The sequence below is a fragment of the Triticum urartu genome, chromosome 6A, assembly GCF_056163025.1.
Source record: "Triticum urartu cultivar PI428250 chromosome 6A, HENAU_Tu73, whole genome shotgun sequence".
NCBI lineage: Eukaryota > Viridiplantae > Streptophyta > Magnoliopsida > Poales > Poaceae > Triticum > Triticum urartu.
In genome coordinates, this window is record NC_141878.1 from 181,278,243 (window position 1) to 181,350,331 (window position 72,089).

At 44.0% G+C, this 72,089-nt stretch overlaps 1 protein-coding gene across 4 annotated transcripts; it reads right to left on the minus strand.

The window, feature by feature from the left end:
- Window positions 1-14,090: 14,090 nt before the first annotated feature.
- Window positions 14,091-38,639, minus strand: MBD9 (methyl-CPG-binding domain 9). Of its 4 annotated transcripts, none has more exons than XM_048682871.2 (11): window positions 37,815-38,639; window positions 27,618-27,703; window positions 26,964-27,286; window positions 25,658-26,788; window positions 23,784-24,476; window positions 22,688-22,996; window positions 21,665-22,000; window positions 18,636-18,734; window positions 17,843-18,352; window positions 14,742-16,622; window positions 14,091-14,550 (listed from the first exon to the last, which is right to left on the minus strand). In XM_048682871.2, the coding sequence occupies exons 1-11, from the start codon at window positions 38,477-38,479 to the stop codon at window positions 14,302-14,304; spliced, it is 6,282 nt and encodes a 2,093-aa protein (XP_048538828.2). In that variant the 5' UTR covers window positions 38,480-38,639; the 3' UTR covers window positions 14,091-14,301. The 4 variants fall into 4 exon arrangements, with proteins under 4 accessions (XP_048538828.2, XP_048538827.2, XP_087383474.1 ...); XM_048682870.2 differs by having other exon boundaries at window positions 37,812-38,639; XM_087527348.1 differs by lacking the exon at window positions 37,815-38,639 and adding an exon at window positions 30,655-30,977.
- Between the last annotated feature and the right edge of the window lie 33,450 nt (window positions 38,640-72,089).

Below are 72,089 nucleotides of genomic sequence, written 5' to 3' on the forward strand. Positions count from 1 at the left end.
CCACACATCGACCACAATCCAGCATGCATCTAGTGTATTAAGTTCATGGAGAAATGGAGTAATGCAATAAGAACGATGACATGATGTAGACAAGATCTATCTATGTAGAGATAGACCCCATCGTTTTATCCTTAGTAGCAACGATATATACGTGTTGGTTCCCCTTCTGTCATTGTGATCAAGCACCGTAAGATCGAACCCACTACAAAGCACCTCTTCCCATTGCAAGATAAATAGATCAAGTTGGCCAAACAAAACCCAAATATCGAAGAAGAAATACGAGGCTATAAGAGATCATGCATAAAATAGATGAAAGAAACTCAAATACTTTCATGGATATAAAAAGATATATTTGATCATAAACTCAAAGTTCATCGATCCCAACAAACACATCGCAAAAGAGTTACATCATATGGATCTCCAAGAGACCATTGTATTGAGAATCAAGAGAGAGAGAGAGAGAGAGAGGAAGCCATCTAGCTACTAACTACGGACCCGAAGGTCTACAAAGAACTACTCACGCATCATCGGAGAGGCACCAATGGAGGTGGTGAACCCCATCCAAGATGGTGTCTAGATTGGATCTGGTGGTTCTGGACTCTGCGGCGGCTGGCTGAATATTTCGTCGACTCCCCTAGGGCTTTGGGAATATTGGGGTATTTATAGAGCAAAGAGGCGGTCCGGGGGGGCACCCGAGGTGGGCACAACCCACCAGGGCGCGCCTGGGCCTCCTAGCGCGCCCTGGTGGGTTGTGCTCTCCTCGGAGAACCCCAGGCGCAGCCAGGGTCCATTACGTGTCTTCTAGTCCATAAAAAATCTCCGTAAAGTTTCGTGGCATTTGGACTCTGTTTGGTATTGATTTTCTGCGACGTAAAAAACATGAAAAAAACAGCAGCTGGGACTTGGCACTATGTCAATAGGTTAGTACCAAAAATGATATAAAATGACTATAAAATGATTATAAAAACATCCAAGATTGATAATATAACAGCATGGAACAATCAAAAATTATAGATACGTTGGAGACGTATCAGCATCCCCAAGCTTAACTCCTACTTGTCCTCGAGTAGGTAAGTAATAAAAACAGAATATTTGATGTGGAATGCTACCTATCATGTCATATCATATTTCTTTTCTGTATAGCATGGACATTTGGACTTTTATATTGTTCAAAGCAATAGTCTAGTTTTGACATGATAATTTAAATACTCAAGCATATCAACAAGCAACCATGTCTTTCAACATATCAATGCTAAAATAAGTTATCCCTAGCCCATTATGCTCAACCATTGATCCATTCATGAAACACACTCGCATATTAACTACACCCAATACTCAAGTACGATCATATTGCCTCCTAGTTGGTGCTTTTATAAGAGAAGATGGAGACTCAAATTCAAAAATAAAAATTGCATAAAGTAAAAGAAAGGCCCTTCGCAGAGGGAAGTAGGGATTTGTACAGGTGCCAGAGCTCAAAGCAAAAAACATAGAGATAAAAACATTTTGGGAGGTGTATCCTTCCCACCAACGAAAACGATGAGTTCCCAACACTTTCCATGCTTAGATATATCATAGGCAGTTCCCAAACAGAAAATCAAGTTTATTCCTTTTTCAACCATACTTTCACTTTCCATGGCTAGCCGTATCCACGGTTGCCCTCCATACCAACACTTTCCAAGGAATTTATTATTTGACAACATAAAGTAAATTCATTTTTCATTTCAGGATTGGGCATCCCTAATACCTTTGCCTTACTCTCGTGCAATGATAAGTGAATAAACACTCATCTTGAGAATAACACATCTAGCATGGAAAATATTAGCCACCCGTCACCGCTCCGCGAGCGAAACGAACACACAAAAGAGAAGTTTATTTTGAAAATTAGAGATGGCACATACAAATTTGCTTAGAATGGCAAATGAATACCGCATATAGGTAGATATAGTTGACTCATGTGGCAAAACTGGGTTAAAGGTTTTTGGATGCACAAGTAGAGATCATACTTAGTGCAAAATGAAGGCTAGCAAAAGATTTAGAAGCGACCAACCAAGAAACGGATAATCTCATAAGTGAGCATTAAGCATAATTAACACCGAATAATGCACCACAAGTAGGATATAATTTCATTGCATAATTATTGACTTTCGTGCTTGCATAGGGAATCACAAACCTTAACACCAATATTCTTACTAAAGCATAATTACTCCTCAACATAAATCACATATCACATCATCATATCTCAAAACTATTACTAAGAATCAAGTTTATTTTGTCCAATGATCTTCATGAAAGTTTTTATTATATCCTTATTGGATATCTATCACTTTGGGACTAATTTTTATGTGTTGCTTTTGACAAGCTCAAACAAATATAAGTGAAGATTATGAGCATAATATTTCTTTCTTTCTCTCAAATTAATTTAAGTGAAGCAAGAGAGAATTTCTTGAAAATTTTACTAACTCTCAAATAAATCTAAGTGAAGTAAGCGAGCATTTATTCAAAAATACTAAAGCACACCATGCTCAAAAAGATATAAGTGAAGCACTAGAGCAAGTCCATAGCTCATAAAAATTTAAGTGAAGCATAGAGAGCAATTCTAACAAGTCATGACATAATTTTGGCTCTCTCAAATAGGTGTGTCCAGCAAGGAATCAAGACTTAAAACACAAAATAAACCAAGCAAAGACTCATATCATACAAGACGCTCCAAGCAAAACACATAGTATGTGACGAATAAAAATATAGCTTCGAGTAAAATACCGATGGTCGTTAGAAGAAAGAGGGGATGCCACTCGGGGGCATCCCCAAGATTAGTTGCTTGCTCTCTTTTGGATAATAGCTTGGGATGCCGGGGGCATCCCCAAGATTAGTCTCTTCTTACTCCTTATTCCTTCATCCATCGTAAGATAACCCAAAACTTGAAAACTTCAATCACACAAAACTCAACAAAACCTTCATGAGATCCGTTAGTATAAGAAAATAAATCACTACTATAAGTGTTGTATTAAACCAATTCATATTTTTTCTCGCATTATATCTACTGTATTCCAACTTTTCTATGGAAAAAAATCATCAAAGAAAACCATAGAGCCATCAAAATAAGCACACAACACAAAGACAAAACAGAACAATGTGTAGCAATCTGGAGGTTTCGCATACTTTTGTAACTCCAAAAATTCTAAAAAGTTAGGACGGCCTGAGCAATTTGTATATTGATCTACTGCAAAAGGAATGGGTGTTTTATCGCTCTCTGATAAAAAATGAGAATTATTTTCATGAGCGTAAAAGTTTCTATTTTTTCAGCAAGATCAAACAACTATCACCCAAGAAGATCCTAAAGGCTTTACTTGGCACAAACACTAATTAAACATTAAAAAACACAATCATAACAATAGCATAATTGTGCTAATGCTCAAAAACAGGAAGTAAAAAAGCAAAAATAAATTTTATTCATTGGGTTGGCTCCCAACAAGCGCTATAGTTTTATGCCCTTGGCTAGGCATAAAACAAGGATCTAAGTTTTGTCATCCTTCTTAATTTTCGTGGAGTGCTACCTCTTTTAGCACTGCGTTGGTTTTCCCCGAAGAGGAAGGGATGATGTAGCAAAGTAGCATAAGTATTTCCCTCAGTTTTTGAGAACCAAGGTATCAATCCAGTAGGAGGCTACGCGCGAGTCCCTCGCACCTGCACAAAACAAATAACAACCAACGCAAATAGGGGTTGTCAATCCCTATAGGGCCATTTACGAGAGTGAGATCTGATAGATATGATAAGATAATTTTTTTGGTATTTTTATGATAAAGATGCAAAGTAAAATAAAGGCAAAGTAAATAACTAAGTAGTAGGAGATTGATATGATAAAGAATTAAAGATAGACCCGGGGGCCATAGGTTTCACTAGTGGCTTCTCTCTAGAGCATAAGTATTCTACGGTGGGTGAACAAATTACTGTTGAGCAATTGATAGAATTGAGCATAGTTATGAGAATATCTAGGTATGATCATGTATATAGGCATCACGTCCGAGACAAGTAGACCGACTCCTGCCTGCATCTACTACTATTACTCCACTCATCGACAGCTATCCAGCATGCATCTAGAGTATTAAGTTAAAAACAGAGTAACGCCTTAAGCAAGATGACATGATGTAGAGGGATAGACTCATGCAATATGAAGAAAACCCCATCTTATTATCCTCGATGGCAACAATACAATACGTGCCTTGCTGCCCTTACTGTCACCGGGAAAGGACACCGCAAGATTGAACCCAAAGCTAAGCACTTCTCCCATTGCAAGAAAGATCAATCTAGTAGGCCAAACCAAACTGATAATTCGAAGAGACTTACAAAGATAACCAATCATACATAAAAGAATTCAGAGAAGATTCAAATATTATTCATAGATAGACTTGATCATAAAACCACAATTCATCGGTCTCAACAAACACACCGCAAAAAGAAGATTACATTGAATAGATCTCCACAAGAGAGGGGGAGAACGTTGTATTGAGATCCAAAAAGAGAGAAGAAGCCATATAGCTACTAACTATGGACCCGTAGGTCTGAGGTAAACTACTCACACTTCATTGAAGGGGCTATGGTGTTGATGAAGAAGCCCTCCGTGATCGATGCCTCCTCCGGTGGAGCTCCGGAGCAGGCCCCAAGATGGGATCTCATGGATACAGAAATTTACGGCGGTGGAATTAGGGTTTTTGCTCCGTATCTGATCGTTTGGGGGTACGTGGGTATATATAGGAGGAAGAAGTACGTCGGTGGAGCAAAAGGGGGCCCACGGGGGTGGAGGGCACGCCTGGGGGGTAGGCGCGCCCCCCCTACCTCGTGGCCTCCTGTTACGTGTCTTGACGTAGGGTCCAAGTCTCCTGAGTTGTATTCGATGAGAAAATCACGTTCCCGAAGGTTTCATTCCGTTTGGACTCCGTTTGATATTCCTTTTCTTCGAAACCCTAAAACAAGCAAAAAACAACAATTCTAGGCTGGGCCTCTGGTTAATAGGTTAGTCCCAAAAATAATATAAAAGTGGATAATAAAGCCCAATAATGTCCAAAACAGTAGATAATATAGCATGGAGCAATCAAAAATTATAGATACGTTGGAGACGTATCATGGAGGTATTTTCATCATGGGGTTTTGTAAACACAACATAAAACATATTATCCATAGAAAGCTTAGCATACCTAAGTTGGTGTTCATCATAACCTTTTTTATTTCCCACAACAATCCAAGAGTAATGTTGATTAATATTATTGAAAACCTGTTGGATTATATCTAAAACGGGGACTTCCTTTTTAAGATTCTCGTCAAAGATTTTATTATCCACAAGCAAATATCTTAAAGCATAGTCACTGTTGTAAATAATTTCATCTATCACAGGTTTCTCACGATTCATACCATAAAAATCAAAGATTCCCCCAGCTTCCCGTATGATATAGTCAAACTCATTAATAAGAACGAGAGTGGCCAACTTTTTAGCCTTAGGGTTCTTTATAATGGGGAGCTCAAAAAACAATCTTGGCAAAGTAGGATGAGTGCAGATAAACTTACTTTCAAGTTTCAGAACTAGTGCTGAAATAGCATCCGCATAAGATCTAGTAGTTTTAAGTATAGGAGCATCATCAAGACTTAGATTCCAACACAATTGAAAAATTCTTGGATACGCTCTTTTCCCATAACGTTCCCTTGTCCTAAGATAAAAAGTTTTAGCATCCAAATTGCTCATACGTCCAATATTAGGAGTTAGGCCATCATCTGTTGGTGCCATACCGAAATCACTCATGATTGGAAGCAAATGATAGATCTAAGAAGAAAATGGTGAACGAAAAAAGAGAGGCGGATAAAACGGCAAATTTTTGTAAAGTGGGGAGAGGAAACGAGAGGCAAATGGCAAATAATGTAAATTGTGAGGAGATGAGATTTGTGATTAGGAACCTGGTATATGTTGAAGATCCTCCCCAGCAATGGCGCCAGAAATTCCTTTAGATGCGGCTTCAAGCTACGTCAGTATTTCCCCAAAGAGGAAGGGAGGATGCAGCACAGCAGCGGTAGGTATTTCCCTCAGATGTGAAACCAAGGTTATCGAACCAGTAGGAGAACCAAGCAACACAACGTAAATAGCACCTACACACAGATAACAAATCCTTGCAACCCGACGTGTTAAAGGGGTTGTCAATCCCTTCCGGGTACGGCGCCTCAAGATAGGCAAACGGATGTGAGATAAATTGTAGTAGATTGATAGATCGAACGCCAAATAAAATAAATAAGAATAAATTGTAGCAAGGTATTTTTGTGTTTTTAGTTTAATAGATCTGAAAATAAAAGCAAAGCAAAATAGATCGCAAAGGCAAATAATATGAGAAAGAGATCCGGGGGTCATAGGTTTCACTAGTGGCTTCTCTCGAGAAAAATAGCAAACAGTGGGTGAACAAATTACTGTTGGGTAATTGATAGAACTTCAAATACTCATGACGATATCCAGGCAATGATCATTACATAGGCATCACCTTCCAAGATTAGTAGACCGACTCCTGCCTGCATCTACTACTATTACTCCACACATCGACCGCTATCCAGCATGCATCTAGTGTATTAAGTTCATGGAGAAACGGAGTAATGCAATAAGAATGATGACATGATGTAGACAAGATCTAACTATGTAGAGATAGACCCCATCGTTTTATCCTTAGTAGCAACGATACATATGTGTCGGTTCCCCTTCTGTCATTGTGATCAAGCACCGTAAGATCGAACCCACTACAAAGCACCTCTTCCCATTGCAAGATAAATAGATCAAGTTGGCCAAACAAAACCCAAATATCGGAGAAGAAATACGAGGCTATAATAGATCATGCATAAAAGAGATGAAAGAAACGCAAATACTTTCATGGATATAAAAAGATATATTTGATCATAAACTCAAAGTTCATCGATCCCAACAAACACACCGCAAAAGAGTTACATCATATGGATCTCCAAGAGACCATTGTATTGAGAATCAAGAGAGAGAGAGAGAGAGAGAGAGGAAGCCATCTAGCTACTAACTACGGACCCGAAGGTCTACAAAGAACTACTCACGCATCATCGGAGAGGCACCAATGGAGGTGGTGAACCCCATCCAAGATGGTGTCTAGATTGGATCTGGTGGTTCTGGATTCTGCGGCGGCTGGATGAATATTTCGTTGACTCCCCTAGGGCTTTGGGAATATTGGGGTATTTATAGAGCAAAGAGGCGGTCCGGGGGGCACCCGAGGTGGGCACAACCCACCAGGGCACGCCTGGGCCTCCTAGCGCGCCCTGGTGAGTTGTGCTCTCCTCGGAGCACCCCCTAGGCGCGGTTAGGGCCCATTACGTGTCTTCTGGTTCATAAAAAATCTCCGTAAAGTTTCGTGGCATTTGGACTCCATTTGATATTGATTTTATGCTATGTAAAAAACATGGAAAAAACAGCAACTGGCACTTGGAACTATGTCAATAGGTTAGTACCAAAAAATGATATAAAATGACTATAAAATGATTATAAAATATCCAAGATTGATAATATAACAGCATGGAACAATCAAAAATTATAGATACATTGGAGACGTATCAATGTGTCCGAACGTCGTAACCGTACTTTATTAGATATGGTGTGATCTATGATGTCTCTTACCAATTTAACGCTATCGTTTTGGGGTTATGCTTTAGAGACGGCTGCATTCACGTTAAATAGGGCACCATCTAAATCTATTGAGATGACACCATATGAACTGTGGTTTGGCCAGAAACCTGAGCTGTCGTTTCTTAAAGTTTGGGGTTGCGATGCTTATGTGAAAAAGCTTCAACTTGATAAGCTCGAACCCAAATTGGAGAAATGTGTCTTCATAGGATACCCAAAGAAGACTATTGGGTACACCTTCTATCACAGATCCAAAGGCAAGATATTCGTTGCTAAGAATGGATCCTTTCTAGAGAAGGAGTTTCTCTTAAAAGAAGTGAGTGGGAGGAAAGTAGAACTTGATGAGGTAATTGTACCTTCTCCCGAATTGGAAAGTAGTTCATCACAGAAATCAGTTCCAGTGATTCCTACACCAATTAGTGAGGAAGCTAATGATGAAGATCATGAAACTTTAGATCAAGTTACTACCAAACCTCGTAGGTCAACCAGAGTACGATCCACACTAGAGTGGTACAGTAATCCTGTTCTGGAAATCATGTTACTAGACCATGGCGATCCTACGAACTATGAGGAAGCGATGATGAGCCCAGATTCCGTGAAATGGCTTGAGGCCATGAAATCTGAGATGGGATCCATGTATGAGAACAAAGTGTGGACTTTGGTTGACTTGCCCGATGATCGGCAAGCCATAGAGAGTAAATGGATCTTCAAGAAGAAGACTGACGCTGACGGTAATGTTACTATATACAAAGCTCGACTTGTTGCGAAAGGTTTTCGACAAGTTCAAGGATTTCACTACGATGACACCTTCTCACCCGTGGCGATGCTTAAGTCTGTCCGAATCATGTTAGCAATTGCTGCATTTTATGATTATGAAATTTGGCAAATGGATGTCAAAATTGCATTCCTTAATGGATATCTTGAAGAAGAGTTGTATATGATGCAACCATAAGGTTTTGTCGATCCTAAAGGTGCTAACAAAGTGTGCAAGCTCCAAAGATCCATTTATGGACTGGTGCAAGCCTCTCGGAGTTGGAATATACACTTTTATAGTGTGATCAAAGCATATGGTTTTATACAGACTTTTGGAGAAGCCTGTATTTAACAAGAAAGTGAGTGGGAGCTCTATAGCATTTCTAATATTATATGTGGATGACATATTGTAGATTGGAAATAATACATAATTTCTGGATAGCATAAAAGGATACTTAAATAAGAATTTTTCAATGAAAGACCTCGGTGAAGCTGCTTATATATTGGGCATCAAGATCTATAGAGATAGATCAAGATGATTAATTGGACTTTCACAAAGCACATACCTTGATAAAGTTTTGAAGAAGTTGAAAATGGATCAGTCAAAGAAAGGGTTCTTGCCTGTATTACAAGGTGTGAAGTTGAGTCAGACTCAATGCCCGACCACTGCAGATGATCGAGAGAAAATGAAAGTCATTCCCTATGCCTCAGCCATAGGTTCTATCATGTATGCAATGTTATGTACCAGGCCTGATGTGTGCCTTGCTATAAGTTTAACAGGGAGGTACCAAAGTAATCCAGGAGTGGATCACTAGCCAGCGGTCAAGAACATCCTGAAATACCTGAAAAGGACTAAGGATATGTTTCTTGTTTATGGAGGTGACAAAGATCTTGTCGTAAATGGTTACGTCGATGCAAGCTTTGACACTGATCCGGATGACTCTAAGTCACAAACCGGATACGTATTTATATTGAATGGTGGAGCTGTAAGTTGATGCAGTTCCAAGCAGAGCGTCATGGCGGGATCTACGTGTGAAGCGGAGTACATAGATGCTTCGTAAGCAGCAAATGAAGGAGTCTAGATGAAGGAGTTCATATCCGATCTAGGTGTAATACCTAGTGCATCGGGTCCAATGAAAATCTTTTGTGACAATACTAGAGCAATTGCCTTGGCGAAGGAATCCAGATTTCACAAGAGAACCAAACACATCAAGAGACGCTTCAATTCCATCCGCGATCAAGTCAAGGAGGGAGACATAGAGATTTGCAAAATACATACGGATTTGAATGTTGTAGACCCGTTAACTAAGCCTCTTCCATGATCAAAACATGATCAGCACCAAGACTCCATGGGTGTTAGAATCATTACTATGTAATCTAGATTATTGACTCTAGTGCAAGTGGGAGACTGAAGGAAATATGCCCTAGATACAATAATAAAGTTGTTATTTATATTTCCTTGTGTCATGATAAATGTTTATTATTCATGCTAGAATTGTATTAAACAGAAACTTAGTACATGTGTGAATACATAGACAGAACAGAGTGTCCCTAGTATGCCTCTACTTGACTAGCTTGTTAATCAAAGATGGTTAAGTTTCCTGACCATAGACATGTGTTGTCATTTGATGAACGGGGTCACATCATTAGAGAATGATGTGATGGACAAGACCCATCAATTAGCTTAGAATTATAATCGTTTAGTTTTATTGCTATTGCTTTCTTCATGACTTATACATATTCCTCTGGCTATGAGCATCTTCCTTAAGAGAAATCGATGCTTGCAAGTGTAGGATTGAAAGTAGGTCTAGAGGGGGGGTGATTAGACTACTTGACCAAATAAAAACCTAGCCTTATCCCAATTTCAGTTGTAGGCAAGTTTTAGCAATTCTACCAAGTCAAGCAACACCCTACAAATGCAAGTCTAAGAGTTGTGAAGCGGAAAGTAATGACTTTGCATATGAATTTAAAGGGGGGGATTGGAGATATCAAATGCAATGAAGACACGTTGTTTTCAGCTTGGTTCCGATAGGTGGTGCTATCGTACATCCACGTTGATGGAGACTTCAACCCATAGAGGGTAACGGTTGCATGAGTCCATGGAGGGCTCCACCCACGAAGGATCCACGAAGAAGCAACCTTGTCTATTCCACCATGGTTTACACCCACGAAGGACTAGCCTCGCTCAGGATAGATCTTCATGAAGTAGGCGATCTCCTTGCCCTTACAAATTCCTTGGTTCAACTCCACATGATCTTGGAGGCTCCCAAGTGATACCTAACCAATCTAGGAGACACCACTCTCCAAAAGGTAATAGATGTTGTTATTGATGATGAAATCCTTGCTCTTGTGCTTCAAAAGGTGGCCTCCTCAACACTCAATCAATCTCTCACATATTTGGCTTGGGGTAGGAGAAGGATTGGAGTGGAAAGCAACTTGGGGAGGCTACAAATCAAGGTTCAAATGGTTGGACTGAAATCCCTTGATCTCAACACAAGTGTAGGTGGTTCTCTCTCAAAAAATAAATCTGGGAAGTGTAATTTCGTCATGGTTGCTCTGTCTAAGAGTAGGTGGTGGTGGAGGGGTATATATAGCCATCACTAAAGATCTAGCCGTTGCAAACTTTATGCACAACTCGGTGACACCAAAAGTAAATCTCGGTGAGACCGAACAGTGTAAAAGATTCGAATGTTAGACATTTCGGTGAGACCAGATGAATCCATGCGGTGAGACCGATATGTGATGACCTAAGCAGATTTCTCATCTCGGTAATTCTGATCAGTTTAACTCGGTAATTTCAAAATGAACACGACGAGTTACAGAAACTTGGTCATTGCAGTTCGGTGAGACCGAATATCATCTTGGTATAACCGAGTTTCTAGGGTTTGGCTTATGGCTATGTCTTGTGTATCTCGGTGGGTCCGGATAAGAGTGTTTTGGTAGGATAGAGATTGGACTTAGGGTTTTGGACAGATTAGATATGGAGAAAGTGGTTGATGGTTTTGGAGCAATATCTTCAAGCACTTGAGCAAATGATTCATGATCAAAACCTCATCCCCTTTTAATAGTATTAGCTTTCCTATGGACTCAATGTGATATTTGATCACTTAACCAAAAATGTAGAGTCTTGAAGCTTTTGCCAATGTATCTCCTTGGCATTTTGAGGGGTCCACAATCACATGTCCTTCCCATGACAACATTGAATTTTCCTGAAATTATCTTTGAATAGGCATTAGTTCAATGACATATATGTTGTTATGAATTTCCAAAACCACCCGGTGATTAGTTGCACTTTCAGCAACCTTTGCACTTGGTGCTTCAATCTAGTTGAGAGGAAGCAGCGTGCAGGTTATGATTCTCATTTCGGTGAATTTCATGTGATCGTCTTTAAGAGAAGAAATCTCAAAGTGGTATTTTATGGGCATGTTGAGGACAACCATTACGTTGTTGATTTCTTGAAAGAGAGCACTCATTTTGTAACATGCCTAATGGCCAAGGCCGATTTGGGGTGGCTATGAAATCTTAGGCTAGCCCATGTGGGTATGAAAATTTACAAGGTCTATTAAAGGTGGAGCACATCCTTGGACTAACCGATGTGTCTATTGCCAAAGATCGTCCTTGTAGTGCTTGCATTGCTGGAAAACTACATGAAAAAGCATAAGTTGAAGACTATCATCTCAATGCCGACGCCCCTTTGGATCTCTTTGGACCTCCATCTTATGATAGCTTGGGTGGGAGGAGGTATTGTCTTGTCATTGTTGATGATTATACAAGATATAGATAGGTGTTCTTTCTCAGTACTTAAGATGAAACACAAGACACCTTCATCGAATTAACCAAAACTTGTCAAGTTGACGCCAATACAATAACGAGATCATGGAAATTCGAAATGACAATGACACTGAGTTCGAGAATTACACTACAGATGATTTCTTTAGTGATGAGGGAATCAAGCATTAGTATGTCGTGACCTACACTCGACAAAATGGTGTTACGAGGAGGAAGAACCAGACTCTTATAGAGTTGGCTAGGACCATGTTTGATGAGTATAAATCTCCATACAGGCTTTGGGCCGAAGCCATCAACATTGCGTGTCATTCTTCATACCCATTTTTATCCCCACAAGCTCAAGAATGCGACCCCTTATGAACTCCTAATGGGAAAAGGCCTATCGTCAAATGCTTTCGAGCATTCAGTGGTAAGTGTTTTGTTCTCAACAAGAAAAATCGACTAGATAAATTTGAGCCTAAAACTAGTTTGTTGGATATGCATCAAATTCTCATGATTACCATGTTCTTAATAAATCTACCAGGTGTATTGAGGAAACGATAAATGTGAAGTTTGACGAATATAGTGGCTCTCGTATGGAGCAAATTTTTCCTATTGTTGTAAGTGATGAGGCTCGTTCACAAGTTATAAGTACTATGGGGATATGCACATTCGTCCATAAGAAATACCCCCAAGTTCAAGTAGGAGTAAGAACCCCTCTTGTGGATTCTTTACAAGGGAAGTTATCACCCCCAACAGAAGTGCATAATGCTATGTGAGACCATGTACCTACCCAAGAACAAGATCAAGCCCCTCAGGTTCCCGAGCAAGATCAAGGGAATCTCAACCTAGTGGTAATGGACCAAACATTGAGCTCAAGTGCAAGTTCAAGCTACTCCTCATAACATCCTTTGGAGCATCACAAAAGGAGTAACTACTTGTAAACGTTTGGCAAATTTTTGTGAACATCACTCTTTTGTCTCATGTTTTGAGACTCTTAAGGTATAATATGCTCTAGATGGCCTGGATTTGGTTGATGCTATGCATGAGGGACTAAACCATTTCACCCGCAACAAAGTTTGGTCTCTTGTGAAGAGGCCCAAAGAAAGAGATCATAAAGTCACTAGGACCAAATGGGTTTTCAAGAACAAACAAGATGAACATGGACAAGTTGCTAAAAACAAGGCAAGGTTAGTGGCCCGAGGGTTCAGCCAAATCGAAGGCTTGGATTTTGATAAAACCTTGCCGGCGCTACATGTCTTGAGTCCATACGTATCTTGTTTGCATATGCATATCATCACAATTTCAAATTATATCAAATGGATGTTAAGCATGTATTTCTTAACGGTCCTCTTAGTGAGTTGGTCTATGTAAGACACCTCCCAGTTTTGAAAACTCGATCACCCCACTCACATACCTTGTGACATTTTTAGGCGAGAAGGGGTTTGAGATCAGGTTAATAGATTCCACTCTCAAGAAAGAGGGTAAAAGGAGAATTGTTTGTATGCCAATATCTAAACCGTTATGTATTTGGGGACACTGAGAGTAGTACATCCATGTATGCAGTGGCTTGCGTACGTTCAAAATTGTATCGTTGAACAGAAAGGCTAACAAACATGCATCGTTGAACAGAAAGGCTAACGGCCACTACCCGCCACATGCTGTCAATCATGTGAAGGTGGGTACAAAAGGAGGCACAATATCCTCGGGTTCTCAGACCGGGAGCTAACATGAATGATATGTATCCCTGAAAGCCAAAACAGATTAGCCCAAAAGGAAAAAACTACGCTCGCATGCAGCCGCTCCCGGCAGAAAACTTGAACGACAGCTATTGCGGCTGCCATCCTCAAAACAACGCATTTTCCTTCTTCGCTGGCCCTAACATATCTAAGGCGCACAACTATAGTCTGGTAAATATGACTTATTAAAATGAACGGTCAAGGTTGCACCCTTGCAGGAACACCAGAATCAAAGCTAGCTAGCCTAAAGGCTCAACCACTCAAGGGACCACATAACCAAAGACTCTGTCTATACCATCTCTATCACCACAGCGTCACATTGTTGCACCGTCTGCGGAACTTCTAAGTTTGGGGTATGCAATAGAGCGGCGCAGATTAAGACGCTGATGGTTCTGGCTCTTTCCTCCTCTTCCCCCCCTTGTTTACAACCTTTGTACTGTCAGCCACCATGGTGTTAGGCTCCTTGGTGTACATGATACAGTCATCAAGAGTGTAGATCCTGAGAGCGAGCGAGGATACAGTTGAGGTCTTCATAGCTACTGTGAAGGAGGACCAGTACCACCAATCATTCTTCAGGAACTCGGATTTTATCATACTCTCCAACACACTGGTCGCCAGTACCATCTGGAAGAGGCATAGATACGATTAATCAGTACAATGGATAATATCAGCGCTCTCAAGCATTTATTTTGTATGGAGATGATGTTAGAGAGCTCTTAATGGATACTAGATAATCAGCACAAAAATAATCATAAACACTAGTAAATAGATATATGTTTTCTGTGGCATGAAGGTGAATAAATAGATCAAGTCACCTCGGATATTGATTCTGCATGCTTCACAAAAGCACGCCATGAACGCCTTCTTATTTGTTGAGACTTTGAGGCTCTCAAAGCTTCCTCAGGCAACGCTGCATCTATATCAAGCAAATTTATCTTCTGCTGCTTTAGGATATGAGAGTTTCTTCCTCTAACAGGCCTCAATGATGACTCCGGAACCAAGCCACCATTAACAGCTAGCAATCTTGTTGGCTTGTCTGTTGCAGAAGATGCTTCCTCACAGGAAGTACTATCAGAGGCGGGCTTCTTAGATTTTGACACATTTTCATCACCCGTGCTACCAGGACAATTTTGACCAGAATTGGACCCCTCCTGTCCTAACTTTTGTGCAGACATTGCCTGGCATTCCTCCAAGGAGGAAACCCAATCATTTGGGATATCATCTTTTTTGTTTTTATTCAGAATAACTGGAGGCTCAAGATAAGATGCAGGTGAAGGGACAAAAGATGGAACTCCATTTGATCCAATAAGTCCAATATCCTTCACTATCTCCTTGTTTGAATCATTTGTGGTAAATTTTCTGCAAATCTCTTCAAAGTCATATGGGCATGACTTCAGTTTTCTGGACTCGGCAGTGGAGCTCGGATCAACGGAATCCTTCTCCTTGACATCTCCATTGCACTTTCCAGCATGCTCTTCATACTCCGTTGATGTGGAGTAAGTCTCATGACATGCTACGCAGTGGTGTTGAGCAGGCCATATAGGCTCTAAGCAGTCACAGCGGCATGTTTTCTCCAAAATTGCTCCAGCCTTGGTACTGGGAAGGTCCATAAGCTGCTGCTCGCTGTTCGACCCCTTGGATATTGGAGGATCACTGAGAACAAAATTACCCAGGTGATAAAGATGCCGCTGCCACTGCTGGATAGCATCTTTCAGCTCCTTTTCCCTTGGATCGTACTCCCTTAGCCAGTCAACAAGACTACGGATTTCGTCATCCGATTCATAAATGACAACAGATGCAGAATTCCATCCTTTACAATCAGAAGTAGATGGGGGGTAGCTATTAACCATGTTAATGTCCCTCTCCTTGCATATCAGCATGCTTCCATCAGCGACCAGCAAAGGACGTTTACCAGATCGTCCTAAAACCCAGTACAATCGACCCAAGGAATCCTTTCCCAAACAATCTCTTCTGAGGGATGACATATTAAGTTGTGACTCTACTGTGCCAATTGACTCCTGCACTTTTGAAATCTCATCCGATAAAGTATCCATTTCACCATTATCAGCAGCTTGCTCAAGTGATCTAGTTGTTGACATTTTCAGATTATCTTGGGATGCGCTGGCATTTTCATCAGGCAACTCCCCACCCGGTGTACTGAGAGGTGTAGCTACTGGTTCTCTTTCAGCAATAGGAGTGTCCACCAAATTGAAGTTATCACGCGACCTTTCGTTCATAATGTTCCCTTCAATCCGGTCACTACCTGTCCCTGATGGTTGTTCAGAAAGTTCCAAAGACTTATTTTCTTCAACCATAGACATGCCATTGTCACTTTTGCAAGGTTTGCCAACATTTAGTTGCCCAGGAGGTGTCCCTTCAGCTGGCTGGTTGAGGTTAACTCCAGTATTACCTTGTTCAGACTCTTCAAGATGGTCTGATGCTATGGCCACTTCATTCTGTTGATTTTCCGCAAGTCCAGAACAATTGCTAACGTGCTGTTCAGTCTTGCTCCATCTGCTTTGTCTAGCATATGAAGTCCTCATTTCCTCCTTATACTTCAAATCTTTCAATTCAAAATTCAAAGCACGAAACTTCTGCTGGAGGTCATTCAACTTATCTGGACATTTTTCTATATGTTCTCTTACCAGGACTGTGTTGAGCATTTCATCACATAGAAATTTCAGCATATTTATTCTCTGCATTTTGATGATAAATGTTAGACACTGTAGGTTGTCACTTTGTCCACTATGAAAATCAGCACACAAATAAATTATTAGGTATACTAATAGAGAAAAGATTATCTGGCCAAGTAAAATCATATCAGGCCAAATGAGTAAATACACAATACCAACGTACTCCATCCACAGTTCCGTGCAGACTTTTAAGGAAAATCGTCCAAGACATCGGCTAAGAGCTAACTTTATAAAATCAAGCTCCAACTAAACCATCAATGTGGTTATCTAGAGTACGACAGTACAAAGCGTCAGAGAAAATCATTCCGCTTATCCCTTCTACCTTTTTCTTTGAAGACCTCTTGCGCCAAATACAATTATCTACTTCGGTAAAATACAATTATCTACAGAAATCATAAATACACCAAGCCAAATTGTTCTGTTTACACGGCAAAGCATATGTCTAAATAAGTTCAATCTGAGAATGAAGGGGCCCAAATTTTGTGTTGAAATTTTCTGAAAACATGGTCCCATTTTTCAGGTAATAAGATGGCAGAAGAGCTGTCTTCTTGTCCTAGCATAGACTAGGGGAAGGGAAGTTCACAAGATGATAGAGTGAGGGAAGGGAAGTTGAAAAACGGATCAAATAATTTAAACTACGAGACCATGGGGTGCACCATAGCACCATACACATATGTTGACTTCATCTGTTTGCACAAAGTGCCACATATATAAGATACCCAACAATGCTTGAATAATTAACCTTATTTTGATGGTTGTGACAACACAGGGACAATCCAACAGACCAACACACAGAATATATGTGGCATGTAGAAGTTCACCGGAGCTAACACAAATAAAACATTTCATCTACCACTATGATGGGCGGGAAATTGGGAAGTGTTATAAAACATACGTACAAGTAAAGGAAACCCCAGGTAATAATACCAGCAAATCTAAAACATGTCGATTTTCAGGGTGCCTATGAATCCAACATCCCTACCACCATAGCAGGACATACCAATCAGAAAATGTTGGTCTAAGTAAGGAATGAAGTCTGACCAGCTTAAATTTTGTATGAGAAAAATGACCCATTTTGTTTTACTGGTCTGAACTCTCAAGCTTCCACTTCATTTTTCTTAATACGAAGGAACACAACGAACTGTGCAATACACAAAGAACTAAACTTCCAAACACTAAACAATAGAGATATCTACTTGAAACATAGAAGAAAAAACCCATACCTCTTGTGTGCTAAGCTCCCAGTACTCCTTTTGTTCCATTGCTGCAGTTAACTTAATAAGTATGTCGTGAAAGGCTCCTTTTCGTTGTCGTTTCAGATCCTGAACACCCTGGTCAGGATGTGATTTCTTTTGACCTGACATGCACGACGGTTTGTCGTGAACATGAGACTCTGCTCCTTTTCGTTGTCGTTTTGAATCCTGAGCACCCTGGTCAAGACGTGATTTTTTCTTTGGCTTCAATATGCACGATGGGCAGAACCAGTCTCCTTGTGGTATACGAGCTAGTGGTGGATTCAAGCAGTAAGTATGGTATTCCGAGTCACACTCATCACATAAGAGAACACTTTCATCATCTCTATCAATGCCACATACTTTGCAAACACCCTCCTCCCATGGAGCTTTAGGTAATTTGGTTGCTGCAGTCAGAATTTCATGTAGCTCCTCATGGATTTCTGAATCAGTATTCTCATTAGACAGGTGACAATCAAATTTCTGAACAAGGTCGAGCACCTGCACCAGCCATGTAAAAAGAAGAGAAATCCAAAAGGTTTATTAAAATCCCTGGTAATATAACTTAGTAAACAGAAAAATTAACAGTAAGCTAATATATACTCAAATCAGCATAGGTAATCCCAATAAGATTGTATAAAGCTTACTCAGTGACCCATTTATTTTATTTTCTAGTTGCAATATCATCTTGATCATAAACGCATGTGAAATGAAATTATGGAATCGCATGAGATAGGTTGACTAAATCACGTGAGATAGATTGATAAAGAAAGGGATAACAAACCTCTGTCTTATATAAGGATTCAAGACTCTGAGACAATTCTGCAACCATTTCCACTACATCAGCTCGATCAGCAAATGCAGTGTGCAGATTACGGATTACCTGCAGGTAAACATAATGGCATCATAATTTGACCAGGGAACTAAATATATATACTGCTCAATTATAGAGACATAAACAAATGGGTTCTAGTAGGTTCACCAAATATAATATCAAATTTGCTAATGTAGCTGTGCTCATGAATCATGAATGAACGGGAATCATTCCCAACTTTTCTGAACCAAACAGATGTGTCTCATGTACCAACTTAGAAGCTCGGGATGTTCAATTCAGCACAACACTTTACCTTTTTTGTGCATGTGTAACATCCCTTGAATGGACATAAACCAACGCACATCAAAGTTTATGAATATATACATTGGCAATCAATAAGGAAACAGCCGTCAATAGAAACGAGAATAAGAATCGCTCATGGATAAACAGGCATTACTACATTGCCAACATGAATAGCAATGATATACATAGATATCATAAGCCTTAAAATTAGGCTTCTGTCTATTGTAAATTCGTACTGCAGCAGTCAATGGGCTTAGTTTAGCATGAGAAGCAGTTAGTGCACTCATGCCAGCTTTAGACCTGTAGTAGAATGCACACTCAACAGTAAACTGGTGTAGCATCATATAACCAAAAGCCCACTTAGGGAAACCCAGACGAGACACTTCACAGTAAACTTTGATGTGCCCGGGATTGCCCGGGATCGCGCCCGACCCACGGTGGTCGTTTCAGCAGGGAAATATTACACGTGGATCACAATTTGAATATTTGGTTTGGCCCAGGGCATGGAAAATACCGGCCCAAACCACGGCAATCCACTCTGTTCCATAGGGGCCAAAAGGATCAGCTCATCCTCGTGGAACTGATCCACGACGAGAAGAGAAGGAGCGGTGGCGCGCGAACCTACCGAGGCGAAGGGGCGGCGGCGCAAGAAACAGCACCGAGCAGAGCCACCAGCGATGCCTCTGACGATGGTCGCCTTCTCTCCTGTAAGTATGTACCTCTGCCTCCTTCCCTTCTCTATTCCTTTGATCTCCTTTTCTCCTGTATCTTGCGTAGTAGAATCGTCAATGAGCAGGGCATCGGTGCTGCTGGTAGCGAAGATGACGACGGTGACGATGGCAGCCTTCTCTCCCATAAGTTATCTCATTTTTTTTCTTGCCCTGGCCTGAATCCTTCCCTCCCTCTCCTCCTGCTGCACCGCAGCACCGTCGCCAGCGACGGACAAGGCGGGGCCGTGGGGCTTCCGTTTCATTCCTTCTGTGATGGAATAGTAGTTATTTTGTCAAATCTGTGTGGCTCCAAATTAGGTTCTCATGTGGAGACTTGTTAGGTTCCCATGTAGATCAAACACACGCACATGGCTCCAAATCTGTCATGTCTCTAGTAATTGTCTTTGCATTTCTTGGACGAGGAAGTGATGATAGTTGTGTGTGTAGTAGGAGCTGGCTGTGACTAGTTGCAAGAACAATCATAAGATCAAACACACACACGTCTATTCGTAGTCAGATGGTAACCAAAACTCACAGAAGGTTCATCTTTCTAAGCTGACATGTAGTCCAGTATTAAATATGTGCAGATCTATTTGCTTTTGTCTACTGTTTTGATTGGAGACTTGTTAGGTTCTCATGTCTAAAGATATGTTAGGACTTGGAATTTCTGGACTTTCACCTATGTGCATGTTTGTAGCCTCTAGTACAGTTGCTCTCCACTGTCCTTGTAGTTCATTGTGACTAGTAGTTGGACACACACATTGAGCAAGACTTGCATTATTAATGGCTGCTAGAATAGGTTGACTCAGTTACTTGTCTTTGCAAATTTCCGTAGTTTGTCCCCTGCGTTTTCTTGCAGTTATACTCTTCTTGGTTGCTGTCCAAATTATATGTGGATATATATCCTAATGAATATGTAAGGAATGCATGGATACTATTAGTAGATGGGTAGGTTTCTGACCCGCTAACACTTCTAGTAAGATTAAACATGGGTTACTTGGGCTCTACCAGTCTAGCCGTAGAACAAAACTGAGCACCTCTTCAACTTCAAAGTTATTATGGTTGTTTTGGTATGGTGGGGATTAAGCTTTCCTTTTATTTTGTATGGTTGTTCTAATCAACTTGAAAGTTATTGTGCATCCTCAAAGTTTGCATGGTTTCTTGCGTTGCAAAATTGGTTTGATGTTGTGACGCGTCCTGTAGAAATGATGGGGTCTGTCTAATGATGAGTTCATGACCCTTATTCTGTTTTACTTGAACCAGAAATGCCACCTGAAGAACAAGGATGTCAGCAAGTTCTTGTATGATACCTACATCAAAGAGAAGTGCACAATCGAGGAACACAAGTTCTTGTTTATTTATTTTTTGAGTGGATCACAAAAGTTCTGAGTAATTTGTACTGAATTATCATGGATGATATGCAACTGGAGATGGTGTTCGTATCGTTTCGAGATGTTTGTCTACCAGTTTATTCATGTTACTGCTGCATTCTTGTTGCCATCTTGTTATATGGTGCAGACCATTTTCGTATATGATAGTATTGTGTATGTTGTTCAAATGTTATGTCCAAACATGTTGCTCTGTGTCATTTATAACTCTGAACTGAGTTTGGGAGAACCAAATGAGATCTGAAGAGGGGGGTTTGGTATGGATTGGTATACAGTTGGATTGGGTGACAAGCAGGGATCAGCCCAATCCCTAGGTGGATTGATTCCACTAGTGGATTAAATCCCTCGAAAGCAAACAAGGCCTTAGAGAAACCCAGACAAACTATCTCCAAAAACAGATTGTAGCTAGTCAACATTTCTGAAATTTTCTGTTAAAAGATAGAATGATGCTGAAGCAACACCATGATCTGGTGGTACCACCATGTCACCATCTAGCACAAGCTAATGCAACATGAAGTCAATCCATGGAAAATCTGAGAAAATATCCCATGCGTATCACCATAGCATAATATAAAAAGGGTGTTAAAGAAAAACATACCTCTTGCACATCCTCAAAAAAAGTCTCCCAAGATCCACAGTAAGCGCCCATAGCCAACCTTGTATCAATTGTGCGGAAGTCCAAAGGGCGTGGCACCATACCAGAAAAGCCAAGGATGCCCTCATCCTCATTCTCATTAGAGTTCATTAGAGTAGTTCCAAGCAAATTCCCAAAAAGCTTAGATTCATCTGAAGAAATGGCATGGCGCAGAGCAATACGACACTTTTTCAAGATAACCTCTGAGATGGAAATAGTTTTCCTTTCATTTCTTGGGTTTTCAGGTTTTTGTGGCACTATTACACGGCATGCCTCTGACAACACAGACAAAACAGCTTTCTGTAACAAGAAAAAAAATTAGTGTATTTTCCAAATAGTCCCCTAGTTATAAGGGTTCTCAAATTAAAAGATAGACAAAAGTATCATGGCAAAGAATAAGTCTAATAAGGCACCTAGCAAATACATTTCTTTAAATACAACATAAGTATGGCCGTGCTATGCACTGACTCCTCTTCTGGCAGCTATATATATAGTAAAACTTTGGTAAAGTGCAATACTGACAGCAAGTTCATGTTAACCGAAGTTTCCTGCTCGGCCTATATAAGCAAAGACATGTAAATACAAAATACATCATCTGACTGATTTTCAAGTTTTCAAACAAAATTCGCATTTCTGTCATCCTTTTTAAGGGATACAATACTTCGTAACAAAAGAATTGTCAGGGGAACTAGAAAACGGAATTTATGTATTCGTCTTGCCGGCTAAGAGCAAAATTCATGAGTAGTTCTAATCTAGACTGCAACCCACACAACAAATGGTAATAAAACATAAACTAATACAAACTCATACTTATATTTTGCAACTCGTTACTTCTTACGAGAAAAACACCATAAGCATTGCAGCTCGATGTATTAGTAAAATAGTTTTTTAAGGGACAGAGAGTGGGTCAAGGCTAAAAGAAGGAAAATAAACGCAGTCTAGAACAGCAATAATCATATGACTGCAGCCTGCAGGAGCATTACTAACCTTGGTTGGTCCAGATGCATTACCCTTGTAGACCTCTTTACTTATCGAATGTTCCAAAGTTTTCCTTGCCCATTCTGGTGGTTTTCGATCCAAAGCTTCATAAACACACTTTCTAATTCTTGTTCCCACATTTGTCGGTAATTTTCTCACCGGCTCTAGTGGTTCTGCCCAATCTGGCAATGTTCTATTATCAGCAATAGGCACCTCAGCAGAATCTATCATACCAGTGTATTTGTAATCCATCATAAAAACCTTGTTTCCTTCACTTGATAGAGAACTGCATATCAAATTTTCCGCCTCCAGAAGCAGCTGAAAATACAAGACATTAATTACAGTGCAGCAAAAATACACATAAAAATTTATCATCATCTAAAATAAGAACACAGGAAATTTTATAATATCTCTTAGTGAGCGAACAAAAAACTATAGATAAATTATACAACAAACGTAAAACAGCATCCTTATAAATTATATTCAAAATTCTCAAAATATCACACAGCTGGACAAGGAATTAATGTAGTCAAGATATCTCCAGCCAAATAAGCAAAAACAAGAATCTTGTCTCCATAGATAAGATTTAACAACAAAATTTCTGCAAACAGGTGGAAAAACTCTGAATAAAATCATAGAAAAAAACAAATGGGCAGAGTCTCTCAACTGATTATACCCGACTTGCTAGGCTTGTACATACATCTTTCTATTATACTACAAAGTACATATAAATACAGTGTAATGGCATTCCCTGTTGTTTTACCGTAAAAAACGGAAAGCGGTACCGATGGTGACAGCAACCCAAAAAAACAAGTTTTTTTCCTAAGCAGAATAAAACAGGGATATGTCTTATTTCCCTCATGGAAACAACATAGAAACATACTATTATGAAGAGTTAATGTGGGTAATATAATTGTACGGGGTTGCAATCAAAGCAAATATTATTAAATAGAAATAAGAAGTTAAAAATCCAAAAACAGATAGCAAATAACCATAGCATACAGCAATCTAAAGACTGCAACTCATGTCTGACTGAAGAAGGAAAGGAAGGCATGATCCAAATGAATCACAAGTTTACCTAATTGTATAAGTATAAAATGCTTACCAGGGCATCCTTCTCCATGCCGGCAACACCAGGTACTGCTCCGCACAGTATGCCACCATCACCTTGTAGGCAGCGGAATAACTTCACCCCTTCTCGACTGGAAATGTCAGACACGTCCATGCACCCATTTATGGAAGAAATAGCTAGCATGTACCTTCTAGCCAACTCGGGCCAAGTCAACTTGTTAGCAGTTAGCATATCAAAGTTAAATTCCTTTGTTGAAATGAGGCTCTCAGTGTCCTTCTTTCTTCCACGCCTGGGTTTTGATTCTTTGGGGTCAATGTTTGGATCTACAAATACGGCAACCTTTGACAGTAGCTCACCAAAAAGAACCTTGAAGAGTGCAAGGTGAACTCCAGGCAATACTACACCAGTGCACCTCCCAAGTGTCTGCGCTGCCAATTTATCTTGACCAGCTTCCTTCATAGAAGAAGTTTCCACAGGAATAAACACAGACACAATCTCTTCATTATTGGATAGACCAGATTCACTATTTGAATGTGATATAGAAACATTAGCAGGGGAATTCATCGGTGAAGAGTAATCCCTACATTGTTGAATGCCCTTCAACAATGTTTCTTTCTGATTTCCACAAACTGGCCATGGGTCAACAAGTTCATCTTCCAATTGTTCATATGAAGGCACTTCTTTGAGACCAATGATTTCAGCAAAACGCCCCAAGAACTCCCATATCTACAAGAATATTTCAATGAGAAGATGGATGCAAGAATAAGAAGGAAATGCACAACTGTGTAAAGATGTGTTTCTTCAAATAGTAGAACCAGTGAAAGATATGCAGGAAGCCTGTGCAGGGTGTGCGCCTGCACAGGCCCTCCAAATCAGAGGGGGCCCAGATTTGATTAAGTACTACTAGTAATAATTGTTAATCATGCAATGATAAAAAAATGTTAATCCTGCGTTAACAGTACTAGTGAGAAAGCACTTGCAATGCTATTTGATAGTTGTACACCGAGAACTGAGACAACTACAGTCTACAAACTCCACCTCACGCACATCTCCCCCTTCCTTCCTTCCACTCGCTCCCTCTCTCTCTCTCTCCTATTCAAATTGGAGACTATCTCCATCAGTCCATCTTTCTTGACTAATTTCTTTGCAATTCCCCAGAATGAATCTATTATCAGCAATGAATAGCTAGTACGCTTCCTGTCAATCTCCCACCTAGCCCATCAATAATTGTTCGGTGAAGAGAAATTTAACTTCTTTTTAACAATTGATAATATTTGAAAAAAAATGTTTATAAAGACCTAATTGAAGATTATGTACACCTTACATTCGAAATAGATGACAATTTTGGAACAAGCAACCTTGACTGCTAATCTCTGTATAAATATGGAGCAGGTAACTATAATAAAAAAATCCATGTCAAATGTATTGGCACTTTTTTTAACAAACTCAAAAACCTTTTGTTATTAGCGGCAAAGATATAGATTTTTGACTCTATATTTGTAGGATATTTCGGAACGTAGGTGAGTAGTATCAAACAATGCTAAAATGATGCCACCATATGCGAAAAATCAAGTCATTTGGGGCAAGATTTGTTTTTTGATAAGATACAATTCTTTGAGCAATTATATTAGTGATATGAACCATATCTTTCTTTTTTGGAATTCCATTTCATTTTTTTATTAGCGATATGAAATATAAAACTTGTTCTCACAGTTAATTATGTACTCCCTCCGCCCCATATTAATTGACGATCAAATGGATGTATCTAGCACTAAAATACGGCTAGATACATCCGTTTGAGCGTCAATTAGTATGGGACGGAGGTAGTAATACTTAGGGCCAAAATTTAATTTTGCACAGGGCCTCTAATTTCTCAGGTACGACCCTGCAGATATGTAAAGAGCTACCTGGAAAACATCTCCCGCCGATTCTGGTGGAAGCTTATGGCTAATAGGACGTCCCGGAGGTAGCTCACGGATGCTAGAACTGCTGGGCTGAACATGATCATGTAGCCCAGTCACCGCACCATGTCTATCATATGACATATCTCCATTACTTTGGCCATCTTTATGCACAGATATAAGTAAACCACTTGCAACTGTCATAGAAGAGTGAAATTCAGCCCTATTGCACAAGAACTGGTAGTTTATGCAAGACCTGGATCTAGGAAGAGACTCCACAATTTCTTGAACAAATTCCAAATCAAGCCCAATTCTATCATGGTATAACCACTTCTTCAGTAATGTATAAGTAGATTCCACATCATTCTTCTTTTCTATAATTCGTGGTATACTGGGGCCATTGGATGAGCAAAATCTAGTTAAGGGAGCGTAAGGACCATCAAAGTTCTGACATCCACTCCCCTTGTTTAACAAATGATTTCCACTACTGTGTGTGCATGAGAAGACCAAATGCCCATGTTCCTTGTACATTTTTTCACAAGCTTCCACCATAGCACAAGAAATCATCCTCCATACTGAAGAGGATGATGTTCCCTCAAATGTAAACTCACCAATTTGGTCATTAATATTGGCTTCCTTACTTGGTGGAACATTCTCTGAATTTGAAGGTAGTATTTGTGACACCATATTTGAACTCTGTACATCATTGCAACCCAAAGAAGTCATTTTATCCTCTGTATCATTGGTAAGACATGATAAGAAATCTTGATTGGTCTCAGAGGGAACATCCCGGATCATATAAAGATCATCATCCATATCATTAGCAGCATCTCCAATAAAACTGCTACTTTCCTTTGTTTCAATTGTATCAGCCTTTCTTGCACCATTCTGAGAGAGAATGGTCGAGGCTTCTGGAAGGGGGAACGCTGAGCATGGTAACCTTCTGACCTTAAACAAAGGCCCAAAACTCCCTCCATCACACACCTCACACTCAAACAGTGAACCAGTAACTCTATCATGCCAGTAAGACGTAAAACCCACTGGCCATATCTGGTGGCAATTGTGGTAGCTTGCCTGTTTATCAATTTCTCCCAAGCTAGTTATAAAGAAATCTTGATATTGAACAGGTAGGCCAACCTAGAGAAACAACACAACAAAGTAATATTTATCAAAATCAGTGCCAAAGTGAACGTAAGATACAAGAACTGCAGTATAAAATGAATAAATAAAGGCTGTACCAGTGGGAAACAATAACATCTAAAATGGACACTGGATGAAGAAACAAATCGGAAACAGTTAATGAGATACTCACACTGCGATGATGTGGTTGACGGTTGCAATTTTCCGCAAGAAATTTTGGAGGCTTTAGTGGATTTCTTTCTTCTGTAGGACTCGGGGCTGTTGCTTTCATAAAAAATGATGGCTCCATCAAAATGCTGGAACTTACAAACTCGTGCTTCTCAGAAAACTTGGGCAATGCTGATGTTTGTGGAAAATCTCTTCTCCTGCGGCGTGTATGATTGGACCTCTGTTCTATGTTTCCATCAGCAATGAAATTTTGATCCACAGGAGGAAATTGTTGTCTTATGCTAAAACAATGAGGAAGACCAAATGCTGGCATAAAGTGATTCCCATCTGCAACATGATAGCCAGAAGAGGGATTATTATAAGATGCACCACCAATGATGGCCAATAGTTACTTTTAGAGACGAGACAGGTATAGCTTCAAAATGTTAGCATGACCCATAATTTTTTGGAACTGGAACCAAATTTCCCTTTATAAACACATAATATGCCTAAGTGGCCACACATGCACTGAACATGGGGGCAAGCAGAAGTTGATCTTGATGGTTAGCACAGCAAATTGCTGTCTAAAAAGTTACAGTGCATAAAAGGTGTGGAAAATCCCCAACAGAAAGCAAATACATCTCTCTTGCAGTACATATGATTGCTCTAATATCCTTACCAAAAGGAGTTGTATTATTCAATTGCAGCCCCTCGAAACGTGGAGTAGCCAATTCGGTCAAGTGAGCTCCATCAGCAACACTTACTCTGTGAGGATCAAAAAAATAATATTAACTCTCTTCTGATGATAATGTCTGTACAACAAGGGTTATTAGAAAACTTCCTATAACATTTCTGATATTATGCACCCAAAAACAGTACATCTTATAAAGTTTATCGCTAAATAGCTGCCACAAGTTACTTGTAGTTTCACTTTTCTTTGCAAAAAGTAGAATTTTCAAGAAATCAGAAGTTTTTCCTTCAAACAGATCTTTCAAGAATAATCAAGACAATAACCACTTGACAATAAAACAGCGAGCATCATGTAAGATAATGAAAGCACTGCTCTGTAACACAATGAACCGGCTAGAGTAAATGCAAGCATGCTTTCAGCGCTTATTCTCTTCAGCATAGCACATAAAAGTAGTCTAAAACAATGAGAGGACAATAACGATTTGATTGTTTTATTTACAATTTAGTTTGCAGTACTACTGAGAATTATTGCGGCGCAACCTATTCAACTGTTAAGGGTATAAGCTTCTTAACACACTGTTATGCAAAGACAACTCGATTAAGCAAATTCAACTCCATAATAATCACTAAAGGTACAGAAGAACAATCATCAAGATAACTAAACATTGTACAGAATGATGGTGGGCTGAAAACAGAAATAGTTAGCTTCAAATCATGTTTGATTTTGAAGTTATACTGCAGTTATGTACTCGGCTGCAGCAATTTCGCAACCATCTGTGGATGGGCTACTGATGGGATCTAGTACATCATGTGGATTTAAGAAGATCAAAAGATCTGCTGAAGGAGAGAATGAACATTGGGGCAACTTTGTCCATGAAATCAAGAGAAAGATTCACCAAATAATATGTGACTAAAATTTTAGCATCAAAATAGACCAAACAAGGTGGGGAAATTGTACATCATCTATGCATGTACCAGAACTAATAGGCCGCAAGAATAAATAAAGCAAACTTTGATGTTTGTTACCAACTTCAGTACGCATGATCTGATGCAGGTATAACACTTCACAAAATTGCAAAAGTTGGAAATTCTAGAACTGCCCTCTGCACCCGCCCCCCACCTCACCCCCACCTCGTGCAAGGAGAAAGAAACCTAGATCTGCACCTCCAGATGCATAGATTTGCAGATCATCCGATCTGCCATCAGCTGAAGCAATATTCCAGGGCTGATTTGCAGAACAATAGCGAGGGCAGAATCAGGAGTAATCCCCAAAACAACAAACAGAAGGAAGAAAAGGCACGCAGCGCAGCCTTTAACCCCACCTGAGAGAGAGAGAGAAAAACTAGGTCTACCTCAAGATGCACAGGTTCACAGATCACATCAACTCCTGTCAACTGAACTGAGATCTCAGAGCTGATTGGCGGAAGAAGGGTGAGGGCAAAGTTAAGGGTTCTCGCTCTTTTCTTTTCCCTTCCTGTTCTCTTTTTTATCAAGGAGATTGATTCTCGGGACGATATTCTCTTTTTTATCAAGGAGATTGATTCTCGGGACGATTGGTGTTATAAAGGGAAAGACCCATGGAGTATGTACTCAGTTTATCACCTCCATAAAGGAACATGAGAAAAATGTGCCATCACTACAATAAAAATATATACTTTTAACAAATTCCACGTCACCGTTCCAGCATGTATATCTTATAAGACTTGGCTGTATATAGACAATAAAGTAGAACAATTTGGTGCAGGGTCATCTGGTTGAACGATTTCTGTAAGTACATAAGCCTTTGTCTTATGTGGATCTAAATGTGATATTAAAACAAGTACACGAGAAACTGCAAAAAAGGGGCATGCGTGAGGGTTGATGCGCGAAAGCATAGAATGCCACTTTCTGACCGGCATTCTTTTTCTTCAAATTTAGTCTGAAATATATCTTTTTGAAATACAAAAACCAAGCAATCTGACACGTGACCATGGCCCAGTCTCCAAAGGAGAGCATCCTTGCAATAATTATGGAATAACATAACCAAAATAGGGAAGGAGTAACCTACAGTACAAGTCAGGTCAGAATCCATCACTAAGCAGTACATGTTTCACAAATGCTCATATAATCTTATATGCTGTATATGATATTGAAATGCTTTAATAAAGGAAAGGCGTCGCCTGCTAACAATTGGGTAAATGCGTATGAACTGATCAGAAAAATTTGCAGCCATGCGAGAGTTGTCATGTTAAAAGAAGAACAGAATAGATGATTAGTAGGTTGTCATGTTAATGGATGCCCCTTCTACCTTAACAGCAACATGTTTCATATAATTTATGTCTGCCTATTTTTGCTACGTTTATTCTTCTTTATTCCTCATTAATGCTGTGCACCTTGTTGTAGTATTCCAAGATTATAAAATACATAGGGGCAGGCCCCAGGATTAACAAGCCTGGCAGGAAACCCAATAGTTTTCAGTGAGAAAGGAAATCATGGTAATATCAAACCCAGAAGAAATTTCCTTAATAGTATTTGAAATTTGAATTCATAATGCAAAACAAGTTTTGTTATCAAAGTGGAATGTTCTTTAGAAATTCTGAAATAGTGAACCCCTTCTCGCATAAAAAAATAAAATAAAAAACTGCATTATACTCTTCCCCACAAGAATTAAAGAGCAGAAAAGCAAGCCGTCCGTGTAGAGAGCCAAATTACTGGATGCCCAACTCCATCCCCACAGCACTCTCCGGACACAGGACTGGAAACAGGACGGATACTATCTGGGCGATCCAAAGTCATATCCCGTAGTAAGCCATTCAAGAAGGCCATTCAATATCCAGCAGAATCCAGTGTAGGATTTGGATATTTCATCCCAGAACAAATTCGGATTCAGAAAAGGCAGTATCTATAGTGAGAGTTCATAAAGTTGACCCTCTATTGAACTGTCAGCCAAAAAATGACCATAGTCTAAAACTTCAACTAAATCTAACCCTTTTGCTCATCGTCAGCCATCGAGGAACCGGGAGAGGAAGGGAGGAACCAGAGCTCACCTATGAAGATGAGGCTGGACGCGAGATCTGAGGGGGGAGCTCCAAGTCGTGCACTTGGGGGACGCGAGGAAGAGGAGATCCCGCTAGCACCGGCGGCGCGAGGTACAGATCCAGTCGCCGGGAACCTGGGGAGAGAGCCGGCGGTGCGGGGTTAGAGCCGGCAGCGTGAGGAGATCCCGCTAGCACCGGCAGCGTGAGGTACAGATCCAGACGCTGGCAACTTGGGGAGAGAGTCGGCGGTGCGGGGTGAGAGCTGACGTTAGAACCTAAATAAGCAAGCCTAAGCCTAAATTTTATAGAATAAGCCGGGGAGGGGGCAGCTTATTTCCACGGCCAGCAATAAGCCCCAAAAGAACTGGCCCTTACAATTGATGGGAGTGTGTGGGCAGGCCAAAAGGGCACGGGTGGGGTAGAGGCCCGGCGGCACATGAGAGTGGCTTTCCAGTGGGCCCGATCGAGAGGAGCGGCTGACAAGTGGACCTTATTAGAGCGAGACGGGCAACAATTGTGAATCTAGGCGATGCGAATGCAGCTAGGAACATGGGGATGCAGCGGCGACAGTGGGATGAAGACAATGGTGAGAGGAGGTCAGGAGAAACTCGAATTGAGAAGACCAGGAGAGAGATGAGTTGCGGCTTCAGGATTAAAAATCAAATCCCTAAACCTAACTTCTGGTACCATGCGAGGAAATATGCAACTTGTATTTCCACGAGGCCATAGGCTGTGGCCCCATAATGCAACGGAATTAAGAGATGATACTGTGGTCACCCACATGTAAGGGGATGTGATTTGGATAATTATTGAACCGGACCATTTGAGGATCCAATGTATAGATAGGACATGGTAATAGTTTTTTTTTACATCTAGACACTATCTGCTCCGATTCCAAACCCAGCACACAAGATATATTATTCCTAATATCTGATGGTGTTAGGATTATGGAGTTTTTTAGTGAGATTATCCAACCCTCTTAAATAGGATAATCCGACTTCCATAGAACTTTAGTAACAAACTTGTCATACGGGTGTTACTTGTTTATGACATGGTATGCTGGCGTCCCTAGTGTTTTACTTGTGGAAGTTTACCGCCTTCTAGAGTTTATTATGTGCTTCTAATTGTTATATATCACCTTGTAGTTCTATATGCCCTTTACTCTTGTGATTTTGCTCGACGTTTAAATACTCTTCGCATGTGTGTATTACCCCGTTAACTTGTGTCTACTATCGGATGAGGCATTACGCTACCTGCCAAGTCTAGCTATGCGGCTGTATTTGTATCTACATCCTAGCGCTATCCGATTCGCTTCTGAATCCAACAAAATAATGTCGTATAGGGGATGGTCTGAGCAGTATCTGATCAAATCCACTGCACTTGCACCTGTAGGCTACATGGCACCGATCATGCTCCATGCAGCCAGATAATGAGTAACACCCTAAGGTGTGAAGAAGTTAATCATGAATCATATCATACTTATTCTTTGGCAGAGACACCAATGGTAAACAAATAGGCAACTCAATTAACCCTACCGTCTCGCTATACACAGACGACGTGATCCTCTTCTGCCACCCATCACCGGGTGATATTATGGCAGAGAAGAACATCTTGCAGCTCTTCAGGCAAGCCTCGGGCCTTCGGGTCAATTTCTTGAAGAGCTCCGCCACCCTGATTCGATGTGACACTGATGAGGCTGTGCCCACCGCCGTCGACCTCCTGGGCTGCCCCATTGTGGATTTCCCCATCACCTACCTGGGCATTCCACTGACGATCTTGCGACCCACTGCTGCCCAGTTGTAGCCCGTCGTCGACAAGACTGCCGATATGCTCCCAGGATGGAAGGCGCGCCTCATGAACAAGGCCAGCCGCCTCGCGTTCATCAAGGCACTACTGAGCGCGATCCCCGTCCATCAGTTGCTAGTGTTGGCACCCCCCCAAGAAGACCATCAAGGTACTTGAGAAAATCCAGAGGATTCCTCTGGGCCGGACGCACAAAAGCTAATGGTGGGAACTGCCACGTCAACTGGCGGCGCATCTCCAAGCCAATCTCGCTAGGTGGAATTGGCGTCCACGACCTCGAGCGCACCGGCCTCGCGCTGCACACGCGCTGGCTTTGGTTCAGCAGCACGGACAATACTAGGGCCTAGAACGGCCTTGACCTGCAGTTCAGCGCCGAGGAGTGCACCTCCTTCGCCTCCACCACCATGCTGCTAAGGAATGGCCTAGGGGCCCTGTTCTGGGAGGATCGGTGGATCGATGGCACTCAGTCTGCGAGATCACGCCCCTCCTGTATGCGTGCATCCCCAAGAGCCGCCGCAAGCTCCGAACGGTCGCCAACGGGTTCCACACTGATCAGTGGGCACGAGACATCCATGGCACCGTTGGCGTCCAGGAAATCGGCAAATACCTCCAACTCTGGTACAAGATCAAGCCCACAACTCTCTCCACCGAGCCGGGCTATCTAACCTAGAAATGGAGCGCAAGCAGCATCTACTCCGCAAAGTTTGCCTACCTAGCCACGTTCCACAGCTCCACCGACTGCGACACTTGGAAGCTCACCTGGAACTGTTGGGCACTAACGCAACTCCGATTCTTCCACTGGCTCGCTAACCTTGATCGGTGCTGGACCATGGACCTACTCGCTCGCCACGGCCTACAGCACCCATGCGTTGCCCCCTCTGCGACCAAGTTCCTGAGACCATGCATCACCTCCCCCCCCCCACCCCCACCGGCCCCTTCTCTCGGCAGGTCCAGTATGAGACGCTGAGCTGGCTAAGGATGCCCTACCTCCCACCCGACAACGAGCCTTCGCTCAATGCTTGGTGGCAATCCACAAGGCAGCTCGCCCCCAAGCCTATGCTCAAAGGCCTCACCTATGCGACCTTGCTAGTCCCCTGGATGCTCTGGAAACACCGAAATGATTGTGCCGTCAAAGGAGGTCACCCCTCGACGAATGACTTATGTACAAAGATCAAAGATGAGGCAGCCCTCTGGGCACGTGCCGGAGCATTAGGACTTAGAGCTATCACCCCCCAACTTGGGATGTCCACTGATTCCAAATCACAGATTGTAACTGCCTCCTATGAGGATTGTAACTCAAACCCCTTCTTTTCAATGCAATGAAACGCAAGATCTATTGTGTTTTCTCGAGGGGGGTGACATAATGTGTGCAAGGGTGGCAGGGGGGTCGCCAACACCGAGGGTGTTGGTGACGGGGTGGCATCACGACATAATAGTCATCCATTGCTCCTTTATCATGGCCAACGTTTCCACCACACCCTCATATACGGTCAAGACATCTTGTAGGCGGTTTGATGTTCTCGAAGGTGTCCATGGGTGAGTATAGCCACCATATTGTTGTTGTTGGCCTTCAACTGGCCCCAAGGAGACTTGATGGCAAAATGTCATACGAAGGAAGATGTGTGGTAGTGCCTTGAATAGGAGGAGGCACAAGTTAAGAGAAGAGAATGTAGCCTTGGGAGATAATTTCCCTTCATCGTTTATTGTTTTCCTCTCAAGCATAGGCTCTTCTGCATAAGTAGGAAACGCCTCTTAGCAAGTCCAACATGAAGATATCAGTAAATAGGAAAATCTTCAATCCAGGAAATATGGCAAAATGTGATCATGAGCAAACCAAGTATACCCTCAATCCTGATGATTCCCCTAGATCTTGCAATGTGGAAGTCCTCTCGGATGTAGGTTGTCGACTCACTATATGAGGTTACTCAATGACATGGCTCGCGTCATGTCTCTTCCTTGGTTCATCTCCCCTACATGGCCTAAGGTTAGTAACTCCCTTTGTGTGGCAGAATCGTCACATGGGGGTTCACATAGATGCCATTTGCTACATAAGGGGATACCATGGCATACCTCTCCGAGAATCACCATCAATGCGTTTGTTGAAATGCAATGTCTCACGAGCTTAACTAACCGGTTGTGTAGAAGGTCCCACTCAGACTTCTATGAAGATGTACTAAATTGTGTCATGACTTGTTCTACTCATAAAATACATGTGACACTGACGATCAAACATTACCAGTGTTAAACCTTGATAGTTTGTTCCTCTAAGCCTTCAGAAAGTACCTGATAGCTCTTTAATGTTCAGACACAACGACAATTCCAATTTCACATCAAAACTATGTTTATAGTTCATTGAACGGCAGAAAGAAAGATGGGTTAACATCTCAAATCAAACCGTTATAAGGAGTTAGACCAAATGACCATCTACAAGTAAGGTCTCAGAAAGAGTTGCCACGTTAATGGAAAATAATGAAAATTGTTAAAGCTGACAATAGTGGCCACAAGTAGGAACATAGTGACGATAATTTTTTAGTCGCGACAATGATCGCGGACTGCATAGAAGGTTATACATAAATACCAAAAGGGCAATTTTACATCGGGGAGAACACGTCAGAGGCGAGAGAAGAGATTGGAGTTGGGCCATGCTCGATCTAATTAGGATGGGCCAGCGGGAAGAAAAAATGGAAAGGATTCAATGCAGATGGTCACATAAGGAAGGGTTGTGACAAACTAAGGAAATTAAATTACTAGCTAAAGGAGACAAAAATTGAGAAGATTTGTGTAGCTTTGGATAAAGTTGACGAGAAACAAAAGAACTCCGTGGAGTAACAAGTAACCATGGACATGCCAACTAAAAAGATCCTTTAGAGATCTAGCTAAAGAATGTGTAGCGAGGTCAAGGAGTCAAGGCCAACAATACTGAATCTGAAGAAAAAAACCTAACAATAAGAGTCATGTCCACTGATATTGAGCAATGATGCGACGATAACTACACAAGAGGCACCAAAATAGATTGCCACGGCGATACAGGTTAGGCACGGATGCTAACAGGAAGACCCAGTACATGTTTGTTTGATGTCCCATACATTGTAGTGTAAGAGAGATTAGGGATACTATCACAATGTTGTGATTCACAACAAATTCTAATCATAACAAGAATGTAGACGCAATTCAATCTTGTAAAGGATTTCTGGATTATGCGGAAAAAAAAGAACTACTCCCTCCGTTCCTAAATATATGACGTTTTTGCAGTTCAAATTGAGCTGCAAAAGCGTATTATATTTAGGGACAGAGATAGTAATTCTATGCGTAGGTGGCACCAGAGCTACACGAGTATTTATCCATCGACCATGTCAGCACTCTGCCCACCCTCCTTTTGTCTCTCTTACCATACCAACTTCTTCCTACTATCGCTCGACCCACACGCCTGACAAACATGTTAAATTTGTTCTTCCTCACAGGCGCCACCACTGGTAGAGAGCCGTGGTGGAGCCCTATCGTGGTGTTGGTGTTGGTACAGTCGTTGACCATGGTTTTCCTTACCAAGCGAAATCTTTACACGGTGATGAATACACACGCTCTAATGGTGGAGGATGGTTTGTCAAGAAGAGTGGTGGTACAAGCGTTCGGCCACAAGTCACTATACTTGATCTCTCTCCATGATGGCCCTTTCATAAAAGTTGTATGCATCATCTTGTGCTCACATGTCCCTTGTACATGAGACATGATGAAACCCTAGCCATTGGACGAATCGTCCACCGTTTCAATCTCCGCCAATTTCCCTCGCCTTCAACAACCGATTTAGCATTAGGAAGTAAGGATCAATATCTGGCTAGGAGTTTAGGTGCCTTCTTTGTTAGGCTTGTGTTTGGAGGTGGTGGCCCCATGGTGGTCTCCCAACTCCATCCTCGCCCTAGTGTGACCATGATGATCTACCTCATGGAGCTAGTAATTCTCAATGCTCGCTATTTTGGGCTTTGCACCTTCTCTACTGGTTGTATGTCTGAGCAACAGTTTGGCAGGCTGCCTTGCAAGGGGTGTGTCCTCGACCACGGTGTTTTTGGTCACATTAGGTTCTCACCACTTGAGCTAGCCAACCCATGTGGCTCTTCAAAACCTATAAGGTTGGTCTGGCTTGTGCGGATTTGATCTTTTGTGGTTTCGTCACTAAAGACATGGAGAAACATCAAACATTAGATCAAAAGGACCTTCATGCAACTTCCGGTTTTATCATGGATCTTCTTTGTTGGTGGCATTCCAGTTGTTCTGATCCATTGTACTATCGTCAATCAATCAATAAAACTAGCTCATTGTTCTGACAAAATCCCCATCTACCTGATCCTCCGTATAAATTTCCATCCACAGCTCGGCAGCGAGACACCCTCGTCGTCGATGCTTCGGTGCCTTCTACTCTATTACTAGTGATCCATTCTCCAATTAATCACACCAATCCAAATCTTCTCCTCTTCTGAACCTGGTTAATTAATTTACTGGAACATGCTAAGTGATACCTAACCCCAAACTTAATGGACCGAAAAAGAACCCACAAAAGAGTTCATGATTCACGCTAGAGAGAACTAGTTCAAATTTCCATACTAGAATTTTGAATAAAGATAATGTCAGACAACAATCTCATGCAACAATGCAAGAGAAACCAATAAGATACCTTCACAATGAAAGAAAAAAAAAGGTTACAAATTTCTCTCCTACAGATTGCAAGTCGTGGTGATTTTAAAATTTCCTAAGGCTGAACTGCATGTACCTGTCACTTCAATAAACTAATAACACAAACCAAATTTGTGCCACAACTAGAACAAAATAAAATTATCATTGTGCATGCCCTTATTGCCATGAAAGGGTGAAAGTATCAAATTAGCTGCAGTATCTCATACCCTGTTCTTTGTAGTAAATCAGGGAGAAACATGCAGCAACCACGAATTACTCAGTGTAATACCTAAATTTAGAAGCCACTAAAAGAAAATGCAACACCATGCTGCACTCTTACTAATGCTTTAGAAAGCCACTGCTACCAGTTGCTAATTATAGCATTTAAACCAAGGCATTCAGGTCTCAGTGTTATCAACAGTCAAGCAAAGCAGAAAAATCCAAAGAACATACCAGATTCATATGCTATGTTGATAGCAAGTGCATCTGTGTAATCATAAGAAGTAGCAAACCAAACATCAGCGATATATAACAAGGTTCAAACCATCATGACACGTTCTCGATTGAACTCAACATTACCATTTGCAAAGTACTGGCGTTTCATGAACAACAATCTACTTCTTAGAGCTAATATATAAAATTTGCTGATCAAAAGATCTAAATTCATAAGGAGATGATTAAGAGGGAGCTGAGATAACTGCCTGGTGATGTCTCCGACGGTGATGGCAACAGGATCCTCCCGTGGGGCAGCATTGATGTCGAGCGGCACTGCTCGAAGCTTCCAGCGCTTAGAGTGGGCACCACCTATCTCACACGCCGGGCACATCCAGTCCTCGTTCACGGCTACCGGAGGCCGCCGCACGCCAGGGGGGGTGGGCAGCGGTGGTGGCGGAGGCTGGCGCATAAGCGGCCCCCAGACGTGGACGCAGGATTCGTGGAACCCACGTTCGCAGGCGTCACAGATAATGGTGGCCCCCGGCAGCTCGGGGAGGCCGCAGGACGCGCACGGGGGCGGCGGGTTCCCCCACCCCGCTACTCCCGGGTGCTGCGCTGGAGGCGGCACCTCCACCGACGAACCAGCGGTCACGGCCGCAATGGCCGTAGCAGCAGCCAGCCTCCACGACTCCCCACGGTGGTACGCCAGCGCTATCTCGCGGGCCTGGTGCGCGAGCAGCAGCTGGGCCTGCGCGTTGGCGGGAGGCTGGGGCTGGGGTGGTGGCGGCGGCGGCAGCAGCAGCGGAGGCGGAGGAGCAAAAATGGGGGCAGCGAACCCGCGCGGCGGCGACTGAGGAACCGCCGCCGGCGGCGAGGGCGGCGGCGAGGGCGCCTCGTTGAGGTCGATGTCGAGATGTGGCGGGCGATCCATGGCGAACAGGGGATCAGGGGCGCGCCCGAGCTCAGGCTAGGGTTCGAATTCCGGGCATAGCGACGGGGAGGGAGGGGGGAGGAGGAGGTTAGAGAGCGAGCAAGGGAAAGCAGCAGCTTCACGAGCGAAGCACGGCTGGGGTTAAGGGAGGGGGGAGGGAGGGATTCCGGGGAGAAGCAAAGCAAAGGAGAAGAACGGACGGGACGGACGGGACACGTGGACGAGGGGCCTGGGACGCGTAGGTGGAAACGGCCGAGCGCCCGGCTGTCAGTGAGCCATGTCGTGCCTGGGGAGATGGGCTGCGGTGGCGCGGAGCGTGCGACGGAAGCTCTTTCGCCCGTGCAGCGGGGCGCGGTGCTGTGTCCGTCCGCGCGCGGTGCTCTACAGTTTGGTGTTGGCTGCGTCTAGTTCGTTGTACACATCGACAAAGCACGTTTGGTGTACTGATAAGAGCAACTCTGGCAGAGCCGGCAAAATCCTGACCCATAAAACAACGTTTGCAATTTGACGAAACAGTTTCGGGGAAGAAATTGCATCATACTAGTTCATCACGTACGTACGTATATTTACATGATCAAATATTACAAACACTAGTTCATACTCCCTCTGTCCCAAAATTCTTGTCTTAAATTTGTCTAGATATGGATGTATCTAATACTAAAACGTAATTTGATGCATCCGTATCTAGACAAATCTAAAAGACATGTTCTGAACCTCTCCAACTCCCAGCTTCTCAAACTTCAAACAAAAAATCACGCCGAATGCTTTAGCTCCAGGAAGCTAAATTCTCGAAGCTCTTCTCGGCCGTAGTGCAATTTGGAGAAGCTTGGAAAATCGAGCTCCGCGTTTACAAGAACTAGAAGAACGCATGTGCGTTGCAACGGGGTCACGTTAACTTAAAGAGTTCAATATTACGACATTGGCGACCTTTTTTACCATCAAATCCTCTCACACACACTCCCTCCCTCTTCCTCACTCTCTCTCCCCCTCTCCCTCTCTTTAACACACACACATATCCATCTTATTGGATACGGGACCATAATCCATCTATTTCACACACACACGCTAGTGCATAACAATATGGATTATGTGTATTATATTTGCCACCAGAACTGAGGGAATTAATTTTATGTAAATCGGCCAGCCACAGCTCCAAGAATACGTGGAGGAGGTGGCCCGGGTCAGCGTCGGCGCCGTCCGGCGCGGGCCACGGGCCCGCTTCCAAGTGCACGTGCAATACACGTCTTCACAAATATTACAACCAGATGTGAGAAATCACATACTAACACGATGTTGCAATCAATTTGTAATTAAAGAAGCCAAAAGTCTTTTTTCTTAAACAAGAATTCCTTATGCTGGAGTTTAAACAAACCCCACAATAGCCCTACTTATCACCTAATTAAGCAGATGCATGACTTATGAAGCGGATAAGAAATCATGTTAACTTGGAACTAAAATTCCAACAAAAGAGTGAGGAATAAACCTTTTTATCATTGCTCTGAAGTCTGAACCTCCCCCTATTTGTTAGTGAAATGTGAGTATGCTTGGAAGATAATAATTTCTTATGCAACATATGCTTTTACATCCGAAAGAGCTACAAAATATGTTGACCTATCCATGTGCACTTCCTAAATCAAGCGGATAAAATTATTTCTATCGGCAATATAAAATATTAAACATTAGAAAAAAAGGGACAATGTCCACTAACCATGCAAATATTCTGACCATGGGATATTTAGGCTGGCGTATATGGAAAATCAAAGCTAAAAATGACTCGATGAGTTAGGGATACATCAATAAATATTGTAAAAAGTGATAAAAACAAATCTGCAGCAACTCGCGACCCCACGAACTCGTATTCGCAATGAGCAAGTTAGTGAGGCCACCACGGTAGGCTAGCACCAAGGGACAAGGGCAACAACCGCCTTCCCATCCAACCTACTGATTCTGCTGGCGCTACTTTCATCCTAAGCCCATGAGTACCGTTAGTGTGTTGCCACGTACGGAGAAACTATGAACTGAAATTTTCATCCAAATCATGAAAAATGTTAATGTTCCTCTCCTCTCCCATCCCTCGTGTGAACATACCCAATTCGTGGTTGGCTCGCTACATTCAGCGTAGCTCTGATGTGCACTGCCCTCGCTCTTGATTAGTTGCCACAGTGCCACGCATTTACGCCAACAAGCTCGGGAAACAAATGCAAATGTTACACCGAGTCAAAATCAACCATCCCACAATCGTAACAATAGAAAAGATAATAACCAAAATTTAACAGAAGAACTATTGCTTGGCTCCCAGATCCATCTCGATAGCCCTTGATCTGGCTGCTGAGCTTCTCCTAGCCGCCTCAACATCACGTCATTACCAAACATGTAGTGGATGCCTAGTGGGACAAGGATTAAGAAATAACATGAGGTGAAAAATGCGATGGCTGTCAATTCCATAAGACGATCCAAGTAATTTGACAAAACAGATCGGGAGCATCTTGTATAATCTCAAAAGAGCAACTAACAATATGAGAAATGAAGTGATGAAAATCAGCCCCTGCTCTCATTTATGCTCGCTTTTGTAATGGGAGGCAAGGAATGGGGATACCGGGAGAAGAAAGGGTCACATGGACGGCAAGCCTCCACCACCGGCAAGTGGGGTTGCTTCACATCCAATCTCCACGGCCGCCGCCTCCATGGGGACGAACTCTCATGTTCACAACCGGGCTCCCAATCGGCCGCTGCCTCGCCGACCTTGACGACGAAGTAGTCCCTCCCTTCGATCCCATTCGCAACGGAGGCAACACCCATCCCAGCGGACGGGTCCGCGATGAGATCCCTACTGGATTGTGGTCGCGCCTCCCCAAACCTCACCGCGGGACACATGAGAGGGCGCCGTTGCCATGGTCAGGCTTGGATGGGGAAAGGAGGCGACATAGCAGCAACGACACCTTCGCCGGGATTGGTGGCGACGGCGGCGGCGAGCGAGCGGGAGGACGGCGGCGGCGAGAGAGTAGGAGGGTGGTGGCGACAGTCCATCGGCCGCCGTGACGTGAGAGGAGGATGGGGATGGGGCCGCGATCTGGACGTATGGAGCGGTCGAGAGGAGGGGAAGCAGGCGGCTGGTTTTTTCCATCATGCGGGGTTTGGGGAGGTCAAACGAGAGGGTTTTTTTCGTGCGGGAGGCAGAGCAACGAGGGCGGATGTAGGGAGACGGGACGCGGTCGGTTGGCAGGAAAAGGAAAGCTACGCAAAATCACATCAATATAAGAAAATATCCCATCAATACTTGATTGATTGCGATTTATTTTTTATATGGTAACTAATCTGATCATCAATACTTGATTGATTGTGATTTATTTTTTATAAGGTAACTAATCTGATGGGTTTATGTGGGTGGTGAAGCGAAAAGGAAAGCTACGCATTTTTTTAGTCAGTAGAGATGATTGATGATAAGAAAAGGAAAATCACATCAATATAAGGAAATATCCCATCAATACTTGATTGATTGCGATTTATTTTTTATATGGTAACTAATCCGATCATCAATACTTGATTGATTGCGATTTATTTTTTATATGGTAACTAATCTGATGGGTTTATGTGGGTGGTGAAGCGAAAAGGAAATCTACGCATTTTTAGGCAGTAGAGACGATTGATGATAAAAAAGGGGAAATCACATCAATATAAGGAAATATCCCATTAATACTTGATTGATTGCGATTTATTTTTTATATGGTAACTAATCTGATTATCAATACTTGATTGATTGTGATTTTTTTATGGTAACTAATCTGATAGGTTTATGTGGGTGGTGAAGCGAAAAGACAGGTGGGAGGGAGACGAAATAAAACCAGCGAAATATGATGAGGCGAAATAAAAACCAGCGAAAAATAACCGGCGGACTATTCGTAGATTTTTTTGGTTCGTCTGTCTTGGTGCGACGGGATGTTAGGGCCTGGAGTGCGTGGGGCGGGCGGGGGACTCGGCTTGAGGTTTTTTTTTGTTCTATGCGGCTTAGCGTGAGACGGGAGGTTGGGCGTGTGCGGGACTCGATTACAGGGTTTTCCTTGGTTTTTCGCGGCTGAGAGGGAGGTGGGAGGAAGTACCAAAGAAGTATCAAAAAAGACCGGGTGAGGTGAGACGAAAATAAAACTCAGAACGCGACCTACCAACTGAGACATTAGGAATAGAGATTGATCTGGAGTTCCATCTATTTACGCCCAATATGCCACCGCCCAGGAAAACGATTCGGGCTCGTACAGGCGCACGACCCCCTCGAGGCATCTGATCCAATCGTTTTCCCTCTCCTCTCTTCCTCGTTCTCTCTCTCGAACCCTCCTGCCGCCGCCAGTCACGCCGCCACGCCCGCTCCCCCGTGGCTGCGACGCCGGCGCCACCTCAACTAGTACTGCCGCCTCCTCTCCTCCGACTTCCACCCCAGGAGCGTGCCCCAAGCCCCTGATGCTCCAGCGCAGAGCAGAGCGCTTTAATTCGGCCATGGCGTATGCATTTTCGATCTCCTTTGTTACTGAACAATAGGTTGTGCACTCTGATGGAATGGATTCGCGACGAATAGGGCGACAAATTTGATGTTCAAGTTGATGTGACTCGGGGTCTAAATCACCTGATTTGATGAGTAATTGGCAGTAGTTATGTGTCCAATTTGTTCCTGTGCGTGAGCTGAAGGTTGAGGACGACCTGTAGCGAAGGTGGGCTAGGTGGGAGGCTCCCCTACTACAGCCCAGCCGGCCCAATACGGCGCTAGACAGGCCAACAGCCGCTGCCAGCCCATGGTGGTGATGGAGAAGTTGATTTTGCTGCATAACGGATGGAAATGTGGAGTTAGAAGCCACTCTGAGAAGCTGGAAATGTGGAGTTTTGAGAAGTTGGAGAGGTTCAGAACAGGCCCTAAGACAAGAATTTTGGGACGGAGGGAGTACCACATGCTACATCAGTACTAGTACTAGAGGGGTGGGGATCTCACGGCAGCGAGCTCGCGGCCATGGACGACACCGTGGAGGAGCTCAATCCTCCTCGCCGGAGCTGCCGAGGTCGATGTACTTCGCCCTCTACTCCTCGCGGATGCGCCGCCACTCGTCGTCCTTCTCCTTGGTGGCGAGGTTGGCTGCGACCGCCTGCCGGACCTCAAGGTCTTCGAGCTTCTCGTGGTGGCGCCGGCGCTCCGCCTCCTCGCGCACACTCCGCTCGGCAATGGCAGCCGCAACCGCGTCGACATCGGCAACGAAGTCCTCCGGCCCGATGACTCCGTGGCGGTCGAGCTCCTCCTAGACGGGGACGAACCCGAAGTCCTCCGGCTCCTCCAACCACTCCCTCTTCATGGGGAGAAAGGCCCGCGCCGGAAGAGGAGGAGCTCCCGGCGTAGGAAGATCTCGCCACGGAGGATGAGCCCGCGGCAGAGGACGGGGTGCGACCGTGCCGACGGTTGTACTCGTCTGCTCGCGGACGCTGAAGCTCGGCGGCGGCGAGAGGTCGCGGTTGGTCCACTTCCTCGCACCGTCCGACCAGACGCGCCGCTCGCGCTCGGGGTTACTGCCGCCGCCGGATCTGCTCCCGCAGCCGCGTCTGGAGCTCCACATGCGTCCCCCACATGGCGGCTGGAGGCGGAAGGGGGTCGCCGGCGGCGAAAAATGTGGAGAGGGGGTGGGGAATTGCGTAGCTCGGCGGCGGTGGGAGCATAGGGTTTGGACCCGCAAACGCGCCGCGAACCCGTAGATATACTGATCGGGGCGTGTGGTTTGCGGGCCGCGGCAAATTTTTTTACGGGTCAGGTGAGTATGCGGGCTCTGTTCTGATCGGAAAATTAGGCCGAAGCCGCATACTCGCCGGAATTTTGTGGGTTCACGGTTTTTGCAGGGTCTGCTAGAGTTGCTCTAAGTATATGCAAAAGCAGTCTTTAATCGTGTTTTTTGCTAGAATACGAAAAATACACTAGAATCGTTAATTAATGTCTTCATTCATTAGCATTCATATATTAATATAATCTCGTATTAATCCCGTGCATTGCTCGGATATAATAAAATATATTGAAATCATTCATTAATGTCTTCTTGTTATAAAGAATATATAAAAAACATTTATAAAATGTAACTTGGAAAATCTTGTATTAATTGTGTGCTTTGTTCGAATACGAGGAATATACTGAAATAGTTCGCTAATGTCTTCTTATACGGAATATATAGAAGTCATTTGTTAAAATATATGTTCAAAAATCTTGTAGTATAAATGTGTGTTTTGCTGTAATATGAGAAATATATTGCATTAATGTCTTCTTATAAGAACTATATGGAAAGCAAGAAAAATCTTATACAAATAATTGTTTATTAATCTCAATAATGTTACTCCCTCTTTAAATAAATATAAGAGCGTTTAGATCACTAAAGTATAAGATATGTTAAATCATTTATAAATATTTATATATAGGAAAGTGCTATATCAATTTATTCTGTGTGAGAATTGTTATAAACGATGTTATTGTCATTGTGACTAATACTTTCTTAATCTTTAACGATCATATGAGTAGAAACTGGTAAACAAAAATCTAAAAAGGAATATAAGAACAAAAGAATCATTTACTATGGATGTTTCTCTAAACAATGTACACTTTAATGTGATCACATTTGCACGTTTAATAAATATCAAAATAACTGTTCTTATAATTGTGATTTTTTATTCAGAACTCCAATTAGAGTATGTCTAAGTTATAAATAATTAATCAAAACCAAATATGGAGATCATTTATGTTAAATATGACATGGATATTTTGTTTTACAAATAAATTTTTGAGGTTGAGGATTGATGTCACAGTACACTTGGTGTTGTACAAACTAGCATTCACTCGGTCTACTAGTTGGTTAACACGATGCCAAAAGAGGCTCAATGCACATATATCATATATTGTGCAACTTTTAGATGGGGGTTCTAATATAAATTTAATGTTGAATATCTATTAAAAATATATAAATATATATATACATATACATATAGAAAGCATTTATTAGTATAACTTATATACAGAAAATCTCTTGTTACAGCAACTAATAGTTTGCTAATCTTTTAACGAACTTATGTTAACAGTAACTAAAGAGTAAATATAAAAAAACATATTTTTCATTACTACCAGTATTTATTCAAATATGAACACACTTTAATGTGATCACATTTGTAGTTCTAATGATTTTCCCAGAATAATGATTGTTATAGTCATAGCTTTTTATTTGAGACTTGAATTATAGTATGTCAACGTTATAAATATGAAATATAAAGCAATGATGGGTATTATTTACCTCAATTATGACATGGAGATTTTCTAAAGGCAATTTTGTGAAGATAAGTATTGATGTCACCATACTTTGATGTTGTACAGGTTGGCGTTTGTTAGGTTTGTCAGTTGGTTTACACAACGCCAAAAAGGGGTTCACTACTTTACTTGTGGGTTTCACTAAGCATACCCTTTTTCGCACATAAATAAGAACCAAATATATGAGGTGTTTATTTAAGAGGATTTTACATTCCTGCCCTTAATTGGTGCCCATCAAATAATTTTGCTCCTACTTTCAAAGGGTGCTCAGTTTCGCCCCTAAACGAGATGACATGGAGGGTCACTGTGAAACATCTTTGACAAGATGGAAATGGATCATAAGGGGCATTTCTATAACCAAATATAAATGTATAGGGGCAAAACTAAACATAGTTATAATCTAAGGGCAAAACAAAACATAGTTATAAACTAAGGGCAAAACTGTCTAGTGGGCACCAACAATGCAGACATGTAAAATTCTCTTTATTTATATATGTCTTATGTACGATTTGCAATTGCACCAGTAAAAATCTAAGGGCGGAGATATTTTTGACTTGTTACAGTGACTAGTGATTAACTTTTTAATGATGATATGTTAGCTGAGACCAACTCGTGAGTTTAAAAATTATAAGAATTTTACTTCATTTTCCACTATGAAAATTTATCTAAAATACGTTCACACGTTAATGTGATTATGTTTTGCAAAATCAACGAACTTTTTATAATAATGATTGGTATAATTGTAACTTTATTTGCAGCCTGCTATAGAAAATATCTTAGCCATAACTATTGAATAGTAACCAAGTATAGAAAGCATTTATATATGGTATGGAGATTCTATTAAATAAATTTTCAAAGGCAAAAACTCAATTTTGATCGATGGATGAGGCTAGACATAAAATGTATTGATTTGGGTTTATCTTTGGTGCTACCTACAAAAGCACAATCTAGCCTTCTAAGCAAACCATCTTGGCCATTCAGTCGTATCTAGACTCAAGGAAAATTTATCTAATAATTATATATTATTGTATACAATGCCTAATAATACAGTATAATTACCATTTAATATGGCTCCTTTTACATTAATGCCCTATAAAATCATAAATAAAAGGCCGTCTAATTGAGTTTTCAATAGTGTCTAATAATTCTAAACCGGATGTTAGAAGTTGTGATAGATTAATTCTTCTAATTCTTTTAGAAAATTGAACTTACTCTAAGTGCTCAAGGGTAATTACTTTTTGAAAATGCCCTGGTTATCTGGTACAGCTGTTTGTTTGGTGCTACTGGAATAGTCGACTAGTATCACATAGTCAGAGATTTGGCATGATTTCATAATTTTGGTCCTACAACACTGAGGTTGGAGTTTCGGTAGCATGGGTCGAGAGCTCAAGCACATCGTTGTTACACTCACTGATGTCAACAAGTTAGTCAACAACTGGTCCCTCACCATGCAAATGATCAACGGCCCCGACAAGGAATTTGAGGTACATTCTAGGATTCTTAGTCACTGGATCTATTCCCCCCTTTCGTGCAACCTCACATGCACCTTCAGTTCGTTGAGGTCGCCATGGAGAAAAAAGGTGTGCGGCGAGAGATAGCAGCACTGTGACCTTTCGTGCAACCTCACATGCACCTTCAGTTCGTTGAGGTCGCCATGGAGAAAAAAGGTGTGCGACGAGAGATAGCAGCACTGTGACATCCATGGGAAAGATCAAGGCGACCGTGGTAAACGTGGTGATTGCTCTCTGGCACCCGGGGCAACCACGAACGCAGCGGCCTGCTCGTGCACCATGGAAGATTCTTTTCTGGTGACTATGATCGTGGTAGTGGACGTGGTCATGATTGTGGGACACCATTAAAGACTAGGCGGTGCCACTCAGAAGTCGTGGCTTGAGTGATTCACCCCATTCTCACCACTTCCCCTCACACTTTGTATCCATGAAAACTCTGTTGATGTCCTTGGTTTGTCCCCAACGTCCATACACATCCTGTGGCACACTGTCAATTTCTTGGGATCACGCCCCCATGATCCACGTTGCCATGAGCAACACTTCTCTAGGTACCCATGAGTGATACATGGACACGGGTAACTCCAATCACACCAGAAGCAACTTGTATAACTCGACGACACATCTTTCCTCTATAGGTCATACTTCTAGTATCTGATTGACATTTCATTGAGTTTGACCCATTTTGGTTTCATTGTGGATCTAGCCACCAACACACCTCTTATAAGATTTGATAGTGGAGCCGAGCTCTACCCCCACTCCCATCACCACTCTAGCAGCTTACACCACCTGCCCCAATGACTTGTTGCATCTGTTGGGACCCCTAGTGCATCTTATTTTTCTCATTTTCCTTATGTTTTCCTTTGGGGATGTAATAAAGAAATTGGTCATCTCTCCTTTATGTGAACCATATCATCCTGGACGACAACCTTAGTCGCTCTCCTTTTTGTGAACGGTATCATCTAGGCAGACAACTCATTTACCATTTTCTTTGTCTTTTTTATTCTACTACTTCTCCCTTCCAAGTTATTCATTGTGACTTGTGGACCACGTCGCTTATTAGCGGTTATGCCCTTTTCTATTTCTACTCCCTCGTTCAAACTTATTCGTTGCAACTTTTGTGGACCTCATCGTCTATTACAAATACTACCTTATTGTTCTTGATGATTACTCGAGGTTTTCCAACAACAAGATATTGAGAAGTATGCCCAAAAGAGAAGGGAAAGGCGGAGTCTGTACCAAGAAACAAGAGTATGGAGCCATTCAAACAACAAGATGTTGAGAAGTATGCCCTAAAGATGAAAAAAGGTCAACTTATCAAGGTTACATGTGACATTGTTGGAGGCGCGTACCACTTCGGTTAGCGGCTGAGTGTTGCTCATGGCAGCATCGATCATGGCCTAAGAATGCAATGTTGCATCATATGACGATGGGGGAACTGGCTGGTGAGATGTCTTATACAACGCCTCATGCGCTAGTTTGCCACTATAGCGCTTCATGACGCTTGTATGACGGTATGGGTCAACCTATCTGGAGTCCCTACCGCTCCTTCCATTAGCTAGTTGGCTAAGTTCGCCTCTTTTTCTTGCACTCGTTGAATTAAAAAACTAGCATCTAATGTTTTAAATTGACTAGGCTATTTTTATTGGTTAAAAAAGGCATACATTCAAATATTCATGGATTTGAAAAATATTCATGATTTTGAAAATAGTTCACAATTTTGGGGGAAATCATGAATTTAAAAAAAATACAAATTTTGAAAAAGTTCATGAATTTGAAACATGTTCACGTGTGTTAAAAGTTCACGTACTAAGAACATATTTGCGGATTTGAAAAAAATATTCACCAATTTTGAAAAAGAAATCACAAAATTTGAATTCAAATGAAAAGAATAAAGAAAAACCGAGAGCCACCAAAGAAGACCCGAATAGAAAACACATAAAACCCCGGTTAGAAGCTTCTAGAAGCTTTACTAAACCAGTTGAAAGCTTCTAGAAGCTTCACAATACCAATAAAAAGGGTTTTACATGGCCGATCCACTTATCACGCCTATCTGTGTGCACCTTATATGCACAACGCATTGTTCGGTGGATTTGCCCTAGTTGCTGGGCCCAAGAATACGATCGGGTAGGCCTGCGTTTGAACGCGGAGGCGCGGGCCTATAATACGAACAAAGTTCGACGGTAGAACTCCTAATGCTTGAGGCGCCACCGAACAAGCCGTAGCTCGCACGACCCTAAGGCGGCCCGCGGCCCAAATAATGCTCGGGCTCGGTGACTAGATGGTTCAATGGCCCTTTTTTTATTGATGGCCTATTCGTTCAATTGCAGACAGTAAAAAAGACCAAGAACTATTGGTCTAGAATAAAACAAACTTCCGGTCTTCCATAGATAAAAGATCGTACATTCAAATGGTCGTATGTTTCACTAATTTAAAAAATATACCTGAACACAATAAAGTCGTGAATTTGAAAAAAAATGTTCATGAATACAAAAATGTCCGCAAAGATAAAACGATTATTCGCCAATTCAAATATTGTTCGTGAATTGTAAGAAATATCACAAATTTGAGAAAAATTTAGGGAATTTGAAAAGTTCATGAACTTAGAAAGTGTTCGTGAAAATAAAAAAAACATGAATTTTAAAAAGGTTCATGCATTCGGGAAAAAGACCACAAAGGCAAAAAATGTGAAAAACAAATAGAAATTTGAAAAAAATTCATGAATTTGAAATGTATGAATTTTATATATTGAAAAAGTGCATGAATTTAATAATTAATAAAAAAAATCATGATTTTAAAAAAATCAAGAATTTTGAAAAGTTCACAAGATTAAATAAAAGTCGATGGGTTTGACAAAAAGGTTGTGAAAAGCGAAATAAACAAAGAACAAAAACAACGAAAAAGCAATAAACAAACCAAAAACGAAAAATATAAATAAAGGAATATCAGGAAAACGTCATAAGCTTTGCAAAACTGTTCGGAAGCTTCTAAAAGCTTCACAAAACCGGATGATGGATGCTTATAACAAACCAAAATGCAACCTACATGGGCCGGCCCATTTCCTAAAGTACGTACTTGAGGAGGGTGGGCGCCATGTACCGATATTCCTATAAGTGACGTCTTTAGCACCGAAAATACTCAATTATAATGCCCTGAAAAAAGCACCAAATAGAAACAGACGTTCGGCGGGATCCAATGGGCGGGGCGGTGGGGACAGGCGCGTCCCATGAGTCAAGGTTGAACAGAAGCTTCACAAACTGTCCGGCCGTTTTTACGGAATCCTTTTTTTTCGAAATATTTTATACGGAATCCAATCTGTATAAACCATAAAAGCAACTCCAACGGGCCGACCCAAACTGACGGCGTTTTTGTCCACTTTTTATCCGTTTGGATCGGCCGCTCGCTCGCCGTCCATCCTTTTTTAGTTTTAGGTCGGCGGTGCGTCCAACGGGCCGATCCATGAAAATTTCATGACTGTGCGTGTTTTAGATCATGCCAGCTGGCACTCCAACGCGCGGGGGAAAGAGGCCTAGCGCACGGGAAAGGTTCGCGCGCGCGTCGCGGCCGGCGCTTGTTATAAGAAGACGCTCCCTCCACACTCTGCCCCGCTCGTTGTTTGCCGCCCACTCGTTTTGCCTCTGCGCCACCATGTCGATCCGCCGCCTGGGCGCTTCGAATTTTCGCGGAGTCCGCGAGCGCCGCTCCGGCGCCTTCTCCTCCGATATCTGGTTTCGCAAGAAACGTCTCATCCTCGGCACCTTCGACACCGCAAAGGAGACGGCCCGCGCGCACGACGCGGCGGCGTGGCGCCTTCTGAGGCCTCGTCGGGATATGAATTTTCCCGACGTGTCGAGCCAGCGGGCGCAGGATGTGGTGCCTCTCCCGCGACTTTTCACCGCCGAGGATCGTCGTGTCCACCGGAGGCGGCAGCGTCGCCTCGCCATCGCCGAGATGGACGTGGAAGCCATGGTGGTGTGGCGCGAACGCTTCCCGCAGGACATCGTCGACGAGCGCCAATTCTACAAGAAAAGGATGTTGGAGAGGGTCCCGCAGGACATCGTCGACGAGCGCCAATTCTACAAGAAAAGGATGTTGGAGAGGGACGCGAGGAGGACGGAGCAAGCCGCCTATCAGGAGGACAAGCGTTCGCGGAAGCAGGCCGCTCAATTGAAACTAAAGCTACGAGAAACGTCGGGTTGGGACTTTAAAACGAGCAGCATGCTGACGCCTACATTCAGACGTCGGAGGAGGACATTACCGAGTCGGAGTCAGAAAGCGACGAGTTAGTGATTTTTTTATCTGTGTACGCTAGAACTATCTATGTATCCATTTTATCGGAAAAAATGGCCGACGGCGTCAGCGATGAAGCAGGCGGGCGAGGATGTGTTGTTTGATGTGAAGAGACTAATCCAATGTGTCACCGACTAGCAGGCCCGATGAGGAAAGAAAGCGAGCGCGCGCGCATTCGTATTGTGTCCACGCCGATGCAAATCCGACTCAAAAATAAGCCGGGAATGAGTCAGCAGGCGACGAGAGCGGACGCGCGTCCGTTTAAATCAACGCGTTGGGCCGATTTTTTTACGCATCGATCCAAACAGATGGCCGTAGATGAAATGGGTTGTCTCATTGAAGTTGCTCAAAAACGGCCGAACAGACTAAAACTACGTTGGGCGTTTGGCTACTCTAACTATTCCGTAGATAAGCAAAAAAAACCGGATTCTTCAATCGATACCTAAAATTTCACGTTTGTATAAAAACGACTATTGGTCACTTTTGTAAAAACCCGTTTTGCATATCCTCCTTTCTCTCTTTTGCCGATCCATGAGGCCGGTGGCCGTGGCCACATCCCTAACTACATAGCGTTGGCGCCCTCGAGGGCTGTCAGATGATGACGGCAGTGATCATCGGTAGGTTGCACGTCGAGGCTGTCCTCGTCTAGTCACCGCGCCACATACGCCGCCGCCTCCTCCGTGTCGTCTGCCCTGGTCGCTGCCGCTGCAGGTCAGCCAAGTTGAGCTTTCACGGTGAGCCGTTGCGGCATGCGACAACAAAGCAGGCGGATGAATCATATACGGCTGCAGCTTGGCATCGATCAAAAAGTTTGCACCCGTGGACACAATCTTTTCTCGTCCTTGAACCTCAACGGCGAGAGGTGCCATGGCCATGAACGACGACGTGCAAGCCGCGTCAACGACAAAAGGAAGGTGGATCCGTGGAGCTTTTTCCCATAAAACGTCTTGTGTCTCTCACGTACGTGTGCGTGAGTGTTTCGTGCATCCGCAACCGGTGGATCAAATCGATCCAGCAGCTTCAGGTGTCCGGCGAGATCGAAAGTCACCGTAGAATGAGAAAATCACGGAAGAATAGGAACAGTCTAAGTCATTATCCAAACAAGGAACTTTTTTTGCATCGTTTTTTTTTTTTGCATCGAACAAGGAACTGAACAAACACACTTTCCAAGCCAAACGTAATCTTCTACGTACTCCATATAAACTGATTACGAACATATTTTTAGTAAAACTGGTTTTGCTAAAACCCTGTTAAAAAGTCGTTTTCTACTGTATGAACAAAACACTAATGTTTGCTATCCAAACAGACACGTAATCATTTTTCGTCATACACGAGCGGGGACACACAGGCCCCGTTACAGCTGAGGATCCGGTCTTTCCTCTAGACTAGGATCTGGTGGTCAGAGCTACAACCGAATACGTATAATACACAAGCACAGGTATAACACGAACGGGGCCTAATACATGCATAAACTGTACCACCCGTACACCCTAGCTAGGTCGTTTGGCACGCGCAAGACCAGCCGTCGGCGGGCTGCAATGGCAAGAAAGCGGCGGTGGCCGCCGGTTGCCGCCTCAAACGCGTAACAACTAACAGATTGATCTTCCCCAGTGTAAACTTTCCTCCAATCGATCGTTGATCGACCTCGCGCGCTCATGATCGAAATCGCGGCAATGTATAGCAACACAAACGAACGGATAATGGATATATACGATACAATGGAACGACATGGTTACCTTTAGTTCCCGCCGGCGATGTGCGAGCCCTGGCTGAGCTGCTTGCCGCCGCGCGCCTGTGTGCGCCGGGAGGGAGGAAAGAGATGACTGCGCGAGGCCTTCCTTCGTTTGTTTCGATGACATGCAGCGTCTTAGACCATCTACAACCGTATATCACATTATCACAAATATCGGACGCACCCAGTCGTGTTTACGGAGAGGCATGGTTACCCCGTGTCTGGTGGAACCGCATACCTCAAATTCAAACTACACGCACCAACTGTTGTTTGCGGTGAAGGACGCTGGCGCGCTGCAGCTATTGACAGGCAGAGAAATTAGAGTATATAGCAAAGAAAAAACTACCACATTACATGTTATGTTAATAGAAAACTATCACTTTTTTTTTTGAATTTTCACGCGGGGGGGGGGGGGGGGGGGGCGGATTTTCCCCACCTGTCATATATCTAGGCCCAAACAGCCGAGTAAAACATCCGTCACAAGTACATTTTTACAAGTAAAGAGAGAGGGAGGGGGGAGGGGGGGAGGGGGTAACATCAGGGGGTAAAGCATCTGCTGCCTGCTTAAGAGCGTCTGGGAGGCGAACACGTCAGAGAACGACATCCTCTCTACATAGTTGCACCAGTCGGGGAAGCAACAGAGGCAAGCCCTGGAAGACGACTGCGTTGCGGTGCTTCCAAAGTTGCCAACAACAAAGGAGCAGGAAGGTCACCCCCATCCAGGGGGTACCGAACTTGGCAGGGACATAAGGTGGAGCAGTTTGACGGAGGAGACAGTCGGGGTCACCCCAACCATGGCCCAGAACTGCCAAGCAAATGGGTAGACGAAGATGAGGTGCTCCGCCGACTCGAGCGGTGTCAAGCAGATTGGGCAGGCCGCTCCGACAGGCTCAACAATGTGTTTCCGCAGGAGGACATCCCTCGTGTGTATCCGAGCTTGGACTAGGAGCCAGGCGAAGAACCGGACCCGGCTGGGGGCGTAGTTGGCCCAGATGAAGTCGACGAGCTACGCTCTCATTCCTTTGAATGGTTACATTTTAGGCCTTCTTATGTTCCAAAAAACTACCACAAAATTGGTTCAATGTTCCAAAAAATCTAGTTGTCGAACGGTTACATTTTAAGCCTTCGTATGATAGGGAGGGCTCGCCCGCCAGGCCCACGTCAGCTCCTGGCTGACGACGAGCGTGCTAACGGCCGTTAGGCCGCGGCCGTTCCGACCGGGCCAGGTCAACCCAAGCCATCTCCTTTGTCTCCCCCACTCACTCTCACCCTGTCGCCCCTTTCCCCCCTTGATGGCGGCAACGGCAAAACGAGTCGATGGCGGCGACTCTATGGGGCGATGGTGGAGACTATTCTGAGGTGGATAATTGACTGGGCAGCGGCAGCTTCGCCATGCAGCCGCCGCTGCCTACTCCTCCGGCGGTGAAGAGCTAGCGCGCGGACAGCCTACAGCAGCTGCACAACCTACTCCCTCTGCATGGGAGAATCAGGAGATTGCCGTTGAGTATAGAGCGACCAAGGCTTTTGTTGGCGGTGTCACCGCAGATCTGGCCAATTCCAACCGCTGGGCCTTGACATTTGGAGGGGTCGAGTAAGTTTTCTCTCTTCATCTATTCGTTGACCAAACCCTTGTTTAATTTAGTACCGCTAGGTTAGTAGATAGCATGAAATCTTTAGTTAGGTTTGAGCAAACCCTAATTTAATGTAGTAGTGATTCAGATTAGTAGATGTATTTAGTTGGATCCATTAGTGATTTAGATTAGTACATGGATTTTGTACTGAGTGTGCATGAGTGGTTATCCTAGCACTGAATTTGTATTGAATTATGTCAAATATGGATGTAGTTACAGATTTAGTACTCAATTTTCTAGTCAGTGGGCTAAATAGGGATGCAATTATAGATGCAATATAGTTGTGGCAGTACTGAATTTTGTTGCAGTTAGGTTTCTAATTTTGTACAAGTTACAAAAAGTCATGAAGTAACACATTCTGTAATATAGGCTGGATGATGACATTTGGGAGGTGAGACTGCATTTTCAGGGCAGAGATAACAAGGAAAGAAGCTTTTCTCTTTTGAGACATCACTTTTCTCAATCTGATTGCACTTACTGAGACTGAAGGCTATGGGTCAAATGACTACATGTGCTGGGTAAAGGAAGTTCAAATTGGACAGGATGGTTTATTTCTTCTGGACAGTCAAGAGGCAGTTGAAGAAATGATTGACCACTTTGATTTCATAGTTCTGAATATCATGGTGGCCAAGGCTAATGAAGATAGAGATGTTGAAATTAATATGGGTCACAATGCTTATGAAGAACAAGTTCCAATAGGCAGCCCAGTGGGTGGCCCTGGTTTTGTGTTAAGTTTGTCACAAGGTGGTTTTTTTTCACCCTCTTGAAGTTAATCTGAACACACAACAAAGTTGCAACTTGAACAATACAGAAGCTCCTGGTGAATATGGGGATGCAGCTAAAGAAGATGAGGCTAGTGGTGAGGATGGAGATGCTTGTGGAGAAGATGATGAGATGGACAAATCATCTTTAGACTTCGCGATTGATAGGGGTGATTATAGAGGAATAAAGATGTCTTAGAAGGCTTGAAAGAGAGGTGAAGAAAATGTGGTCAATGAAGAATAAACTTATGCTACACAAGAGAGGCCACGGTTTTAAGGTGACAGTGTCCTTACCGGGGTTGGCTAACACTAAGGAGCCCTGGGCTGTAGGCAGATGGTGTTGGAAATATGCCCTAGAGGCAATAATAAAATGATTATTATATTTCCTTGTTCATGATAATTGTCTATTATTCATGCTATAATTGTATTATCCGAAAATCGTAATACATGTGTGAATACATAGACCACAATGTGTCCCTAGTGAGCCTCTAGTTGACTAGCTCGTTGATCAACAGATAGTCATGGTTTCCTGGCTATGGACATGGGGATGTCATTGATAACGGGATCACATCATTAGGAGAATGATGTAGGAGAATGATGTGATGGACAAGACCCAAACCTAAGCATAGCACAAAGATCGTGTAAGTTCGTTTTGTGAGAGCTTTTCTAATGTCAAGTATCATTTCCTTAGACCATGAGATTGTGCAACTCCCGGATACCGTAGGAGTGCTTTGGGTGTATCAAATGTCACAACGTAACTGGGTGGCTATAAAGGTGCACTACGGGTATCTCTGAAAGTGTCTGTTGGGTTGGCACGAATCGAGACTGGGATTTGTCACTCCGTATGACGGAGAGGTATCTCTGGGCCCACTCGGTAATGCATCATCATAATGAGCTCAATGTGACCAACTTGTAACGCCCTCGATGCGGCTATATCTCCCACGTGTCGAAGCACGACTTAGAGGCATAACCGCATTGAAAGCAATGTCGCAAGTGAGGTAATCTTCACACAATCCATGTAATACATAAGGGAAAAGAGACATAGTTGGCTTACACTCGCCACTTCACACAAATACATGAATAAAGCATTACAACATCCAAATACAACCAAGGTCCGACTACGGAACCAAAATAAAAGAAGAACCCCAAATGCGACAAGGTCCCCGATCAACCCCAACTGGGCTCCACTACTGATCAACTAGAACGAAACAACACAAAGGACAAGATCTTCATCGAGCTCCTCCTTGAGCTTGGTTGCGTCATCTGCACGGACTCATCGGCACCTACAAGCTGGTTTTGGAAGTATCTATGAGCCATGGGGACTCAGCAATCTCGCACCCTCGCGATCAAGACTATTTAAGCTTATGGGTAAGGTAAAGGTATGAGGTGGAGCTACAGCAAGCGACTAGCATATATGGTGGCTAACATACGCAAATGAGAGCGAGAAGAGAAGGCAAAGCACGGTCGATAAAAGTATGATCAAGAAGTGATCCTAAACAACCTACGTCAAGCATAACTCCAACACCGTGTTCACTTCCCGGACTCCGCCGAAAAGAGACCATCACGGTAACACACGCGGTTGATTCATTTTAATTAAGGTCAAGTTTAGGTTTTCTACAACCGTACATTAACAAATTCCCATCTGCCCATAACCGCGGGCACGGCTTCCGAAAGTTCAAAACCCTGCAGGGGTGTCCCAACTTAGCCCATGACAAGCTCTCACGGTCAACGAAGGAAATAGACCTCCTCCCGAGACATTCCGATCAGACTCGGTATCCCGGTTCTACAAGACATCCTCGACAATGGTAAAACAAGTCCAGCAAGACCACCCGATGCGCCGACATCCCGATAGGAGCTGCACATATCTCGTTCTCAGGGCAACACCGGATAAGCAATCCGTACAACTAGAACCAGCCCTCGAGTTTCCCCGGGGTGGCGCTGCAAGGGGCTCTAGTTTGGACCAATACTTAGACAAGCACTGGCCCGGGGGGGTTAAAATAAAGATGACCCTCGGGATGCGCGACTCCCAAGGGAAAAAGGCTAGGTGGCAAATGGTAAAACCAAGGTTGGGCCTTGCTGGAGGAGTTTTATTCAAAGCGAACTGTCAAGGGATTCCCATTATAACCCAACCGCGTAAGGAACGTAAAATCCGGGAACATAACACCGATATGACGGAAACTAGGGCGGCAAGAGTGGAACAAAACACCAGGCATAAGGCCGAGCCTTCCACCCTTTACCAAGTATATAGATGCATTAATTAAATAAGAGATATTGTGATATCCCAAAAAGTAAACATGTTCCAACAAGGAACAACATCTCCATGTTCCAACAAGGAACAAACTTCAATCTTCACCTGCAACTAACAACGCTATAAGAGGGGCTGAGCAAAGCGGTAACATAGCCAATCAACGGTTTGCTAGGACAAGGTGGGTTAGAGGCTTGGTTCAACAATATGGGAGGCATGATAAGCAAGTGGTAGGTATCGCAGCATAGGCATAGCAAAGAGTGAGCATCTAGCAAGCAAAGATAGAAGTGATTTCGAGGGTATGATCATCTTGCCTGAAATCCCGCAAGGAAGAAGAACGAGTCCATGAAGAAGACACACGGACGAAGTTGAACGAATCCTCACAACACGACGTTATCGGAACCAACCCGAAGAAGCAACACCGGAAAGAAGCAAACAATCATGGTAAACAACCATCACATAATCATGGCATGATGCACAATTAAGTTTGATGCATGTCCGGTTTAAATATGCATGGCATGACAAAGTGCACAAACAATCCTACAAATTAAGTGGAGCTCATTATGCAACGGAGTTGCATATTGAAGAAAACACCACATCGATTATTTAGTTCTCTCCCGGTTAGGTACCCAACAATATTAAATGTTGTTAAACATGGCAAGAGGGTGAAGCATAACAAAACTATACCATCTAACAATTTAAATGAGGCCGGATTTAACCAACAACAAATCCGGTAAATCCCCATATGCATTTATCAATTTGGTGCAACAACAATTTTAAACATAAAGTTGTTAACATGATGCGGATGGCATGTTCAAGTTTATGCAATTTTATTAAAAATTGACAAGAGCATTAAGAAGCATTTGTCAATGTGGCGGAAATGAAAAGGGGAGCCACGACAACGATAACGAAACAGTGCCACGGCAACGTTCCGGTTCCGGTAACTCGATTGAAATCCCGGTGCAAAGAAAGTGCGATGGGAGCGTGACATGCAATAGAAGGTGGGGTGCTCCCGGTTACCGGGTTCCCACATGATGGTGACAAGGTAAAAGAGGGCAACGTGCACTGACAAATCAAGCATGGTGCAAGCACGAGCATCTCATACATCACACATGCATTCGTTCAAGGACGTCGTCTCGGGGTTATACCTTCGAAGCGTGCATTTTCGGAGGGGTTCGAGTTCGAAGCGGTGTAGGGGAAGTAGACGCTCTCGGACGTCGAGGGAACTAGTGGTTCACGCGACGATAGTCGAAGTAGTCGTCCTATTGTTCATCGGCGATCATCGGAGCGGTAGTGGAAGTAGAGGCTCACGACGTCTTGTCGAAAATCACCGCGGCGGTAGTCGTACACATGTCGTAGAGGAACTTGGTCTTGCGAAGAGGTACTTGACGGTAGTATTACTTGACGCGTTCGAGGGTCGTCATGTCATGGTACTTGGCAAAATCCTCGGAGAAGGTGCTTGACGGTCCGGGTACGGTTCTTCGGAGATGGTAGTTGTTCACGTTGTAGTCGGATTTGAGGAGTGCACGGTAGTTGTACGTTGGTCGAAGAGGAACTTGGCGCAGCTAGGGTCTTCGCGGATCATCGTTGTACTTGGTGTTCAAGTGAGCTCCGGGGAACTTGACGGATTGGGGACGGAGGCGTTCAGTCCAACAAGGGCCACATGCTCATAGAAGTAGCAAAAATAGTGCTGCGCGACCGCGGGCACAGGACGGTTGAAGGGGTGGCGAGGCAAGCCTTGGCTTGTGGCTATGGCAACGACGAAGAGGAGGACGAAAGGGAGCAGAGGAAGGGCGAGGCGCGGCAGAGTTGGCCGGAGAGGACGGCTCGGGCAGCGACTGCAGCAGGAGCTTGGGGTCGTCCTGGACGGCAGCGACCAGAGGTGCCGCATAGTTGGCCTTCACTGGCGGCGCGGGAGTGCTTCGTGCGACGTGAGGAGAAACAGAGACGCGAGGCGAGGGGCTTGGTAGCCGGCGGGGGCGTAGGCTCGCGATGGCGGCGGCAGGTCGGCCGGCACTGCGGGGCTAGCGGCCATGTGAGTAGCTGCTCCTGTCAAAAACGACAACGACGAATCGGCGAGATGAGGCGGCAGCGAGAGGAAGGGAGAGGCCATGGATCGGGCGAGAGGAGAGAGGAGCGTGGGCGCTGGAGATGGGGATCGAGCGGGTCTGGGTTCGCTGCAGGAAGGAACGAGAGGTGAGGAGGGGAGATGGGATCGGGCTCCTCGTCCCTGTGGCGGCGCGAGGGGAGAAGCTCCCTGGCGCTAGGGTTGCGGTCGGGCTAGGTTTAGCAAAATGGCGGCTGGGCCTTGGCCTTGGGCTGAATGGGCCGGCCTAGCTACAGGTTGCGGCTGGCACAACAGGGGAGGCCCAGCTAGCTCTCTTCTCTCTCCTCTTTCTTCTAAAAAAATAGAGAAGTAGAAGAAAGGAAAAAGGAGAGAAGAGAAGGTTGGAAGAGGAATTTGGACATACGGTCAATTTCTTGGACTCACAAAAAATAAGTTTGACCCAAGAAAATATAAAAGGCCAAGATTGGAAGATGTAAATTCAAACTCATTTGAATTTAGTTCAAATGGGTTTGAACTAGGACTCGGTAAGAGGAAGGTCCATAAATGTTGAGAATTTAGGTGGAGCTCCGAAAAATGAAGAAAGGACATATGGCAAAGTTAGAGGCCAAGAGTTGCGATAACAAAGGCATTGGGATTTTTGCAAGTGTGTTCATGGGTGATTCCGAAAATGGAATATTTAATATAGCTCCCTAATATCGGGAGGATATGTTATAAAGAGAACTCACCATGTGAATTCCCTCAATTTAAATGGACCGAGCATCCATATGATTTATTTAGTTGATTTGAGATGCAAAGATTAATGACATGATGGCATGATGACATGATGCAATGCACAAGAACCAAAGATGAATGCAAAGAACCAAACAAAACACACGACGAAACCCGGAAACCCTGGAAGGCAACTGAAGCTCCAGTCTTGGGGCGTTACAACTCGATAATCCATCATCATAATGAGCTCAATGTGACCAAGGGGTTGGTCACGGGATTATGCATTACGGTACGAGTAAAGTGACTTGCCGGTAACGAGATTGAACAAGGTATTGGGATACCGACGGTCGAGTCTCGGGCAAGTAACGTACCGATTGACAAAGGGAATTGAATACGGGATTGATTAAGTCCTCGACATCGTGGTTCATCCAATGAGATCATCGAGGAGCATGTAGGAGCCAACATGGGTATCCAGATCCCGCTGTTGGTTATTGACCGGAGAGGCGTCTCGGTCATGTCTGCGTGTCTCCCGAACCCGTAGGGTCTACACACTTAAGGTTCGGTGACGCTAGGGTTGTAGAGATATTAGTATGCAGTAACCCAAAAGTTGTTCGGAGTCCTGGATGAGATCCCGTACGTCACGAGGAGTTCCGGAATGGTCCGGAGGTAAAGATTTATATATAGGAAGTCCAGTTTCGGCCAGCGGGAAGGTTTCGGGGGTTACCGGTATTGTACCGGGACCATCGGATGGGTCCCGGGGGTCCACCGGATGGGGCCACCTATCCCGGAGGGCCCCATGGGCTGAAGTGGCGTGGGAACCAGCCCCTGATGGGCTGGTGCGCCCCACCCAAGGGCCCAAGGCGCCTAGGGTTGGAAACCCTAGGGGGCCGTTGCCCCCCGAGGGGGCATGCGCCCCCCTGGTTGGAAACCCTAAGGGGGCCGTTGCCCCCAGGGGCCGCCCCCCCCTTTTAGATGGGATCTCCAAGGGGGCATGCGCCCCCCTAGCCCCTATATATAGTGGAAGGGAGGGAGGGCAGCTGCACCTTGCTCTTGGCGCCTCCCTCTCACTCCGTAACACCTCTCCTCCCCGCTTGTGCTTGGCGAAGCCCTGCCGGGATCCTGCTGCATCCACCACCACGCCGTCGTGCTGCTGGATCTTCATCAACCTCTCCTTCTCCCTTGCTGGATCAAGAAGGAGGAGACGTATTCCCAACCGTACGTGTGTTGAATACGGAGGTGCTGTCCGTTCGGCACTTGGTCATCGGTGATTTGGATCACGGTGAGTACGACTCCATCATCCCCGTTCACTTGAACGCTTCCGCTCGCGATCTACAAGGGTATGTAGATGCACTCCTATTCCCCTCGTTGCTAGAATACTCCATAGATTGATCTTGGTGATGCGTAGAAATTTTTTAATTTCTGCTACGATCCCCAACAGTGGCATCATGAGCTAGGTCTATGCGTAGTTACTATGCATGAGTAGAACACAAAGTAGTTGTGGGCGTCGACATTGTCAATTTGCTTGCCGTTACTAGTCTTATCTTGATTCGGCGGCATCGTGGGATGAAGCGGCCCGGACCAACCTTACACGTACGCTTATGTGAGACCGGTTCCACCGACTGACATGCACTAGTTGCATAAGGTGGCTGGCGGGTGTCTGTCTCTCCCACTTTAGTCGGATCGGATTCGATGAACAGGGTCCTTATGAAGGGTAAATAGAAATTGGTAATTCACTTTGTGGTTTTGGCGTAGGTAAGAAACGTTCTTGCTAGAAACCTATAGCAGCCACGTAAAAACTTGCAACAACAATTAGAGGATGTCTAACTTGTTTTTGCAGCAAGTGTTTTGTGATGTGATATGGCCAAAGGTTGTGATGAATGATGAATGATATATGTGATGTATGAGATTGATCATGTTCTTGTAATAGGAATCACGACTTGCATGTCGATGAGTATGACAACCGGCAGGAGCCATAGGAGTTGTCTTTATTTATTTATGACCTGCGTGTCAACATAAACGTCATGTAGTTACTTTACTTTATTGCTAAAGCGTTAGCCATAGTAGTAGAAGTAATAGATGACAAGACAACTTCAAGAAGACACGATTATGGAGATCATGGTGTCATGCCGGTGACAACAATGATCATGGAGCCCTGAAGATGGAGATCAAAGGAGCAAATGATATTGGCCATATCATGTCACTATTTGATTGCATGTGATGTTTATCATGTTTTACATATTATTTGCTTAGAACGACGGTAGCTTAAATAAGATGATCCCTCGTAATAATTTCAAGAAAGTGTCCCCCCTAACTGTGCACCATTGCGAAGGTTCGTTGTTTCGAAGCACCACGTGATGATCGGGTGTGATAGATTCTAACGTTCGAATACAACGGGTGTAAGACAGATTTACACACGCAATACACTTAGGTTGACTTGACGAGCCTAGCATGTACAGACATGGCCTCGGAACACAGAAGACCGAAAGGTCGAGCATGAGTCGTATAGAAGATACGATCAACATGAAGATGTTCACTGATGTTGACTAGTCCATCTCACGTGATGATCAGACACGGCCTAGTTAACTCGGATCATGTTATACTTAGATGACTGGAGGGATGTCTATCTGAGTGGGAGTTCATTTAATAATTTGATTAGATGAACTTAATTATCATGAACTTAGTCTAAAATCTTTACAATATGTCTTGTAGATCAAATGGCCCACATTGTCCTCAACTTCAACGCGTTCCTAGAGAAAACCAAGCTGAAAGACGATGGCAGCAACTATACAGACTGGGTCCGGAACCTGAGGATCATCCTCATAGCTGCCAAGAAAGATTATGTCCTAGAAGCACCGCTAGGTGACGCACCCGTCCCACAGAACCAAGACGTTATGAACGCTTGGCAGACACGTGCTGATGATTACTCCCTCGTTCAGTGCGGCATGCTTTACAGCTTAGAACCGGGGCTCCAAAAGCGTTTTGAGAGACACAGAGCATATGAGATGTTCGAAGAGCTGAAAATGGTTTTTCAAGCTCATGCCCGGGTCGAGAGATATGAAGTCTCCGACAAGTTCTTCAGCTGTAAGATGGAGGAAAATAGTTCTGTCAGTGAGCACATACTCAAAATGTCTGGGTTGCATAACCGCTTGACTCAGCTGGGAGTTAATCTCCCGGATGACGCGGTCATTGACAGAATCCTTCAGTCGCTTCCACCGAGCTACAAGAGCTTTGTGATGAACTTCAATATGCAGGGGATGGAAAAGACCATTCCTGAAGTATTTGCAATGCTGAAATCAGCAGAGGTAGAAGTCAAAAAGGAACATCAAGTGTTTATGGTGAATAAAACCACTAAGTTCAAGAAAGGCAAGGGTAAGAAGAACTTCAAGAAGGACGGCAAGGGAGTTGCCGCGCCCGGTAAGCAAGCTGCCGGGAAGAAGCCAAAGAATGGACCCAAGCCCGAGACTGAGTGTTTTTGTTGCAAGGGAAGTGGTCACTGGAAGCGGAACTGCCCCAAATACTTAGCGGACAAGAAGGCCGGCATCACGAAAGGTATATGTGATATACATGTAATTGATGTGTACCTTACCAGTACTCGTAGTAGCTCCTGGGTATTTGATACCGGTGCCGTTGCTCACATTTGTAACTCAAAGCAGGAGCTGCGGAATAAACGGAGACTGGCGAAGGATGAGGTGACGATGCGCGTCGGGAATGGTTCCAAGGTCGATGTGATCGCCGTCGGCACGCTACCTCTACATTTACCTACGGGATTAGTTTTAAACCTCAATAATTGTTATTTAGTACCAGCTTTGAGCATGAACATTGTATCAGGATCTCGTTTAATACGAGATGGCTACTCATTTAAATCCGAGAATAATGGTTGTTCTATTTATATGAGAGATATGTTTTATGGTCATGCTCCGATGCTGAATGGTTTATTCTTAATGAATCTCGAGCGTAATGCTACACATATTCATAGTGTGAATACCAAAAGATGTAAGGTTGATAATGATAGTCCCACATACTTGTGGCACTGCCGCCTTGGTCACATAGGTGTCAAACGCATGAAGAAGCTCCATGCAGATGGACTTTTAGAGTCTCTTGATTACGAATCATTTGACACGTGCGAACCATGCCTCATGGGTAAGATGACCAAGACTCCGTTCTCAGGAACAATGGAGCGAGCAACCAACTTATTGGAAATCATACATACTGATGTGTGTGGTTCAATGAGTGTTGAGGCTCGCGGTGGCTATCATTAGGTTCTCACTCTCACTGATGACTTGAGTAGATATGGGTACGTCTACTTAATGAAACACAAGTCTGAGACCTTCGAAAAGTTCAAGGAATTTCAGAGTGAGGTTGAGAATCAACGTGACAGAAAAATAAAGTTCTTACGATCAGATTGGGGGGGGGGGGAGAATATTTAAGTCACGAATTTGGCACACACTTAAGGAAATGTGGAATCGTTTCACAACTCACGCCGCCTGGAACACCTCAGCGTAACAGTGTGTCCGAACGTCGTAATCGCACTCTATTGGATATGGTGCGATCTATGATGTCTCTTACCGATCTACCGCTCTCATTTTGGGGCTATGCTTTAGAGACTGCCGCATTCACTTTAAATAGGGCTCCGTCGAAATCCGTTGAGATGATACCGTATGAATTATGGTTTGGGAAGAAACCTAAGATGTCGTTTCTAAAAGTTTGGGGATGCGATGCTTATGTCAAGAAACTTCAACCTGAAAAGCTCGAACCCAAGTCGGAAAAATGCGTCTTCATAGGATACCCTAAGGAAACCATTGGGTATACCTTCTACCTCAGATCCGAAGGCAAGATCTTCATTGCCAAGAATGGATCCTTTCTAGAGAACGAGTTTCTCTCGAAAGAAGTAAGTAGGAGGAAAGTAGAGCTTGATGAAGTAATGCCTCTTGAAGCAGAGAGTAGCGCAGCTCAGGAAAATGTTCCTGTGGTGCCTGCACCGATTAGAGAGGAAGTTAATGATGATGATCAAGATACTTCGGATCAAGCTCCTACTGAACTTCGTAGGTCCACAAGGACACGTTCCGCACCAGAGTGGTACGGCAACCCTGTCTTGGAAATCATGTTGTTAGACAACGACGAACCTTCGAACTATGAAGAAGCGATGGCGGGCCCAGATTCCGACAAATGGCTAGAAGCCATGAAATCCGAGATAGAATCCATGTATGAAAACAAAGTATGGACTTTGACTGACTTGCCCGAAGATCGGCGAGCCATAGAAAATAAATGGATCTTTAAGAAGAAGACAGACGCGGATGGTAATGTGACCATCTATAAGGCTCGACTTGTCGCTAAGGGTTATCGACAAGTTCAAGGGGTTGACTATGATGAGACTTTCTCACCCGTAGCGAAGCTGAAGTCCGTCCGAATCATGTTAGCAATTGCCGTATTCTATGATTATGAGATATGGCAAATGGACGTCAAAACGGCATTCCTTAACGGCTTTCTTAAGGAAGAATTGTATATGATGCAGCCGGAAGGTTTTGTCGATCCTAAGAATGCTAACAAGGTGTGCAAGCTCCAACGCTCAATCTATGGGCTGGTGCAAGCATCTCGGAGTTGGAACATTCGCTTTGATGAGATGATCAAAGCGTTTGGGTTTATGCAGACTTATGGAGAAGCCTGCGTTTACAAGAAAGTGAGTGGGAGCTCTGTAGCATTTCTCATATTATATGTGGATGACATACTGTTGATGGGAAATGATATAGAATTCTTGGAAAGCATAAAGGCCTATTTGAACAAGTGTTTTTCAATGAAGGACCTTGGAGAAGCTGCTTATATATTAGGCATCAAGATCTATAGAGATAGATCGAGATGCCTCATCGGTCTTTTACAAAGTATGTACCTTGACAAGATATTTAAGAAGTTCAATATGGATCAGTCCAAGAAGGGGTTCTTGCCTGTATTGCAAGGTGTGCGATTGAGCACGGCTCAATGCCCGACCACGGCAAAAGATATAGAAGAGATGAGTGTCATCCCCTATGCCTCAGCCATAGGGTCTATTATGTATGCCATGCTGTGTACCAGACCTGATGTAAACCTTGCCGTAAGTTTGGTAGGTAGGTACCAAAGTAATCCCGATAAGGAACACTGGACAGCGGTCAAAAACATCCTGAAGTACCTGAAAAGGACCAAGGATATGTTTCTCGTTTATGGAGGTGGCGAAGAGCTTGTCGTAAAGGGTTATGTCGACGCTAGCTTCGACACAGATCTGGATGACTCTAAGTCACAAACCGGACACGTGTATATTTTGAATGGTGGGGCAGTAAGCTGGTGCAGTTGCAAGCAAAGCATCGTGGTGGGATCTACATGTGAAGCAGAATACATGGCAGCCTCAGAGGCAACACAAGAAGCAATCTGGGTGAAGGAGTTCATCACCGACCTAGGAGTCATACCCAATGCGTCGGGGCCGATGACTCTCTTCTGTGACAACACTGGAGCTATTGCCCTTGCCAAGGAGCCCAGGTTTCACAGGAAGACCAGGCATATCAAGCGTCGCTTCAACTCCATTCGTGAAAGTGTTCAAAATGGAGACATAGAAATTTGTAAAGTACATACGGACCTGAATGTAGCAGATCCGTTGACTAAACCTCTCCCTAGAGCAAAACATGATCAACACCAGAATTCCATGGGTGTTCGATTCATCACAATGTAACTAGATGATTGACTCTAGTGCAAGTGGGAGACTGTTGGAAATATGCCCTAGAGGAAATAATAAAATGATCATTATATTTCCTTGTTCATGATAATTGCCTATTATTCATGCTATAATTGTATTATCCGGAAATCATAATACATGTGTGAATACATAGACCACAATGTGTCCCTAGTGAGCCTCTAGTTGACTAGCTCGTTGATCAACAGATAGTCATGGTTTCCTGGCTATGGACATGGGGATGTCATTGATAACGGGATCACATCATTAGGAGAATGATGTAGGAGAATGATGTGATGGACAAGACCCAAACCTAAGCATAGCACAAAGATCGTGTAAGTTCGTTTTGTGAGAGCTTTTCTAATGTCAAGTATCATTTCCTTAGACCATGAGATTGTGCAACTCCCGGATACCGTAGGAGTGCTTTGGGTGTATCAAACATCACAATGTAACTGGGTGGATATAAAGGTGCACTACGGGTATCTCCGAAAGTGTCTGTTGGGTTGGCACGAATTGAGACTGGGATTTGTCACTCCGTATGACGGAGAGGTATCTCTGGGCCCACTCGGTAATGCATCATCATAATGAGCTCAATGTGACCAAGGGGTTGGTCACGGGATCATGCATTACGGTACGAGTAAAGTGACTTGCCGGTAACGAGATTGAACAAGGTATTGGGATATCGATGATCGAGTCTCGGGCAAGTAACGTACCGATTGACAAAGGGAATTGAATACGGGATTGATTAAGTCCTCGACATCGTGGTTCATCCGATGAGATCATCGAGGAGCATGTAGGAGCCAACATGGGTATCCAGATCCCGCTGTTGGTTATTGACCGGAGAGGCGTCTCGGTCATGTCTGCGTGTCTCCCGAACCCGTAGGGTCTACACACTTAAGGTTCGGTGACGCTAGGGTTGTAGAGATATTAGTATGCAGTAACCCGAAAGTTGTTCGGAGTCCTGGATGAGATCCCGGATGTCACGAGGAGTTCCGGAATGGTCCGGAGGTAAAGATTTATATATAGGAAGTCCAGTTTCGGCCAGCGGGAAGGTTTCGGGGGTTACCGGTATTGTACCGGGACCACCGGAAGGGTCCCGGGGGTCCACCGGATGGGGCCACCTATCCCGGAGGGCCCCATGGGCTGAAGTGGCATGGGAACCAGCCCCTGATGGGCTGGTGCGCCCCACCCAAGGGCCCAAGGCGCCTAGGGTTGGAAACCCTAGGGGGCCGTTGCCCCCCGAGGGGGCATGCGCCCCCCTGGTTGGAAACCCTAAGGGGGCCGTTGCCCCCAGGGGCCGCCCCCTTTTAGATGGGATCTCCAAGGGGGCATGCGCCCCCTAGCCCCTATATATAGTGGAAGGGAGGGAGGGCAGCTGCACCTTGCTCTTGGCGCCTCCTTCTCCCCCCGTAACACCTCTCCTCCCCGCTTGTGCTTGGCGAAGCCCTGCCGGGATACTGCTGCATCCACCACCACGCCGTCATGCTGCTGGATCTTCATCAACCTCTCCTTCCCCCTTGCTGGATCAAGAAGGAGGAGATGTCTTCCCAACCGTACGTGTGTTGAACGCGGAGGTGCTGTCCGTTCGGCACTTGGTCATTGATGATTTGGATCACGGCGAGTACGACTCCATCATCCCCGTTCACTTGAACGCTTCCGCTCGCGATCTACAAGGGTATGTAGATGCACTCCTATTCCCCTCGTTGCTAGAATACTCCATAGATTGATCTTGGTGATGCGTAGAATTTTTTTAATTTCTGCTACGATCCCCAACAGATGGGCCTGGGTACCCCCAGTCCCACGGGCCTGGGTACCCCCAGTCCCACGGGCCTGATAGTAGTCACCGGGCCCGCGGCGCGCACGACTCCACCCGTGAAGAAGGGAGGGGGCAAAACGGTGCGGACACCAACCGCCTGTGGGCTAGGCTCGACACGTGGCATGCAACGGGGCACGGGACAGCCCAACTTCCCCACGACGCCTCAGCAACCGTCCGGGCTGAAATAAAGCCTGGCGGGCGCCGCACGAGGCCATCATTGCTTCGAAGGCGAAGGGGCACGAACCAGCCCCCATCGGCGATATAAAAGGGCAAGGGGTCCGTGAGGGAGTCTTGGATTAAGGGGTCCTCGGGCGTCCGGGCTATATGACATGGGCCGGACTAATGGGCCGTAAAGATACAAGACAGAAGATTTTCTCCCGTGTCCGGATGGGACTCTCCTTGGCGTGTAATTCAAGCTTAGCGTGCAGATATGAATATTCCTTTCTCTATAAACCGACTTTGTACAACCCTAGCCCCTCCGGTGTCTATATAAACCAGATGGTTTAGTCCGTAGAGGCAATCATAATCATACATGCTAGACAATTAGGGTTTAGCCATTATGATCTCGTGGTAGATCAACTCTTGCAACCCATATACTCATCGAAGTCAATCAAGCAGGACATAGGGTATTACCTCCATCGAGAGGGCCCGAACCTGGGTAAAACATCATGTCCCTTGTCTCATGTTACCATCAATTCTTAGATGCACAGTTCGGGACCCCCTACCCGAGATCTGCTGGTTTTGACACCGACATTAGTGCTTTCATCGAGAGTTCCTTTGTTGCATCGACAACAGGATTGATGGCCCGCCTTGTTATCAAGGACGGTATTACTTCCGGAGGAGCCCTGGCCTCAGGCCAAACCCTCCGGCTAGGCAGCTTTACCATGGCCGCCCGTTCGGTCTTTAAGCCGATGATGACTTCCCAAGTCATCGAAAATCGTCTCCGTGTCGACTCCAGATAGTCCAAGCAGATGGATCCGGCGGATTTTTCGTCCTTAAACGAACTCCTGGATCGTATCGCTGCCCTGGGAGTCGCTACGGACTATGATCAGATTGGGCTTAAACCCGATCGGATAGATATCAAATCTCCGCCGATCACCCATCATATAGCAGCAGTTGAGGAGCAAAGCAACAACAACTCTTCCCCTATACTGAAAACAAGCTATGTTCGGATTTCCGAGCTCATAGAGCCGGATACTTGTCCGCAGGGTGACACTCCCGGTCCTCCGAACTTAGAATCGGACGTTGAGCCTAAGGAATCATTGGACATCTCGGATCCCAAACTGATAAACTTGGAAGTTCTTCAAACTCCGGACTCCACATTGGGTCAGGGTTCGGATGTTATGCCACCCACCCACCACAAGCAATATTCGCCAAGCAATTCTGGTCCCTCGGATATATGTGACCTCATGTACGTACGGCAGCAGCCTCAGGAAACAGTCCATCACTTATGGGCTAGATTCCTCCTTGTCAAGGACAAGGTTAAAGATTGCCGTGACGAGGACGCGATTTCAACATTCCGCAATAATTGCACGGACAAAGGAATCCTCAACGCCCTCAACCGCCGTCACATACTGCACTTCGCTGACTTGGCAACCATAGTACAGAAGTACCGCGCAATGGAAAGCGCCTGGAAAACTCAGACAGCTTTCTGGGAACCATCGGCCTTCACGCCACCTCCCTGGCGGGCAAAAAGGATGCACCCTCGTGGAGCACCTGACCCCGTAGGCAAGAAAATTAAACCCATTACGGGATGTGGCACCGTTCTTGAAGGATGGCTTGATAGGCCATGCAAAATACACACGACACCAGACACCGAACCAACCCACAGCCTTAGAGCATATTGGATACTCCGGCAAGTAGCCAAGAGCGGCGAGGATATCCTCACCAAAAATACCTCAGAGCCACACTTTCTGGAAGACGACGACCTCAGAGTACTGACGGTCTTAGAGACTTTCGCTTCAAACAATCAGCGTAAGAGAACACTCCGTGACCTCGCCGAAGTCTGCCAAGTCGCAGCAATAAATCCATAGAGCGACACGGCAATAACCTTTAATGCCAAGGACAAACCAAAATTCCGTTCAGTCGGGGCACCGGCCGCCTTGGTCCTCAACCCAATTGTGGATGGCTTTCGACTCACTAAAGTGCTCATGGATGACAGCAGAGGATTGAACTTCATTTACGAGGACACACTCAGTAAAATGCAAATAGACAAAAGCCGCATCGAGCAAAGTGAACGACCTTTCGAGGAATCATTCCCAGTCGAGAAGCAAGATGTGCGGGAAAAATTAAGCTCGATGTGGTATTCGGCACGCCGGAGAACTATCGGTCCGAAGAGTTAACCTTGCAAGTGGCCCCTTTCAACAGTGGATATCACGCCCTGTTAGGGTGGGACGCATTCACGCGCTTTCAAGCCATACCTCATTACGGGTATATGAAGCTCAAGATGCCCGGGCCCAACGGTATTATCACTCTTGCCAGTGAACTGGACATATCACTCTGCGCTGAAAACAAAACCGCATCTCTGGCCCTCGAGGCACTATCCGAGGCCCTTGCGGACGAAGAATTGACCGCACTACGCTCCACGGTGGATAGGGACGATGTAATCCTCGATAAGAGCCCCAAATCCACCTCCTTCAAACCAGCAGATGAAATAGTCAAATTTCAAGTTCACCCGACAGACCCCAAGAAGACGGCCTCCATCGAGGCAGAGCTGGACCCTATAGTCGACGCTGCATTACGCGCGTTCCTACGCGAGAACTGGGACATATTCGCCTGACACCCTTCTGACATGCCAGGAATCCCACGCAGGTTGGCCGAACACAGCCTCAATATATTTAAGGGATAC

What these genes read in the sequence shown, in the direction of transcription:
- MBD9 (XM_048682870.2), bottom strand. Translation starts at nt 38,479, where the DNA reads ATGGATCGCCCGCCACATCTCGACATCGACCTCAACGAGGCGCCCTCG. An exon ending in GCATGGAGAAGGATGCCCTG is followed by an intron (nt 22,997 to 23,783) that starts GTAAGCATTTTA and finishes TTGTATTTTCAG; the next exon opens with CTGCTTCTGGAGGCGGAAAA. An exon ending in GGGAGCTTAGCACACAAGAG is followed by an intron (nt 16,623 to 17,842) that starts GTATGGGTTTTT and finishes ATCAAAATGCAG; the next exon opens with AGAATAAATATGCTGAAATT.